The sequence below is a fragment of the Dendrobates tinctorius genome, unplaced genomic scaffold (genome assembly GCF_039654945.1).
Source record: "Dendrobates tinctorius isolate UK_male_01 unplaced genomic scaffold, ASM3965494v1 ptg000360l, whole genome shotgun sequence".
Classification (NCBI taxonomy): Eukaryota; Metazoa; Chordata; class Amphibia; order Anura; family Dendrobatidae; genus Dendrobates; species Dendrobates tinctorius.
The window spans coordinates 5,379,744-5,451,832 of NW_027362026.1; the positions used below are offsets into that span (position 1 = coordinate 5,379,744).

Consider the following 72,089-nt stretch of genomic DNA (forward strand, 5'->3'; position numbering starts at 1 on the left):
TCCCCAGCCGCCACTATTTCTCACAGTGTGCCGTCCCGGCATTACACAAGCATGTGTCCCACAACATTACCCGTGCCCTGAACAATGCTGTAACTGGGAAAGTCCACCTAACCATGGACACGTGGACAAGTACTTGTGGGCAGGGATGTTAAATGTCGCTGACAGCACACTGGGTTAACATAGTGGAAACCAGGACCCAGAAGGACCTTGGGATAGAACACATCCTCCCGACACAGAGGATTGCGGACGCTACGTCAATCAGGGTTACCCCCGCATTCTACAGCTCCTGCACCTCATCCTCCTCTTCAGCCTCCATCTCAGAAATGACCTCATCAGTCACAAGCTGGAAGCACTGCATCACTGCCTCAGCCAAGCGTCAACAGGCTATACTGAAGCTAATATGCTTAGGTGACAAACCGCACAATGCTGAAGAGTTGTAGACAGCTCTGAAATAGGCAGGTGTGTGGCTGACACCGGTGAACCTACAGCCAGGCATGGTCCTGTGTGACAATGGCCAGAACCTGGTGGCAGCTCTGAGGCGAGACGAGCGCTCACAAGTACCATGACTTGCCCATGTGCTTAACCTCATTGAACGGTTTCTCAAAAGCTACCCTGAGCTGCCGAATCTGCTTGTTAAAGTATGCCGCCTGTGTACCCATTTGAGAAAGTCAGCTCCAGCTTTCGCCGCCCTTGCCGTGCTTCAGCAGCGTTTGCAGATTCCAGCTCACCGACTGGTGTGTGATGTTCCCACGCGTTGAAACTCAACATGGCACATGTTGGAAAAGATTTGTGAGCAGAAGAGGGCAGTTGTTGACTACCAGCATCAACAAGGCCGTCGATATTCAGTTCAGACTCCACACATAAGACCTCAGGAGTGGATATGGATGTCAGACATATATACCATCCTACAAAACTTTGCGGAGTCCACCAAGATGGTGAGCGGCAATGACGCCATAACTAGCATCACCATCCCGCTTCTCTGTCTTCTGAAATGCTCTCTGCTCACAATCAAAGAGGTGGCATTGTAGGCTGAGCACGATGAGATGGAGCAAGGAAGCATACAGGGTAATTACACACAGCCCAGCCTCATGTCATCCTAACGTGGATTGGTTGACAATGAGGAAGAGGAGGAAGAACAGGAGCTACTTTCATGCGTTCTAGACGGTACTACAAGCACAACTGTCATACCGTCTGTTCAGCATGGATGGCCTGAGGATAGGGAGGAGGAGGAGAGCATGGTCAGTCATCCTCTTGGTGAGGACACGGAAGTATTGCCTGTTAGCAGTCTGCCACGCATGCCATGGCTGACTATGTTGAACTGCCTATTCACGTGACCCTCGTATTGTCAAAATTTTGGCTGACACTGGTTACTGGTCATTACTGGTTGGTGACACTTCTAGACCCACGCTACATGGAGAGCTTTCAATCTCTTCTTCCAGAGGCAGACAGGTGAACTAAAATGTTGCAGTACCAGAAGGCCCTTGTTGCGGAATTATTAAAAAATCCCATATGAAAACGGCGGCAGATGTCACAGTTCGGTGGACAACCAAGCAGTACAGGCGAGAGAGACACAACTCCAATCCAGCAGAGGCAGAGGAACACTGGAAAAGTTCTGGGAGACTTTTCACAGACCTTCCCATCGCAGTGGCCCTGAGGCGTGGGGAACTCACAAGGAGTGCAAATTTTTGATAGATGGTGAGGGAGTACCTTGCTGACCGTACCAACGTCCTCCAAGATTCCTCTGTGCCTTTTAGTTATTGGGTCTCAAAGCTGGATATGTGGCATGAACTGGCTAGCTACACCTTGGAGGTCCTGGCCTGGCCTGCTGCTAGTGTTTTGACAGAGTGTGTATTTAATGCCACTGGTTGAATTATAACTAATAAGCGCCTCCGCCTGTCAACTGAAAAGGCTGACTCTTATAAAAAAGAACAAGGGCTGGATTGGGCCAGACTTCTGTACACCACCGCATGATAACAGTGAAACCTAACCTCAAATCCAGTGTCTTTTTTGGGAGGTATAATCCCATGCACCTCTTCACACCCACACATGGGAGTGCGCTGATTTTGACTATTTTCTGTTATCCTCCTCATCCTCATCATCCACCACCACTAGATCACCATGGTGACCATGGTCCGTTATGCAACAGCCACTAGAAATTTTTGCAAGGGTGTTTATGATGCCCATTCCAAAAATATTTACACTTTATGTTGAGGTGTCCCCCCCAGGTGAAAATGCTTTTCAGCCTATACACTGTCATGCCGGCGCCCACCGCTGCCGCAGCTCTTACATGTTCCCCCCCTCGGCCACCTGCTCACCGCTCCTTGCGCCACACTGCTCTCCCATCCAGCAGCCCGGGGGATCCAGCGTGGTATCTCCTCTTCCTCCTGCTTCCGTCCTGCTCCAGCCCCGTGCATGCGCTTTAGGTCTCTGGCGCGCACTTCCCTCTCCGCATAACCCCTTCTGCACCTTCCCAGAGGAGTGAGCGCTCCAATCAAGTACCAGCACAGGGTATATCAGGCGGCTCCTCCATCATGGAAGCACCTTATTATCGTGTGCATATTGTACGCTACTCTGGCCCGTCCTGTCTACCTGTCCCTGAGTACCTGCTCCATGCTCCGTCCTGACTACCTGTCCCTGACTACTTGTTTCGTGCTCCGTCCTGACTACCTGCTCCTGACTACCTGCCCCGCCCAGTCTACCAGCCCCGTCTTGATCTCAGTTCCATTACGTTCCTGAATCCTTACCATCGGCCAGGTCACCTCTCTTGGTAGCCTTGTCACCCCAGCCCCGGTTGGGCTCACTCGTTCCCACTTGAGCCGCCCCTCTTGGTACCAGCTGTCGCAGTATTTGACTCCCACATGTCTGCCCCTAACGATCCCTGTATAGGGGTCGGCACCACCTGGTCTGCTCGCTCCTGGGAGCTTCAGTGCCGAGACCCAGAGGATCAACTCTTGCAGCACGTCATTCCCTAGAAGTCACATACACTTAGTGTTTGGGCATTACAAGTATAGGAGACCCACTCCTTTAACCTGGGAAAACATTTTTCGGAGGCCATCCTCCACATCTCTTCTGACACCCCCAATTGATCACCAGAGTGAACGTGTTCCATGATGCAACAGCCAATTAATTTTTTTTCAAGGGTGTTTATGATGCCCGTTCCAAAAATGTTTACACTCTATGTTGAGGTGCCCCCCAGGGGAAAATGTTTTTCAGCCTATACACTTAGTGTGTGGGCATTACAAATATAGGAGACCCGCTCCTGTAAACTGGAAAAACAGTTTTAGTAGGCCATCCTCCACATCTCTTCCAACACCACCACTAGATCACCATGGCAACCATGGTCCGTGATGCAACAGCCACTTTAGTTTTTCGCAAGGGTGTTTATGATGGCCGTAAAAGGGGGATTTTTGGTACTTACCGTAAAATCTCTTTCTTGGAGCCTTCATTGGGGGACACAGGTTACCATGGGTGTATGCTGCTGTCGCTAGGAGGCTGACACTATGCAAATAAGAAAAGTTAGCTCCTCCCCAGTAGTATACACCTACCGATAGGCCCAAATTACCTCAGTTCGTGCAAAAGCAGTATGAGGAGCTACTGTAAGGACTCAACCATAAGAACTCTATGTACCAACCAAAACAATGGCCCCTTGGCCAACACGGTACAACACTAAGGGAGGGTGCTGTGTCCTCCAATGAAGGCTCCAAGAAAGAGATTTTACAGTAAGTACCAAAAATCTCCCTTTCTTTCTAGCTTCATTGGGGGACACAGGTTACCATGGGATGTCCAAAAGCAGTCCCAAGGGTGGGAAAGAAATGCTGAGAGAGGGGTACTTAGGTCGGCCGGTGGGAGACCGCCACCTGCAGTATCTTCCTACCCAAGCCTGCATCAGCAGAGGCATGAGTATCTACCTTGTAAAATCTCACGAAAGTATGGAAGGATGACCAAGTAGCAGCCTTGCAAACCTGCAAGACCGAAGCCTGGTGACGAACGGTCCAGGAAGCTCCTACAGCCCTGGTAGAGTGAGCCCTCACCCCCGGAGGAGGCTGTTTGTCCTGGACGCGGTATGCCTCCAGAACCGCTGAACGAATCCAATGAGCAATGGTGAATTTGGAGGCTGGAAACCCTTTCTGACGACCTTCAGAGATGACAAACAGGGAATCGGACTGACGGAAGGGAGCAGTCCTAGCAAGGTAGATTTGAATTGCCCTGACCAAGTCCAACTTGTGAAGGGATCTCTCCAAAGGATGAGCTGGAGAAGGACACAGAGAGGGGAGGACGATGTCCTCATTGATGTGAAAGGCAGAGACTACCTTTGGCAGAAAGGCAGGAACCGGTCTGAGGACTACCTTATCCTGGTGTAAAACTAGGAAAGGAGAACGGCAGGACAATGCTGCCAACTCTGAGACCCTCCTGATAGAGGTGATGGCGACCAGGAAGGCGACCTTCCACGAGAGAAGGGAAAAAGGAATATCCTGAATCGGCTCAAAAAGCGCACGCTGGAGAGCGCCCAAAACAAGATTCAGATCCCATGGGTCGACAGGAGACGCTATGTGAGCAACGCCCTGAAGAAAAGTCTTCACCTGGGGAAGAGAAGCCAGATCCCTTTGAAAGAGGATAGCCAGAGAGGACACCTGACCCTTTAAGGTACTGAGGGAAAGGCCGGAGTCGAGACCCGTCTGCAGAAAACCCAGAACGGAGGGGAGAGAAAAGGTCATAGGAAACAAACTGTTGACCTCACACCACCGAAAGAAGGATTTCCAACATCTGTGACAGATGCGTGATGATGCTGGCTTCCTTGCCTTAATCATGGTCTGTATGACCTTGTGGGAAAAACCTGCATCCCACAGGACAGTGGCCTCAACGGCCATGCCATTAAATTCAGAGACCGAGAATTCGGGTGGAAGAGAGGCCCCTGCGATAGAAGGTCTGGACGGTCTGGAAGCCTCCAGGGGACGTCCGAGAGCATGTTCACTAGCTTCGCATACCAGGCCCTCCGCGGCCAATCTGGAGCTACTAACAGAACAGGGACCCCTTCTGCTTTTATCTTTTTCACGATTCTTGGGAGCAGGGGAAGAGGTGGGAACAGATAAGGCATGCGAAACTGGGACCATGTGATCACAAGTGCTTTGCAACCTACAGCCATCGGATCCCGAGACCTGGCTACATACCAGGGAACCTTGTGGTTTGTTCAAGACGCCATGAGGTCGACATCCGGAATGCCCCACTTCAGACAAATTTGGTGGAAGACAGCGGGGTTGAGAGACCTCTCGCCTGACACGAGCTCCTGACGGCTCAGGAAATCGGCCTCCCAGTTGTCCACCCCTGGAATGTGGATGGCTGATATGGGGGGAACATGGCTTTCCGCCCAACGCAGAATCTTTGCCACTTCCAGCATGATCTGCTTGCTGCGAGTTCCGCCTTGGTGATTTATGTACGCCACAGCCATGGCGTTGTCCAACTGAAAGTGGACAGGCTTCCCCACGAGGATGGACTGCCAGCGGATGAGGGCAAGAAAGATTGCCCTGATCTCCAAGAGATTGATTGGGAGGAGAGCTTCCTGAGCATCCCAGCGGCCTTGCGCTGTGAGGTGGAGAAAAACCGCTCCCCAACCAAGGAGACTGGCATCGGTGGTAATGACCTGCCATCGAATGGGAAGGAAGGATCTCCCGCGAAGGACCGAGGTGGGAAGGGTCCACCAGGTTAGGGATTACCACACCTTGAGAGGCAGAAGCACAGGACGGTCCAGAGAGATCGTTGTCTTGTCCCAAGCAGACAGAAGGGCCAGCTGGAGAGGGCGGGAGTGGATCTGGGCATACGGCACTGCTTCCATGGAGGCAATCATCTTCCCTAAGGACTGTCATGCAGAGCCGAAGGGGAAGAGGGACCGGGCGCTTTAGGGCTTTGATCTTCTGCTGGAGGGACGAAAATTTCTCCTTTGGAAGGAAGACTCGAGCCTGGATGGTGTTGAATTCCATGCCCAGGAAAGCGAGACACTGAGTTGGAATCGGGGTCAACTTCTGTTTGTTGATTATCCAGCCGAGACGGCGCAGCGCGTCCAGAGTGATCTGGAGGCTGAGATTGCAGTCCTGGCGGGATGGACCCTTGACCAGGAGATCGTCGAGATAAGGGATTATCAGAATCCCCTTGGAACGGAGGATGGCCATGACCGCCGCTATGATCTTCGTGAAGACCCTGGGAGCGGACGCCTGACCGAATGGGAGAGCCGTGAACTGGTAATAGCACTCCTGTATAGCAAACCGGAGGAACCTCTGATGCTGCACACAGATAGGAACGTGCAAGTAAGCATCCTGAATGTCCACAGAGCAAAGATATTTCCCGGGCTCCATGGAGGCGATCACCGAGCGCAAGGACTCCATCCGAAAAGGGTGAATCCGAAGGTGGCGATTTAACCGCTTGCGGTCCAAGATCGGGCGAAGGGAACCATTCTTTTTTGGGACTACGAACAGGTTTGAATAGAACCCGGAAAACCATTCGTGGTGAGGAACGGGTACTATTACTCCTGAGCTTAGGAGGGAAGAGACAGCCTGGGAAAGCCCTGGGGCATGAGAGGGCTGTTTTGGTGGACGAGAGAGAAAGAAACGTTCTTTTGGGGGCGAAGAAAATTCTATTTTGTAGCCTGAAGTGACAATCTCCCTGATCTGCCGCCCACCAAATCTCCCTGAAGAGAAGAAGCCTGCCTCCCACCCTGGAAAGATTCCCAGGTGGGGGTGACCTGTCATTTTGAGGAAAATCTGTGGCTGTGAGAACCGGAGGGCTTAGAGGTGTGGCTTCTGGATTTCCATCGAGGGGCAGGTCTGAAAGAAGGTCTCCTTCTTTCTTCTGATCTGTCCCTGTGAAGGTTATGGTCAGGTGCGTACGAATCACCGTGTGAGGTGTTCGGAGCACTGGTGGCGGCAGAGAGAAGCAGCATACGTTCCAGGACCTGTACCAGGGACTGAGAGATTCTGGTGAGGTCTGATACCGACTGAGACATGGTCATGGTCAGACCTGAGACCAACTGGGACATGGCAGCAGCCCACTCCAGAGGAGGAGTGCTGTCATCTCCTGAGAGGCAGACATGGTGGAAGGACTGCAGTAGGTTGATGTGTACCTCCAAGGGAAACCCGCTCCTTTAAACTGGAAAAACATTTTTCGGAGGCCATACTCCACATTTCTTTCTTGGGGGATTGGAATGTGTGCAAATTTTTGGCAGACCTTGTATTCACTTCATGGGCAAACTTTAGGTGACTTAAAAATATCAGAATAATGGGAACTTTGGTTTCATGTGGCCATCCAGTATGTATGTTCAAAGGCTTATTGGGGTATGTGTAACATTGGTGCAGGGTAGGCTTTGCATTCAATGCATAAGCAATCAGTATGGGAGTGCCAAATAAATACTGGGAACTTTGGTTGCATGTGGCCATCCAGTACCTTGGTTCAAAGGCTTATTGGGTTGCGTGTAACTTTGGTACAGGGCAGGTATTTGCATTCAATGCATAAGCAAACAGTATGGGAGTACCAAATTAATAATGTGAACTTGGTTTTCCTGTGGCCATTCAGTACGTGTGTTCAAAGGCTTATTGGGTTGTGTGTAACTTTGGTGCAGGGCAGGCCTTGCATTCAATGCATAAGCAAACAGTATGGGAGTACTAAATGAATAATGTGAAGTGGGTTTTCCTGTGGCCATTCAGTACGTGAATTCAAAGGCTTATTGGGGTGCATGTAACTTTTGTGCAGAGCAGATCTTGCGTTCAATGCATAAGAAAACAGTATGGGATTGGCAAATGATTACTGGGAACTATGGTTGCATGTGGTCATCCATTATGTCTTTTCAATGGGTTGTTGGGGTGCGTTCAAATTTTGGGCAGCCCTGCCATTCACTGCATATGTAGGGAAGGTGACCTGACGGATGGACGGACTAGTCAGAGTGAAGAAGGAAAGGTTTGCACAGTGTAGGTAGGTGTACAGTGGGGAAACAGCTAGGAAAGTGTAGTGGACGTGCAGTACCTTGGGTTGACCATTAGATGGCAGGGAGGAGTGTGAGCAAAGGACTTGACAACAGCTTAGGGCTTTAGAAACCGTTGGTCATGGGGGGGCGGGGTTACAGTGACAGGGGACCAGGAGAGCTATAAATACTGAGGGAGGGTTCCAGAAGGTTCCAGTCCCCAGGGGGAGCTCCAGTGACAGGAGGACTGCGACAGTCTGTGCGCTGTGAGGAGAATCTAAACCAGGGGGACTGAGGAGAGAGAACGTCAGGGGGTGGTCCTGACAGGAAGAACCGCAGAAGGGACGAGGCACTGGGTGTGAGACACCGTATTTGACACGACGACTGCTCAGTGGAAGTGCTGTTGGTTTACGGGCCTAAGGCGGCCACAGTGACGGACCTGTCAGGAGCGTCGACGAGTGAGGAGGGGATGGTGTGTGCAGACACGTCCCTAGTATAAAGTACGGTGTGAGAAGCGGCTCTGGAAACGGAGGGCCGACAAGGGAAGAGAAGTAAAGTGTATTGCTTTGAAGTGCGGTATACTGTGGAGGCTGTCAAGTGGACGGGCAGAGAATAAAGCTTGGACCTGTTGCACCCAGAACTTGCCTCCATCTTGTCTCTGTTTCGTCTGTGCGCGGTAAGTAGAGGGACCACCCCCCAGCTCGGCCCACCGACCCTACACATATACAATGGTTAATGGTCATGTGTTAATATGCACTTACATTGTGCATACACATTAACTTACTTTCTCAGTTCAGATTTGTTTTTTATTCATTATTCACATTCACGTCACTTGGCAAGTGAAAAGGTTTTAAATACTAGAGTAGGGACTGTCCCACAAGGGTTGTCGTGACGTGGCGGGATGGCTTGTGCATCATTTTGATCAAAATTATGTTTACTAAATACCCTTATTATTATTATTACTACCTTTATGCATTATTTGCAGTATATTTTTTACTTTTTAGTTCAGGAAATTTGTTTTTTGCTTTTTGTTTTCTCTGGTTAATGGTCATGTGTTAATATGCACTTACATTGTGCATACACATTAACTTACTTTCTCAGTTCAGATTTGTTTTTTATACATATACAATAACAGTATAAGAGACCCTATGTTTAATAATGGGATCAACAAAGCATAACCGGCTGATGGCTCTCTAAGGCTGGTTTCACATTTGCGTTAAAACAACGCTGCGCCCTGCAGGGCGCACCGTCAAAAGTGCGCAGCACGCTACTTTCACACTGGCAGCGCATGATCTGCGCACCCTATGCTAAAGATAGGGTGCGCCGATCGCATGCGTGCAAATGCGAAAGTAGGTGGTGATCCCGGATGGGGCGGGCAGGGAGCCGGCTCGGGGCGGGGCTTAACGACGCAGGGCGCAGCGTTGTTTTAACGCAAATGTGAAACCAGCCTAAGAATAGTGAAGGCCAACTGCTGGCTCTCTAAAAATAGACTTTGTGACTTTCAGAGTCTCTCCTTCATAAATGAAACAGGATGTGTCTGATGATGTGTCACACACCACATGGCCAAGGAAGGTTGTAAACTGTTAAAATGACATTTCCCAGTGAATGCATTTGTCTTGGTTGAAAGCAATGCTAAAGTTGAAAAACACATCAAAAATGCTACATGTGAACATAGCCCAAGTGGTGGAGGAACATTTTTGTTTGGGGTTAATTATTTTGCCTTATATAAAAGTCATTACCCTGGAAAGGATGTTCCTTAACATATTTCCCAGGAAAATCCATTTTGGTTTCGTTTTTGTATGTAAAAATTTTCTGTAAAAATGGCATAAGACTCTGAAAACATTGTTCATTTCTGTGACCTGAGAGTCAGAAATGCTTCCAGGGGCATTCCCCATGATGTTCCCATAGCATTTAAGCACTGTTTCCATCATTTTCAGATGTTTTTAGACTTTAAAAGGACCCCCGGGGGGGCGCGGTAAAAATGCTCGGTTCTCCCATAGACTTACATTGGGCTCGTTGCTCGGGTCAAGCACCCGAGTATTCCAATTTGCTCGACCCGAGCAACAAGCACCCGAGCATTTTAGGGCTTGCTCATTACTATTCACAACCCTTAAAAATCCTTGCTCTAAGATGTCACCACCAGGGGGAGATATATCTGTCATTGATATCTTTTTGAATCTGGTCACTAATGAAATCAAAGAAGTCAAAAAGTCACAAGGGCCACATAATCTATTAAGGGAACAGATGACAGCTTTATGTGATTTGGAGAAGGACATATCAATAGTTCTAAAGCCCTCCCACAAGTCATGGATGTGCAGCAACATAGGGACATGTCTCTCCTTATTACGGGACTCTTCAACATATAAAACGCTGAGTAATAACCCAGTATCGGTTTGTATGGATAATCTCAGTAAACTGCTACTTATGGCTAAAAGTGAACTTATTAGTCAAGAATAGATGAATTCACCTTCCTCCTTCCTCGGCACCCGGTTATTGCTACCTTCTATACTTTACCCAAAATACACAAAGGATACACCCCTCTCAGGAGGAGACCCATCGTGTCCAGGATTAGGAGTGTCACAAAATAGGGATCTATTTGGATGACATTTTAAGACCTTTTGTCAGCACACTCCCCTCCCATATTAGAGACACGATGGATCTCCTCCGCATGTTAGAGGGTACCCCATTGACTCAGAAACAATGCTTGCTAGTACTGATGTAAAGGCCCTATACTCCTCCATAACACACAATTGAGGCATTAAGAGTTAAACACTTTTTGAGTATGAGGGGATGTCAGTTTATGGAATCACAGTCTAGAAAAATACTTGGCAAGAGACCAACTCAAAAGTGGCTCATAGTTTCTCTTGTAACTCTGCTAAAAATTCAAATTTTATTACAAAGATTCAAAACACTTAATTATCAAAAATACATTGCATCATTCATACCTTAAAGAACTGATCACCACTGGGAGGTGCCTATCCCTACACTGGCTAATATCTCCCTACCTGACAGCGGAGGTTGGAGCCCTAGGACCTGCGCAATTAGCCCCTCCACTCCACGACGGCTCGCCCTGCTAACCCTATAGGTCCCTATAGTGGCAGGGATGTGATAAGGAGTTAAGCAGGTAGGTGAGAAAGAATAAAGGTGTATACTCTTGATCTTCTTGGCTTGAAGTTAGATGAAATAAAATAAAATACATTTTTCTTCTTTCTTTTTGTGATGACCTATAATAGGCTAGATTGACTATTCTTTACAAAATGACTATTCTGTTAGATGTTCTTATCTCTACTTGCTATCTAGTCTAGTTCTCTGATACGTATCCAGGGGGTGCAACCGGGGCATTTGCCCCGGGTGCAGCCGGCAGGGGGGCGCAGTCGGGCCGCCTAATGCAGCGGTCCGCAGTGTAACCCCTCGCGGCTGCATTCTGCCGCCCCCCGGCCTGGGAGTTGGCTTCCCTCTCCTCTGTGACGGCTGTCAAGCTGACAGCTGCTGCAGAGAAGGTGCGCGCGTCGGGTCCCAGAGAGCATTTGCACTGGCGTCTATACAGACGCCAGTACAATTGAAGCTCTGACCGCCGGGTCAGAGCGACGTCAGCAGCGTGATCAGGTCATGTGATCACGCTGCTAACATCACTCCCCGGCGCCCAGAGCGAATGCTGGTGGTAATTATGCTCCACTGTGGAGCTGAAGAACCACCAAAGATGGGAGATGGGGGTGTGTTAATGAGTGGGGATGGGGGTTAATAAGTAGGGATGGGGGTTAATGTGTGAGGGGGTTAATGAGTAGGGATGGGAGTTAAAGTGGGGATGGGGTTAATGAGTGGGGATGGGGTTAATGTGGAGGTTAATGAGTGCGGATGGGGGTTAATGAGTGGGGGGTTAATGATTGGAGATGGGGTTAATGTGGAGGTTAATGAGTGCGGATGGGGGTTAATGAGTGGGGGGTTAATGATTGGAGATGGGGTTAATGTGGGGATGGGGGTTAATATGTGGTGAGTTAATGAGTGGGGATGGGGTTAATGAGTGGGGGTTAATGAGTGGGGATGGGGGTTAATATGTGGGTGGGTTAATGAGTGGGGATGGCGGTTAATGTGGGGATGGGGGTTAATGAGTGGGGGTTAATGAGTAGGGATGGAGGTTAATGTGTGGGGGTTAATGAGTGGGGGGGTTAATGAGTGGGTAAGGGGGTAATGTTGGGGGGTTAATGAGTGGGGATGGGGGTTAATGAGTGGAGGGGTTAATGAGTGGGAATGGGGGTTAATGTGTGGGGGGTTAATGAGTGGGGGGTTAATGAGGGGATGGGGGTTACTGAGGGGGGGTTAATGAGGGGATGGGAGTTAATGAGTGGGGGGTTAATGAGTGGGGGGTTAATGAATGGGGATGGGGTTAATGTGTGGGGGGGTTAATGAGTGGGGATGGGGGTTAATGAGTGGGGATGGGGTTAATGTGTGGGAGGATTTGGAGTGGGCTGTACATAATGTGTGGAGGGGATTTGGAGTTGGGGGTACATAATATGTGGGGGGATTTGGGAGTAGGGACAGGGGATATTGAGTGGGGATGGGGAATACTTAATGTGTGGGGGGATTTGGCGTGGGGATGGGGGATTTAATGTGTGTGGGCGGGATTTGGAGTGGGGATGGGGGGATTTAATGTGTGTGGGGAGATTTGAGGACACAAAATGAGTATGTATGTATGAGGGCATGTATGAGGAAACAGTATAGGGGATGGGTGCAGACGGTATGGGGTGCGAACGGGTGAATGTATGTGGACACAGTATGGGGAGTGAGGGTGATGGGATGTGTGCAGACACAGTATGGGGAGTCAGGGGTATGTGTGAGCAGACAGTATAGAGATTGAGGGGGTAAATATATGAGGAGACAGTTTGGTGAACAGAGGGATGTTAGAGGAGACAGTATGAGGAGGGAGGGGAATAGTGTGAGGCGACAGTATATTGCAGAAATTTTTATTTAGAACCATTATAATGACACTTCTAACTTTAAGGGCATCGTGTTGAGATTTGCTGCAGAAGACCGGAGAAGATGGAAGTCTGCAGAGATGAGATGTGGATGAGAAAACTCATCATGGGGTCTGGACAAGAAGAAGAAAAGGAGGAGAACGACTCCAGAGACGACGTAATCTATAAGGTACCTGGATGTAAATGTTATTTGTGATACTGACTGATTCTCTTGTTTTTATTTATGTTAGGAACATTAAAGGGGTTGTCCAGGTTTGTCTGAGTCTGCTGTCATTCTATGTGACTGCAGACTTCTGAATTCTCACAGTGCTCACTCAATGCTGTTAGGATTCTCTCATGCCGGTAATTTACCGTATATACTCGTGTATAAGCCGACCCGTGTATAAGCCGACCCCCCTAATTTTGCCACAAAAAACTGGGAAAACTTATTGACTCATGTATAAGCCGAGGGTGGAATCCATAGACTATGCCCCCATATGCTGCTCCATAGTTTATGCCCCCATATGCTGCCCCATAGACTATGCCCCCATATGCTTCTCCATAGTTTATGCCCACATATGTTGCTCCATAGAATATGCCCCCATATGCTGCTCCATAGAATATGCCCCCATATGCTGCTCCATAGTTTATGTCCCCATAAGCTTCTCCATAGATTATGACCCCATATGCTGCTCCATAGATTATGCCCCCATATGCTGCTCCATAGATTATGCCCCCATATGCTGCTCCATAGAATATGCCCCCATATGCTGCTCCATAGATTATGCCCCCATATGCTTCTCCATAGTTTATGCCCCCCATATGCTGCCCCATAGGCTATACCCCCATATGCTGCTCCATAGAATATGCCCCATATGCTGCTCCATAGAATATGCCCCCATATGCTGCAAAAAAAATGCCATACTCACCTCTCCTGGGTCCATCGCCACTGTCTACCGCTTCTTGTGTCGGTGACTGTTCAGCCAGCAGACACTATCCACGTCACCGCGCCCCCTGCTGCCTAAACGTCACTGACACAGGATGCAGCAGAGACAGCGGTGAGCAGCGATGGACCGGGGGACAGGTGAATATCGCTATACTCACCCATCCTGCCGCGGTCTCTGCAACCTCGCTTCTCCACTGTCTCCCTTCCTGTCTTCAGCGGTCACGTGGTACCGCTCATTACACTCATGAATATGCGCAATGAGCGGTACCACGTGACCGCTGAAGACAGGAAGGGAGACAGTGGAGAAGCGATGCTGCAGACTGAGACCGCGGCAGGACAGGTAAGTATGATCTGACACCCCCAACCCCCAGGTATATGACCCGTGTATAAGCCGAGAGGGGGACTTTCAGCCCAAAAAATGGGCTGAAAATCTCGGCTTATACACGAGTATATACGGTACATACATGCAGTGCTGACTAGACATGTGTGGCCTCACTCATTGAAAATGAACTGAGCGAGGCCAGGCACAACTAGTTGGAATGTGGCCCGAAGTATACAAATCACATACTTGTGCTGACATGACGGTACATCGGCAAGGGAGAATCCTAAAAGTGTGCAGTACATTTGTTGCTAGAATTCAGAAGCCTGCAATGCCAGGACTCAGCTCTGCAGGTTCCAGTACTCATCACATGGACACTTCACTCATATGCGATTTTCATAGTTATGGTCTTGTGACAACGAGCTTCTCTTCCTGTTCAGTTTTTTATTGAACATTGAGTGCATTAAGGAGAGCAGCTTGTGGGTACATGACTAAGTGTGCAAGTCGCATATGTACTTGGGTAGTGAGGGGGGTCGCCGAGCCAAATTCTTGCCCCTGGTGCCAGAAAGCCTAGCTACGCCTCTGCCCGGGACCAAGAGGGGGCATATTAGATAGTAAGGAAAATGCGTTACATGTAATGTACCAAAAAGCCAAGAGATCTTCTCTCTACTAAGACAATTACCAGTACGTCCATATACAGTGGGGCAAAAAAGTATTTAGTCAGTCAGCAATAGTGCAAGTTCCACCACTTAAAAAGATGAGAGGCGTCTGTAATTTACATCATAGGTAGACCTCAACTATGGGAGACAAACTGAGAAAAAAAAATCCAGAAAATCACATTGTCTGTTTTTTTTTTCATTTTATTTGCATATTATTGTGGAAAATAAGTATTTGGTCAGAAACAAAATTTCATCTCAATACTTTGTGATATATCCTTTGTTGGCAATGACAGAGGTCAAACGTTTTCTGTAAGTCTTCACAAGGTTGCCACACACTGTTGTTGGTATGTTGGCCCATTCCTCCATGCAGATCTCCTCTAGAGCAGTGATGTTTTTGGCTTTTCGCTTGGCAACACGGACTTTCAACTCCCTCCAAAGGTTTTCTATAGGGTTGAGATCTGGAGACTGGCTAGGCCACTCCAGGACCTTGAAATGCTTCTTACGAAGCCACTCCTTCGTTGCCCTGGCGGTGTGCTTTGGATCATTGTCATGTTGAAAGACCCAGCCACGTTTCATCATCAATGCCCTTGCTGATGGAAGGAGGTTTGCACTCAAAATCTCACAATACATGGCCCCATTCATTCTTTCATGTACCCGGATCAGTCGTCCTGGCCCCTTTGCAGAGAAACAGCCCCAAAGCATGATGTTTCCACCACCATGCTTTACAGTAGGTATGGTGTTTGATGGATGCAACTCAGTATTCTTTTTCCTCCAAACACGACAAGTTGTGTTTCTACCAAACAGTTCCAGTTTGGTTTCATCAGACCATAGGACATTCTCCCAAAACTCCTCTGGATCATCCAAATGCTCTCTAGCAAACTTCAGACGGGCCCGGACATGTACAGGCTTAAGCAGTGGGACACGTCTGGCACTGCAGGATCTGAGTCCATGGTGGCGTAGTGTGTTACTTATGGTAGGCCTTGTTACATTGGTCCCAGCTCTCTGCAGTTCATTCACTAGGTCCCCCCGCGTGGTTCTGGGATTTTTGCTCACCGTTCTTGTGATCATTCTGACCCCACGGGGTGGGATTTTGCGTGGAGCACCAGATCGAGGGAGATTATCAGTGGTCTTGTATGTCTTCCATTTTCTAATTATTGCTCCCACAGTTGATTTCTTCACTCCAAGCTGGTTGGCTATTGCAGATTCAGTCTTCCCAGCCTGGTGCAGGGCTACAATTTTGTTTCTGGTGTCCTTTGACAGCTCTTTGGTCTTCACCATAGTGGAGTTTGGAGTCAGACTGTTTGAGGGTGTGCACAGGTGTCTTTTTATACTGATAACAAGTTTAAACAGGTGCCATTACTACAGGTAATGAGTGGAGGAAAGAGGAGACTCTTAAAGAAGAAGTTACAGGTCTGTGAGAGCCAGAAATCTTGATTGCTTGTTTCTGACCAAATACTTATTTTCCACCATAATATGCAAATAAAATGAAAAAAAAACAGACAATGTGATTTTCTGGATTTTTTTTCTCAGTTTGTCTCCCATAGTTGAGGTCTACCTATGATGTAAATTACAGACGCCTCTCATCTTTTTAAGTGGTGGAACTTGCACTATTGCTGACTGACTAAATACTTGTTTGCCCCACTGTATACAGTTATCCTAGCCAGAGTAAAAAACATCCAAATACAGGCACAACAACCCCATATATAGTTGTGGATATAAAACAAAAATTGGGTGCACCAAAAACAGACAAATGCACACGACACTGCAAGCCAGACAAAATATATGTACACAAAGTTGCACCCAATCATGCAACTTGCAGAAGGTTAAATATCCTTATGGTGCATGGATTGAAATAGCCATAATATGAGCCAATAAAACTCCAAAATGCATGTATATAGAGTTGCACTTAATCATGCAACCTGCATAGCAAAAGGTTAAATGCCCTTATGATAAATAGATTGAGACAGCCATAGTATAAGCCAGTAAACACTCCAAAATATAGCCAAACTCAACGCGTTTCCCCTCTTCCGAGGTTCATCAGGAGCAAGATAGAACGGAGTACTTAGCTTGTATGATGTAAAAGATGCCGTTTCATAGTCAGGTACAATCCCCCATTGGTATGATGCTAAACACTTTTTGAGGATGAGGGGATGTCAGTTTGTACAGCATAGTGATTTTGTGATGACCCTTCTTAAATTCATTCTGAGAAATAACTATCAGCCATATCCTCCTTCTCCTCTCGCTTCCTCAAACTCAATGTGGACAAATCTGAACCCATCTCACAGATCTTCCTTACCTGACCTATCTATCACAATTAATGACAACACGCTTTCCCCCATTCCGGAAGTCTGCTGCCTTGGAGTAACCTTTGACTCTGCCCTGTCCTTCAAACCGCACATCCAAGGTTTTTCCACCTCCAGCTCAAAAATATTTCCAGAATCCATCCTTTCCTCAACCCTCAATCTACTAAAATGCTTGTGCATGCCCTCATCATCTCCCGCCCCAACTACTGCAACATCCTTTTCTGTGGCCTCTATGCTAACACCCTCACACCTCTCCAGTCCATCCTTAAAGGGAATCTGTCACCAGTTTTTTGGCCTATCAACTAAAAATATCATTTAATAGAATGTTAGCTATATATTCCCCAAATACGTGTGAAATCCCCTGACTCCCCATTAATCCCCCATAAAAACCTTTTATATTACTCCTGCACGGTATGGTAATATCCTTTGTCCGGTCCGATGGGCATTGGTTCTGGTCCCTCTCTCCATCCAAAATCGGCATGCTGTACGCATTCTGTTCTGTGAATAGCATTGTCTGCGTGCAGGTCCCGCACGAGCGCGCGCATTCAAATTGCCTCCCGCGAGTGCGCAGTATGCTTTGCCCAACTGCAGGCAAAGTCGAAAAGCATTAAATCTACCAAATGCCTTCTTGAACAACAACCACAAACCACCATCTCCTAACCATGCAACATAAGCCATTTCTGGCAATGAGTGCTAGCCGGAGCCCAGATTATATAGGAGATGGGAGTGGCTGACAGTGAAAAGCTGAGAGCCTTAGGCTACTTTCACACATCAGGTTTTCGGCGTCAGGCGCGATCCGGCGTCGTGCCGGAACGCCGGATCCGGCAAATGTTTCGTAAAACCGGATATGACGGATCCGGTTTTCTGGTGGATCCGTCTTTTTCTGGACAGACAAAACCGGATCCGTCTCATCCGGTTCATCCGTTTTTCTATCCGTTTTTCGACGGATTACGCCGGATCCGGTTTTTAAAATTGACCCTTGTGGCCTTCCGAACGGGATTGGCTACTGGAAAACTATATATAGCATGTTCCTACAGCCCTTCTTTGACAGGTTGTAGAGGAGAAAGTGCAGGTTGGAGAGAAGAGCAAGTTACTGGCGAAGATGGATGTTGTCATTGGAAATATTTTGAAGAATTTGGCGGATTTTACAGCGGAGGCAAATCGTTTGAGGGTGATTGTTCTGGAGAAGGAGAGAGCGAGACAGCAGCGCATCAGGCATCGTAGACGACGTTTGTGGATCCACCCCATCACAGCCAAGAGAATGACGCGTGGGGTCTATTCTACACTATGCATGGACCTTCGACGAAACCCGGATAAATTTTTTGGATATGTTAGGATGAAAATGGAGAATTTTGATTACTTGGTGGAGCGCATTGCACACCTCATAAGAAAAGCGGACACCTATTGCCGCTTCTCTGTTTCACCCGCAGAGCGTCTGATGGTGACTTTAAGGTAAGCCACATTTATTGGATGTGATCGCATCAGAGCACACTTTCACTGCAATCTTGTTGGTGGTAATTTGTATCTCCAAGTGTTATAGGTCAGTTTTGGTATGTAATGCTGTGATTTAAAACTAATTTATTGTTTTTTAATTCCCCACAGATTTCTTGCAACTGGAGAATCCCTTTCGTCACTGCATTTCCAGTACAGACTCGGGATTTCCACCATATCTGGAATTGTGAAGTACACATGCCGTGCACTGTGGGACTCCTTAGCTGAAGAGTTTTTACCAGAGCCCACAACAGAGAGGTGGATTGAAATTGCTGACAAGTTTCAACAGATATGTCAGTTTCCAAACTGCTTGGGCGCTGTGGACGGGAAACATATCCGCATTGTAAAGCCAGCTGGATCGGGATCGGAATATTTCAATTACAAGAAATATTTTTCAATTGTCCTCATGGCCATCGCTGACGCGGAATACAAATTTATTGCGGTTGATATTGGGGCCTATGGCCGCTCCAATGACTCTCAAGTTTTCAAACTGTCTGCCATGGGGCGTAAACTGTATGGAAACACCTTCCAGTTCCCACCACCTAGACCGCTGCCGCAAACATCTGGTCCACCTATGCCATTTGTCTGTGTAGGGGATGAAGCCTTCCAGCTGTCAGAACACCTTTTGAAACCGTACTCTAGCAGAGGATTGACAAGACCAAAACGCATTTTTAATTACCGCCTCACAAGAGCAAGAAGAATGGTTGAATGTACCTTTGGTATTCTGACAGCCAAATGGCGGGTCCTATTGACTGCGATCAACCTCAAGACAGAAACTGTGGACGAGGTGATCAAAGCGTGCGTGGTACTCCACAATTTTGTTATTTGCAAGGAACCCATTTCCATTGAGGACACCTCTGAAGAAACCACCTTGCAAGATTACCATGACATTACCACTAGAAGTTCTGTGACGGTTTCAGTAATGAGGGACAATTTTGCACTATACTTTATGTCACCTCAAGGCAGAGTACACTGGCAGGATGACAGAGTGTGAAAGATTTGTGCCCTAACCAAACTTGTGTACCTTCTGTACCAACAGTATATACCTTTGCCAACCAAAGTTGGCTATCTTGTCATGGTCTCTATTTTTAGCTTTAGGCCACAGGTGTGTACCTGGTTGTGTTTTATGCAAAGTATTTCACCTTTTAACAAAAGTTGTGTACATTGTTAGGAAATCACCAACAATAAACACAACTTTTTAGGTGAAATACTTTGCTTCAAACACAACCAGGAACACAACTGTGGCAAAAAGCTAAAATTTACCCACAGTTATATACCTAGTTTTGAATACCATTTCACCTTTTAAATACCCTGTATTTAACCTTTTTCGCCGCAGAAAGAAATGACAGACAACCAGTGTAAAATAATTTAACTTTTATTGAAAAATGTTTTTTTTAGTAAACTTTTTTAAAATTTTAATAAACTTGTTTAATAAAACTTTGAAACTATAAAACTGAAACCATAAAACTGGTCATTTTTATTTAAATACACACATTATAATTCTGTGTAGTGTGTGGTGGAAATACTGCTGTAGGGGCTGCGGGACACTTCGACACTGGGAGTGTGGAGAGAGGACTGGGATCGTGGTGGGGAAGGAACAGTTAGAGGTGAAGGTGTGGAAAAAACTACAGAATGGGTGGACATGTGGGAAACAGAAGAGGTGGTGGGTGGTGGAGTGGAGGGTTGGGCAGGGACTGTAGGAGCAGATGATGTTGATGGCAAGTTGTATGGGGAAGGAGTTTGGTACGGGGCAGGTTGCTGGAAGTGGGGAGATGTCTGGTACGGGGCAGGTTGCTGGAAGTGGGGAGATGTCTGGTACGGGGCAGGTTGCTGGAAGTGGGGAGATGTCTGGTACTGGGGAGGTTGCTGGTACTGGGGAGTTTGCAGGTACTGTGGAGGTTGCTGGTACTGGTGAGGTTGCTGGTGCTGGGGAGGTTGCTGGTGCTGGGGAGGTGGATGGTGCTGGGGAGGTGGATGGTGCTGGGGAGGTGGATGGTATGTAATAGGAGGGGGAGGATGGAAAGTGGCTGGAGGTGGATGGTATGTAATAGGAGGGGGAGGATGGAAAGTGGCTGGAGGGGGTGTAGATGTAATAGGAGGGGGAGGATGGAAAGTGGCTGGAGGGGGTGTAGATGTAATAGGAGGGGGAGGATGGAAAGTGGCTGGAGGGGGTGCAGGTGGAGGAACTACTGTGGTGGGAGGAGGAGGAGGTTGGGAGGTAACTTGCTGGAGAGCAAGTGTAATGTTTTCGGACTTTTATGCTAGATCCGTTATCTTCACTTTTAGTGTGTCGGCCATCTTGTTTCCTGGACTGTGCATTGACTTTTGCCCTCAACCAATATGGAGTCCTCAGCTTGTCGTTGGCCATCTTGTTTCCTGGCATGTGCAGTGACTTTGCCCTCAAATAACATGGAGTACTCAGCTATGATGTCCCTGCCCTGTTTCCTGCCAATTGTCCTTTTAATCAGCTCCAGCTGATTCACCTGTGCTCCTGAATCAGCTCTATTCCCAGTTTGTGACTTGGTCTGTGAAGCCTGGATCTCCTCTGCTTGGAACCATTTGTGGACACAGAACCCTTCTGCTTGCCAGCTACTTCTGACAGGAAAGTAATGGACTCTGAATATCGTTGGTTGTTTGCCTAACTCTGCAACTATCCTGCTACTGCACTACTTGTATGGAGTAATACAAGAAATGCTTAAGAAGCTTATGTCTCATGTGTCTTATTATACCCATGCGTTAGACTCTAGATAGACTGTATACCACATGACAGATTCAGGAGCCATGATAGAGTCTGCTGGGTCTGAGACACCGCTGCAACCTGTATAGAGATTTTTTTTTTATTTTTTATTTTTTTTTTTTTTTGGACCTTTGCCGTTGGGGAGCCGCTGCAGGCTGTGGATCCAAGATATCGATATATGTGATAGTGGTTGTGGCTTCTCACAACCTTTCCAGGTGAGCACATTCCCTTCTTCTAAGTCAGGAGTGTTACCACAGGTAAACACTATTGTGCTCCTTTTCTTTCTTTCCAGCCTCTCTGCCATACATCTTCGGGGAATATGGAGGACTCTGTTAAACATCTGTGCGAAGTAACCAATTCAATCCTTGCCGATCTACAGGCAGTAAAGGACAGCTTTGCAAGTCTGCGGGATCGGAGTGATCATAATCTACAGGTGTTCGGACAAACCACTCAGGACTTACGAACCCGGATTGAGGTTCTGGAGCGACAAGTCCAAACCCAAACTTCCACCCCGGCAATGGGAATCCCCAAGCTACCACCATTCCGCTTTGGCGGTGAACGGGAAAGATTCAGAGGATTCATTAATCAATGCAAACTGTTCTTTGCGGCTCATGCGCCTCAGTTCCTTACTGAGCGATCTAAAGTATTAACAATAATTATGCTACTCTCCAACAAAGCTCTCGCATGGGCAAACCCTCTAATTGAGACTGACGACGACTGTCTAAATAACCTGGATGCTTTCATTTCAGCTATGGGGAAGGCATTCGATGATCCGAACCGCGGTGCTACAGCGGAATCAGCTATGTTGACTTTAAGCCAAGGTAAGCGCTCAGTAGCAGAATATGCTCTGGATTTCCGGAGATGGGCCCTCGACACCACTTGGGATAGCTCCGCTAAAAGATCGGTTTTTCGGAGAGGATTATCCTCTGTAATTAAGGACGAACTTGCTCGTGTCGACCCACCTACAGCATTAGGAGATTTTATCAACTACTGTATTCGGATCGATGCTCGGCTTACTGAACGCAGACAGGAGAGGTGGTCGGAGCTAAGGCACTCTAATCATTTATTCTCTCCCTCTCCAGCCAAGGAGTCCTTGAGCAGGATTATACGAGAACCAAAACCCGAGCCTATGCAGGTGGACTCTTTACAGAGACGGGTCAGTGATGCACGTAAGGAACAACGACTAAAGGAAAATCTGTGTTTCTATTGCGGTAAGTCAGGACATTTCATCATCAACTGCCCCAGTCATTCTCGTAAGACAACTGCAGCCATCATACACTGCGAGTGCTGTGAGAGGGGTTCTGTCAGGTCCGCACTACAGACCCCAGAGGGAGTAGAAGATACAGACATTGATTACTCGGACTTGAACTCCGTTATCTCTGAGCCCGATGCAGGTGTTACTGCAGCAGTTTTTCCGGTCCTCTCAGCGGTTTCCCAGCTGAGCTGCAAGAACAACAATTCTCATTGCTTCATTCCCCTCAAACTCAGGGTTCACTCCGTTTGGGTATCTACCTCCGCTATGATTGATTCAGGGGCAAGCGGCAATTTTATGGACATCTCCTTTGCCCAGAGACATAACGTACATTCAGTAAAGAAGGCTACTCCTGTACAGATGGAGACCGTGGATGGCTCACTGTTAAACTCGGGACCAGTGGACCAGGAGACGGAACCCCTGAAGGTCCTCATGGGTAATGACCATCAAGAGAGTCTGTCCTTTATGCTCATCTCTTCTCCTCATTTCCCTATTATTCTAGGACTGCCTTGGCTGCAGGCTCAGAATCCTACGATTAATTGGGAGACTAAAGAACTGCACTTTCCGAAGACACAGATAAGTCCAGAAGCTTCAGTCTGCTCCATCCCTAAGGGACCACCATCAGTCTCAGAGCTACCAGCAATATACCGTGAGTATGCTGATGTGTGCGACAAAAAGAACGCAGACCTACTACCCCCTCACCGTCCAATAGACCTATTACCAGGTGCAGGGATACCGTTTGGCAAGATTTACCCTTTGGCAGGGCCAGAGCTAAAGGCGCTAAAGGACTATATAGATGAACAGCTAGCCAAGGGCTTCATACGCCATTCTTCATCTCCCGCTGGTGCACCAATCTTCTTTGTGAAGAAGAAAGACGGATCTCTTAGGCCCTGCATAGATTATCGGGAGCTCAATAAGATCACGATCAGAAACCGTTACCCACTACCTTTGATTCCGGAATTATTGGAGAGAGTACGGCATGCAAAGCTCTTTACTAAGTTGGATCTCCGTGGGGCCTATAACTTGGTCCGCATTAGACCTGGGGATGAATGGAAGACTGCTTTCAGGTCACGCTACGGACACTTTGAATACCTGGTAATGCCATTCGGTTTATGTAATGCCCCAGCAACTTTCCAACATTTGGTGAATGACATTTTTAGAGATCTCCTGGATACATTCATTGTAATTTATTTGGATGATATCTTGATTTTTTCTAACTCCACAGAGGAACATCACAGACATGTGAAGATGGTCTTAGAACGCCTTCGACAAAACCATCTGTATATCAAACTAGAAAAGTGCGAATTCCATCGGACGAAGATCCAATTTCTGGGGTATGTAATGACGTCACGAGGAATTAGTATGGATGAGAGTAAGATCCAAGCCATTAAGGACTGGCCGGTCCCCAAGAATGTAAAGGAGGTCCAGCGCTTTATAGGGTTTGCTAATTTTTATAGGCGTTTTATCAGGAACTTTTCTGAGGTAGTGTCTCCCATCACACGGCTTACCCGCAAGAACTCTGCTTTTACCTGGACCCCGCCAGGGTCAAGAAGCATTTTCCCGCCTGAAACAGAAATTCACCACGGCACCTATTCTGGTGCATCCTAACCCTGAACGTGCCTTCATAATAGAGGTGGATGCCTCAGACAGTGCCATTGGAGCTATCCTCTCCCAGAGGACAGGCGAGAAAGAAGTCTTACATCCCTGTGCTTTCTTTTCTCGGCGGTTGTCTCCTGCAGAACGAAACTATGACGTGGGTAATAGAGAATTATTGGCCATCATCGCAGCCTTCAAAGAATGGAGACACCACCTTCAGGGAGCTGCACAGCAGATAATCGTCTTGACTGACCACCGCAATCTCGAGTTTATCAGATCGGCTAAGTGTTTGACTCCTCGCCAGGCTCGTTGGAGTCTTTTCTTAAACCAATTCAGTTTTGTTATCTCTTATAGGCCAGGATCGCGTAATGGAAAGGCCGATGCGTTGTCTAGACTCTACTCAGATGAAACTATCCCACTCACGTTTCATAAGACTGTTATCTCTGATTCCAGGTTCCTGGGGGTGATCCATAATCAAGACTTGCTTAACGATATCAAGGAAGCATACCATACGGATCCCTGGTTGGCACAACCATCTTGTGAAGTAAGTCTTGTATATAAGAATGGTGTGTGGATTCAGGGGCAACGCCTGTATATTCCTGAAGCGGCCAGAGGGAAAGTACTGCAACTCGTCCACGATTCTAAAATAGCGGGGCATAGAGGAGTTCTGAAGACTCAAGAATTCCTGTCTCGCTTCTTTTGGTGGCCCACGTACAGAAGAGACGTTCTGGATTATGTCACTTCTTGTGAAGTCTGTGCTAGATGCAAGACTCCACGTTCGTCGCCTACAGGTCTTTTACAACCCCTACCCATTCCCACCCGTCCATGGGGATCCATATCAATGGACTTCATTGTGGAGCTGCCAACCTCTCAAGGGAAAAACACAGTTCTAGTGGTGGTGGATCGGTTAACAAAGGCAGCCCATTTTATTCCGTGTGTGGGTTTACCCACTGCGAAACACACATCGGACTTGATCATCCAAAATGTGTTTCGTCTGCATGGCGTACCGGATGAGGTTGTATCTGATCGAGGGGTGCAATTCACTTCAAAGTTTTGGCAGCACTTCTGTGCTGCGTTAAACATCAAAGTTAATCTATCTTCTGCCTTTCATCCGCAGACAAATGGACAGACTGAGCGGACTAACCAGACCTTAGAACAGTATCTCCGCTGTTTTATCTGCCACCTACAAGATGACTGGGTGGATTTGCTCCCACTGGCTGAATTCTCTTACAACAATTCGCAGAGCGCTTCCACTAAGCTGTCACCCTTTTATGCCAATTTGGGTTATCATCCTAACATCCTTCCTCGATTTCCCATAGACACACCTCTCCCAGCTGTAGCCGACAGAATCACATCTCTACAACAGAACCTTGATCTACTTAAGAGGAATCTGGAATCCGCTCAGGACAGGTATAAAAAATCGGCAGATAGGTTTCGTAAACCTGCACCAACCTTCAAGGTAGGAGATTTGGTTTGGCTGTCAACTAAGAACCTTAAGATGAGAGTACCATCATCCAAATTGGGTCATAAGTACATCGGGCCTTATAAGATTACTAAGCTTGTCAGTAACGTTGCCTGTCGCCTTCAACTGCCGAGATCTATGAGGATTCACCCTGTGTTTCATGTTTCTCTACTGAAGGCTGCAACTCCCAATTCTTTCCCTGGTCGTTCTTCTTCCCCTCCTGCTCCGGTCCTCATCGATGGCCAGGAGGAGTTTGTCGTGGAAAGGATCCTGGACTCCAGGTTGCGTAGAGACGGGGTGCAATACCTGGTACAGTGGCAAGGCTATTCTTCTGAGGACAACTCGTGGGAACCAGCCTCCAATCTCCATGCGCCTCGTTTACTCCGCCAGTTCCATCAGAGGTACCCGGGAAAGCCTGGACTGGGGCCATCCGGAGGCTGTCCTTAAGGGGGGAGTAATGTAATGTTTTCGGACTTTTATGCTAGATCCGTTATCTTCGCTTTTAGTGTGTCGGCCATCTTGTTTCCTGGACTGTGCATTGACTTTTGCCCTCAACCAATATGGAGTCCTCAGCTTGTCGTTGGCCATCTTGTTTCCTGGCATGTGCAGTGACTTTGCCCTCAAATAACATGGAGTACTCAGCTATGATGTCCCTGCCCTGTTTCCTGCCAATTGTCCTTTTAATCAGCTCCAGCTGATTCACCTGTGCTCCTGAATCAGCTCTATTCCCAGTTTGTGACTTGGTCTGTGAAGCCTGGATCTCCTCTGCTTGGAACCATTTGTGGACACAGAACCCTTCTGCTTGCCAGCTACTTCTGACAGGAAAGTAATAGACTCTGAATATCGTTGGTTGTTTGCCTAACTCTGCAACTATCCTGCTACTGCACTACTTGTATGGAGTAATACAAGAAATGCTTAAGAAGCTTATGTCTCATGTGTCTTATTATACCCATGCGTTAGACTCTAGATAGACTGTATACCACATGACAGCAAGATTCTATGCATGAATGCATTACATGCATCTGCTGGGCAGGAGAGAGCGTTTCCATGCGCTCCACAACAGACCTGAAAAAGGTGTGGTTTGGCGAAGATCTTGCTTCTGAATGCATGGTTTGCAGAAGTGTCTTCACCTCCAGAATGCTGGAGTTGATCTGCTGATAGCCTGCGGAGATTTGCTCTGACAAGACTTTTAGACAGTTCTGGAAAGATGCATTCAGATGCAAGAACTCTGGCGCATAAGTCTTTTCCTGACCCCTCTGCCGCTGCCGCCCAGTACCCGCAGGTGTACTAGAGGTGGCAGGGGCAGAAGGGTGGGGTAAAGGGAAAGCGATCTCCTCACCAGCAGCTTCATGTAATGTAGGCGGCCACGATGCTCCTGTGCTGGTGGATGGGACAGATGGGTCGAATGTGTGGGAAGGCTGGGAAGGTGCAGATGTACCGGGGCGGTCGAAGTGTCCCTCGGTGCCGGTCTCCTCAGGGATCGCCTCAGAAGGGTCCAATCGTGCCGGCTCCCGAGTGCTGCTCACCGTGCTGTGGAATAAAGAGAAAAAAAAACAATTAAAATACTGACATGGTATGGCCCTGGCTGAAAAAAAAATTTACACATAACATTTTTTTTCACATGTGGTGTGTAATATTTACCTTCTGGTGACCATTGTTTCCCGGAGGAACGACAGGGCTTCTGCGTACTTGTACTTGCTCCTGCGTCCTCCAGATCCACTCGGGGCCCGCATCTCTTTATTGAACTCCTTCTTGAAACGATCTCTCACAGACCGCCACCGATTCACAATTCTGTTCCCAGAAACGAGAAAGGAGTGGTTAGTATACAACATCAGTGTTTCCCAAACTCCAGTCCTCATGGTCCCCAGGGGTCATGTTTTCAGGATTTCTATAGTAAATAGAAATCCTGAACACATGATCCGTGGGGACCACGAGGACTGGAGTTCGGGAAACACTGGTTTACATCAAGCAACCGGTACTGTATATACTTACGCTCTTTAATCTGGGCCCGAGCTTCGAGGTCCTCCCAGCGGCCAACAAGGAGCGAACAGATTTCCTCCCAGAGTCGTCGGGTAACGATCAGGTCAGCGTGGCGGCGGTCAGCCATATTCCAGAGCGGCTCCCTTTCTCTGACGAGATCGATGAGGCGGTCCACATCAATCCCTCCATCCTCACCGTCAGAGTCGGGAGCACGCTGTGAAGGCTGTTAAAGAAAAAGACAAAAATAACATAATTAGCCTCCACAAAAGAAATGAAATAAAAAGTGCAAAAAAACAAAGCAAAAATATTTATACTTACACGCTGGTGACCGCCGCGTTGCTGTCGCCGACGACCCTGGGAGGCACTGCGAGGACCTCTTGGCCAAGCACCAGATTGGGAAGACTAGAGAAGAAAACAAAAAATGTTATGTCTTTGGATGTAGGCATTTGTTTGCTGTGTGTGGTCTGCAGAACATTGTTTTCTATGTGTTGTGTGTAGTGTGATGTTGTGTTTCTGCGTTTGATGCAAAAAACTTACCAATTGTGAGCCCACTCCAGGTGTCTGTCCACCCCTTCCTTCTTCTTCTGGGAGCTCCTCTTCATCTTGTGATTCCTGTTTTGAAATAAAAGGCAATGAATAGACATATATTACAGAGAAGATGGATTTTGGAAATAAAAACTTACCGTCAAACGCTGACGATGCGAGGGAGGGCTCCCAGAAGATGATGTGCTGTCTTCCTGGTGGCCACACTCCATGCCTGTTGGTGGTGTTCCAGCTGCTGCCATTGCTGCTGCTGCTGCTGCTGCTGCATCTATTGGGCGGCTGTTGAATAAAGAGAAACAAAGGGCCAATGAATATCTTGATATTCAATAGCCCTAGTTTGGAGGAATGGGTTATTTGATAATTACCGTCTCTCATCTGCTGCTGGCCTCCCCTCCTCAGCATGTTCTATTTGCTGCTCCATTTGGGGTGGTGGTGGTGCGGATGGTGCTGCAGTGGTCTCCTGCCTTCTCCTGCGCCTGGTTGCTGTCTTGGGTGGCAGGTTGGGTGTGGCTGTGGGTCCCACTGTCTTGCTTTTATATATGTCTTGTGGGCAGAGCTACTGAGCATGCTCAGACCAAAAAAACGGATCCGGCGCATTGCGGCGCTCATAGGCTTTCATTGTGTGAAAAAGCCGGACGCGCCGGATCCGGCGTGTCCGGCTTTTTCGCCGGAGACAAAAAACGTTACAGTCACCGTTTTTTCCAGACGCCGGATCGTGACACATTGCCGGATCCGGCGAAAACCGGATGAAACGCATGGCCATCCGGCGCGATCCGGCGCAAATGCAAGTCAATGGGGGGGAAACCGGATCCGGCATTGCATTTCGCCGGATCCGGTTTCTGTCAAAAGCGCCGGATCGCGCCTGACGGCGAAAACCTGATGTGTGAAAGATGCTTTAGGCTAGGTTCCTATTGCATTTAGTACAATCCGTTTAACAATTACCTTTCACAACTGGTTCAGGACCCAACAAGAGGGGAGGCACTGCTAGACCTAATATTACCAACAGGCCAGACCGCATATCAAATGTAAGGGTTGGGGGTCACTTGGGAAATAGTGATCACAAATTAATAAGTTTTCATGTATCCTTTATTAAGATGTGTATTAGAGGTGTTACACGGACACTAAACTTTAGCAAAGCAAATTTCCAACGGATGAGAGATGATCTTGGTGCAATTAACTGGGACTATATCCTGAGACATAAAAATACAAAAAGAAAATGGCAGACGTTTATTAGCATCCTGAATAGGACCTGTGCACAATATATACCGTATGGGAATAAACATGCGAGAAATAGGAGGAAACCACTATGGCTAAATAGAGCTGTAAGGGGTGCAATAAGAGATAAAAATAAAGCATTTAGAGAATTAAAGCAAGTAGGTAGTGATGAGGCATTAACTAAATACAGAAGATTAAATAAATTCTGTAGAAAGCAAATCAAGACAGCAAAGATTGAGAGAGAGACTCATTGCCAGAGAAAGTAACAATAATCCCAAAATATTCTTTAACTACATAAATGGTAAGAAACTAAAAAATGATAGTGTTGGTCCCCTTAAAAATAGTCTGGGTGAAATGGTGGATGAGGAAAAAGCCAATATGCTAAATGACGTTTTTTCAACAGTATTTACACAAGAAAATCCCATGATGGATAACATGATCAGGGATAAAAATTCTCCATTAAATGTCACCTGCTTAACCCAGCAGGAAGTACGGCGGCGTCTAAAAATCAATAAAATTGACAAATCCCCGGGCCCGGATGGGATACACCCCGAGTACTGCAGCAATTAAGCGCAGTCATAGATCATAGAATCGTAGAGTTGGAAGGGACCTCCTGGGCCATCTGGTCCAACCCCCTGCTCAAAGCAGGATTCGCTAAATCATCCCAGTCAGATGTCTGTCCAGCCTCTGTTTGAACACTTCCATTGAAGGAGAACTCACCACTTCTCGTGGCAGCTTGTTCCACTCATTGATCACGCTAACTGTCAAAAAGTTTTTTCTAGTATCTAATCTGTGTCTCCTCCCATTCAGTTTCATCCCATTGCTTCTAGTCTTTCCTTGTGCAAATGAGAATAGAGTTGATCCTTCTACAATGTGACAGCCCTTTAGATATTTGTAGACAGCTATTAAGTCTCCTCTCAGTCTTCTCTTTTGCAAACTAAACATTCCCAAATCCTGCAACCTTTCCTCATAAGACAGGGTTTGCAGACCGGTCACCATTCTGGTTGCTCTTTTCTGAACTTGCTCCAGTTTGTTGATGTCTTTTTAAAAATGTGGTGCCCAAAACTGGACACAATATTCCAGATGAGGTCTGACCAAAGAGGAGTAGAGGGAAATAATGACTTCACGTGATCTAGACTGTATGCTTCTGTTAATGCATCCTAAAATTGCATTTGCCTTTTTTGCTGATGCATCACACTGTTGACTCATATTCAGTCTGTGATCTATTAGTATACCCAAGTCTTTTTCACATGTGCTGTTGCTTAGCCCTATTCCTCCCATTCTGTATATGCTTTTTTCATTTTTATTGCCCAGGTGTAGTACTGTGCATTTTTCCCTGTTAAAAACCATTCTGTTAGATAGACCATTATTTTTAATCTTTAAAGATTCCATAATAACAGGGTCTGTACCACAGGACTGGCGTATGGCAAATGTGGTGCCAATATTCAAAAAGGGGGCAAAAACTGAACTTGGAAATTATAGGCCAGTAAGTTTAACCTCAACTGTGGGTAAAATCCTGGAGGGTTTTCTAAGAGATACTATACTGGAGTATCTGGAGAAGAATAACCTCATGACCCAATATCAACATGGGTTTAAAAGGGACCATTCCTGTCAGAGTAATCTGATAAGCTTTTATGAAGAGGTAAGTTCAGGCCAAGGGAATGCAGTGGACGTGGTGTACATGGACTTTTCAAAAGCATTTGATACGGTGCCACACAAGGTTGATGCATAAAATGAGAACAATGGGGATAGGGGAAAATATGTGTAGGTGGGTTAAGAGCTGGCTCAGGGATAGGAAACAAAGGGTGGTTATTAAAGGAGCACACTCGGACTGGGTCACGGTTAGCAGTGGGGTACCACAGGGGTCGGTGTTGGGCCCGCTTCTTTTTAACATATTTATTAATGACCTTGTAGGGGGCATAGATTGTAGAATTTCAATATTTGCAGATGACACTAAACTCTGCAGGGTAATCAATACAGAGGAGGACAATTTTATATTACAGGAGGATTTATGTAAACTAGAAGCTTGGGCTGATAAATGGCAAATGAGCTTTAATGGGGATAAATGTAAGGTCATGCACTTGGGTAGAACGAACAAGATGTATAATTATGTGCTTAATTGTAAAACACTGGGCAAAACTGTCACTGAAAAAGACCTGGGTGTATGGGTGGACGACAAACTCACATTTAGTGGCCAGTGTCAGGCAGCTGCTGCAAAGGCAAATAAAATAATGGGATGCATTAAAGGAGGCATAGATGCTCATGAGGAGAACATAATTTTACCTCTATATAAGTCACTAGTGCGACCACACTTAGAATACAGTGTACAGTTCTGGTCTCCGGTGTATAAGAAAGACATAGCTGAACTGGAGCGGGAGCAGAGAAGAGCGACCAAGGTTATTACGGAACTAGGGGGTCTGCAATACCAAGACAGGTTATTACACTTGGGGTTATTTAGTTTGGAGAATCGAAGGCTTAGGGGTGATCTTATTACAATGTATAAATATATGCGGGGACAGTACAAAGATCTTTCTAATGATCTTTTTACTCTTAGACCTGTGACGGGGACAAGGGGGCATCCTCTACGTCTGGAGGAAAGAAGGTTTAAGCATACTCACAGACGCGGATTCTTTACTGTTAGAGCAGTGAGACTATGGAACTCTCTGCCATATGATGTTGTAATGAGTGATTCCCTACTAAAATTTAAGAAGGGACTGGATGCCTTTCTTGAAAAGTATAATATTGCAGGGTATATACACTAGTTTCCTTAATATTGCGTTGATCCAGGGAGCTAGTCTGATTGCCGTATGTGGAGTCGGGAAGGAATTTTTTTCCCCAATGTGAAGCTTACTGTTTGCCATATGGGTTTTTTTTGCCTTCCTCTGGATCAACATGTTAGGGCTGGTTAGGATAGGATATGGGTTGAACTTGATGGACTTAAAGTCTCCCTTCAACCTTAATAACTATGTTACTATGTTACTATGAAATGAGCCAAATTTTGTGTAAAATTGGCTTCGCGTTAACGCTTGCGTTAACGCATGTGACTGCGTTTATGTCATTTTGATGTCCGTACGTGAAGCATCCGTTAGTCTGCCTACAGGCACTGTCAATAAAGTTGTTCCTTTTTTTGCCTTTTGTCAGCGTCAGGTGTGGGTGGACACACATTCTCCATTTTGGAAGCATCGAGTGAACTTCCAGCTGGAAGCGAGATGTTTGTGTCTGAGCTTGTTAGATTTTGTTTGATGCAGCTGCAACGTCGGCAGAGAAGGCGTATTTCCCAAAGGAGATATTGGATCCATGAAGTGAATTTTTTGCGGAACACATATGGTGCCTTTCACACCCTGTATGTTCAGCTTCGGGTCATCCCTTTAAATTTCAACGTTATCTGTGGATGTCCATCGAAAGCTTTGATATTCTGCTCGCACATGTGAAGGATGAGATACATCATCAACGCAGCACTTTCCGAGAAAGTATTTGTGCGGAGCAACGTTTAGTCGCGACTTTGAGGTAAATATCCTTTTGTTAACATTGTTCAATTGACAAAGACAGGATGTAATTTATCGTGGTGCATGTCTTGTAATTTTGTAAACGTTGCCAATTGTTCGAGTCCATTTTAACTTGCCTTTATTTTTTCTTTAAAAATCTGTACAATATGTCCAAAGTGCTAATTTTTTTTTTGTATTGTCAATAGATATTTGGCTACTGGTGAAACTTTTGCGTCACTGCATTTTCAAATCCAGCTGGGAAAATCGACCGTTTGCCAACTAGTTCGGGGAACTTGTGATGCCATTTGGAACAACTTACAACCACAAGTGCTACCAACCCCAACAACAGAAATGTGTCTCTCAATTTCAAAACATTTTGAGGATGTGGTTAATTTCTCAAATTGCATTGGTGCCGTCGACGGGAAGCACATTCAGATTCAGAAACCAGTGCATAGTGGATCTGTGTACTATAATTACAAAAAATACTTTTCCATTGTATTAATGGCTATTGCGGATGCTAGATACCGCTTTGTAGCTGTGGATATCGGTGCATATGGACGGACGATTCCAGAGTCTTCAAAGAGTCCCACATGGGGAATTGTTTGTACAGCAATAGCTTCAACATACCCTCAGCATGACCACTACCGAGGACTGAAGGCCCAAGTTTGCCCTATGTTTTAGTTGGAGATGAGGCGCTCCAACTCGGACGAAATCTCCTAAAGCCATACTCAAGCCATAGTCTAAACTCCACAAGACGCATATTTAATTATCGCTTGAGCCGCGCAAGACGTTATGTTGAATGTACCTTTGGTATTTTGCCTTCAAAATGGCGTATATTACTAGCTTGCATGCAACTACAGCCTAAAAATGTGGACCATGTAGTGATGGCATGCATCTGCCGCACAATTTTGTGTGCAGACATGAACCCCTGCTGGTTGACCCCGATGACTGTCATTCGAACCTCATGAGCATAGATTCCACTTCTATTCGTTCTACAGTTGAGATCATGAGGATTCGGGATCAATTTGCAAACTATTTCATACATGAAGGTGTTGTTCCATGGCCAGACATGCATGTGTGAAAATTTTTAAGACTGTTTAGTGGTGTATGTTCTATGTGTGTTGCAATTGTTTATGTTTTTTTTTTCCACTTTATGTAACGTTAATACATTTTTAAAAAAAAAAAGTAAATAAAAATAACAAGGTAAGGCTAGTTTCACACTAGCGTTTTTGAGCGCAGCGACGGCCTGCGCACAGCCGCCGCTAAGCCCCGCCCCTGCCGCGCCTCCGCCGGTAGCTCCTCTATCTTTATCACTGGGGTTGCAGGCCGTGCGCAGTATGCGTTTGGCGGCGCATGCGTCCTTTTGACGGTGCGCCGACCTGCGCCAAACGCAACCTGCTGCAGTTTGGTTGCGCCGGCGCACCGTCAAAAAGGCGCATGCGCCGCCAAACGCATACTGCGCACGGCCTGCGCCCCCAGTGATAAAGATAGGGGATGCAGGGCGCATGCAGCGTCATGCGCCGGTAGGCGGAGCTACCGGCAGAGGCGCGGCAGGGGGCGGGGCTTAGCGGCGGCCGTGCGCAGGCCGTCACTGCGCTCAAAAACGCTAGTGTGAAACTAGCCTAAATTGTGTTATAATATCAAATTTTATTTGTCTTCCACTCAGAATGTTGTTATACATTTTTAGCAGATGCGATGCGAGGGATGAATAAAAATATACCAAATGAACATTGGTAAACAAAAATTTAACCAAAAAATTTCAAAGGCTATATTGCCCAACTTTGTTGGTGTTTCACAGTTATTACAGACTGTGATATTGCGCGGGCGTATTGTCTGCCCAACTGTACGCCGGACAGCTACATTGCCTTTGCATTTCCATACCCGGTTCACCCTGGCCTCTGTATGGTGCTTGGTATGACGGCATGTCCATGGTTCTTGATGTCGAGAAAGTGGGTTCCTGAGGGGCCAAAAACTCGAATAGATCATGAAATCTTTGCCTAAACATAAAATTTCTGTACGGCGGTATCTTTTGGGCTACAGGCACATACGACAGAAACAGCAGCTTCCACTCATTGGCTGCATATACTAATTCACGGAATTGCATATCCATAATTTCCCGCCTTAGATCTCTGTGTTCACTGCGACACAGATCCTCTAGGCATTGCAGTCCATCGAAAATTATGGCATCGACTTCATTTTTGGCTGAGCTCTTGCGTCCGCGCTGTGCTTGCAGACGGGCACTGACAACAGGAGCCACAGTACTGCTGTGCATTGATCGTGGCTCGCTCAGGACTGACACATCTTCAGTGCCCATCTGTTGGCTTGGTTCCTGACGAGATGGCTCCGATGCCTCAGTCTCTCAAGGCGCAGCGGTACTGCATATCGTTCTATACAAAAAAAGAAAAATATTATTTTAGCGATTTTAATAAAGACTTGGTGCTCTGTCACATTTTAACATCTGAAAAAGTTTACTTACGAGCGCTGGGACAACATTTTCTGTAGAAACATCAATTGCTCATAATGGACGTAAGGGGTGACTCGATTCCCATCAAATCCACTTGTGGTGTTTTGGCTGTCTCTTACAAATCGATCTTTGATGGATCTCCACCGGGTATGTACTGCATCGGCTACAATAAAAAATCGAATAAATTATTTTATATCTTTTACAATCTTTACATTTTTGAAAGTTACGTTGAGCGTTAATTACCAATTTTTTTTTAGAGGAGGCGGACTTCTCCATATACAGAGGGTCCAACTGGCAGATTATCTTCTCCCACAACTTTCTGTTTTTAATTATATCATTGTGGGAGCTGTCGCTCTGATCCCATATGGACGGATTCGCCTCCACTAGTGTTATAAGTGTCTCGTTTTCTATGTCCAAGGGCTCCTCGTCAACCTTAATGTGCTTTCTTTTTTTTGAGGGCTGCTTGGGCTACGTAAATACAAAATGATATATCACGTTAGTTGTTAATTCTCACTTCCCCGAAACTACAATATTTGTAATGACACTATATATTAATTTTTTATAATTTTTAACACTTTCAGATTTTTAAAAATTAAATTGCATGGTTTGGTCATTTATTTTTGTTGTGTGTCCTTTAACTGTTAGATTGGTAAATGTTATGACATGTCTGTAGTTTTTTAAAAAAGGGTTTTAATCATTGTGCTATAGTGTTGTTTCTTGAGTTATGTTGGTTTTGTATGTTTTATGATTTGTTTTAAAAAAAAATAAAAAAAATTTTTTTGGATATAAAATGTATATTGTGCGTGACATTTACCACTTCCAGGTGGGGCAATGACAGACGTCGAGGCTGTTTTTTTTTTGCCTTTTCAACAACCTACAATGCAGGACAAAAAAAAATTACAATTCAGGTATCAATTTATCGCATAAAAAAAAAAGTTAAAAAGTTGTGCCATGTACCTTTTTGGCCGCTTTGGAATGTTTTTTGGGGGGTGGCCTGGCAGGTTAGGGATCAGATGATTCTTATTTGGAAAAACATTACACATGATTCACCTCAATACACTCGAGGGCCACACAACATTATTATTGTCGATTTTTAAAGCGCAAGCCTACCGACTGGGAAGAGAACACGGCAGACACGCTGCTGCTGCTGCTTGATCCCTCACTGTCCGATATCTGTGTACAAAGAAAACCATACATTTAGTACACATATACATCGGACGGCCACTACACACTCACCACTACACACTCACCACTACACACTCACCACTACACACTCAAAGGATGTATATAGACATATAGAATTTATATATAGAATTGTACTTACATTGCCTCAGCTCGGTCACACAGTGTAGCTGGCGTTTTCAGACTGCAGAGTGTATTCTCCAAAATGGCCGAAATCATATTTCATGTCACATGGCCACATGGAAAAGCCTCATTAATGTAATCCAACACATGGTTTCATTTGTACATTTTTCTTGATTTGCGTCTGCCTGCATTAGCAATAGACTTCAATGGCAGAATTAACGCTTCCGTTATGCCTGCGTTAGCTTGACTGGACCTGAAAACGCTGCAGGCCTTGTTGGAAGGTGCGTCACAAAAAACTGAATGTTGCTAACGCATGGCAATTTTCACATGCGTTACGATGCGTCATACTAATGCAAGTCTATGGATGCGTTACAATATCCGTTACATTGCGTTTTGGGTGCTTAAGTTAGACGGACTGCCCTGGCGCAATGTGAACCCAGCCTTAATGCAGGAAGGTTTCTAAGGGCTCTCAACAGAGTAGATTAACCCCTGCACTGCTAAAAAAAAAGCTGAATGGTTTCATATGAGCGTGAAATGCTTCTAAACAGTGCAGGTGTAGGAAAAATCAGACACTGTAGTATTCTGACTCCTCTTTGTCGTGGTAAACCCGTGACAGTGGGACCAAAAAAAAGTGCCATTTCTGGAGCTTAGTCTCAGCTTTTCCCACTTGCCCTGGTGCATTGGAAAGTGGGGTAATAGTTTTAGGATTAATTTCAGCTGTGTAATGTTTGTTGAAATCAAGCTCAGGGGTTAGTAATGGGGAGACGTCTGTCAGACACCCTCATTACTAACCCCGTAGTGAAAAGTAATAAACACACACACAGAAAAGTCCTTTAATTGGAAAAAGCATTTCATGACCCTCTTTTACCCATTTATTACCATACAAAAAAAGAAAATCAAAACGACAGCCAGAATGATCGTGGTTGTCCTGATGAAGACGCTATATGATTCAAAATGCGTTGCTAAATAAAACAATTACTATATAGATTGGCATCTGCCATTCTTCTTCCTACGATAGCACAGAATCAACCCATCTGCTTTTTTCCATTGCTTATGTCTGTGAATCCTAGCAGTAGCTCTTGGACCTGTCCAGGGTTCGACAATTCTTCGGTGGTCCCGAGTCCTCATTGGATCCCCAAACCGGATGTAGAGAGGGCCCACTGGTTTCAACTGAATGTGACATAGGCGCTAGCAGAAGAGACATAGGGACCAGTACAATGGACATAAGGTCCAGCACAAGGGACATAGGGGTCAGCACAAGGGACATGGGCCAGTGTAAGGGACATGAGGCCAACACAAAGGATATGGGGCCAGTACAAGGGACATAGGAGCAAGGGCCAGGAACATAGGGGCCCTGTCATGATCTTATGGTAGGCTTGGGACTGGTACGCCAGGGTTTAATCACTGTGGCCTCTCTCTGGATGTGGGAAGGTTTTTTTAAACCCTTAGGTTGCTCAAATCCTTGTCAGTTATACTCCTGACCTTGGCTGAGTTAAGTTGTCCCCTGTGTGCTTGTGCCTTGTGCCTGTTCTCGTGTGTGGCTTCGCTTCTGTCCCGCCCCTTGTGGTCACATGTCGCAGGTCCTGTTTGCCGGTAGTCGCATGCTGTCCCATCCCTGTCCCCGGATGCTGCGAACCCCGTTCGTCTGCACCGACCAGGACACGTATGTACCAGTGGGTACCTAGTACGCGGTCCGTGATATTATAACTGACCACAACTTTTTAACCTCTCTTCTGCATCATGGACCAAACGCATTCTCTGAGCAGGTAAAGCACCTGACTCAGATGCTGCAGAAGTTATATTTGGAGCAGGGTGCCTTGGCCCAGTCCCACCAACAGGTTGCGGACACTTTTCAGGGGGCTCTGGCTTCGGGGATACAGGGGGCAGGGGTTATAGATGTCACTTTAGCGCTTCCCGAACCCCCGGTTAAGTTACCCTTATACGTTCTCCGGTAACAAGAAGGAATTTTGAGTGTTTAAGGAAGGCTGTAAGCTCTTTTTCTCCTTGAGACCCCACTCCCCTAGCCCTCCGTCAGGCGCAATATAGATTCTCCTCAGTTCATGCGCAATGTGCCTGACAAGCACAGGTCAGAAAATCACCTATAGTAGCTACATATTTCAATTTCAGGACTATAGAAGTAGTCAGTGACCTTCATAGGAATGTATTAAAAGAGATTACACCAAATCAGATGCAAAAAAAAACATTTATTAACCATAAATTTATTAAAACTAAAAGTACCACTTTTCGGTAGTACCGCCAAATAGGCTCCAGTTATCTTTACTTAACTATTGCTTAAATATAAAATTATGGAAAAAAACTTAAAGGATATTGCACTTAGATGTTACTTAATTATTTTCTACTCATCTTCAGTGGTTTCAATTGCAGCAGAAGCAGCACAGGTACACTTAGAAAAGCAAGGCTGGCAGACGAAAGTTGCATGGGAAAGGCAGATTGATTCTTTACATATTTTGCAGTCATATTTAGAAAGCCTTCTGAAACCAGATACAAATGAGCAGGTAGTACAACTGCGTCTTTTAGAAGGTGGTAGAGTCGGTGTTTGTTCTGGAACGTCCTTGGGACGATATCTCTTCAACCGGTGTTGCAGGGCAAGGGGCATTCCAACCGTCTTTGTACTTCTTAGGCTTAGCTCTCCACTCACCAGTTCATTAGCCAATTGTTTTAGGTACATTCTTCTGCGCATTTGTTTAAGTTCATTACCGAGGTAAATTACTTGTGAGTTGATGCCACCCACATTCAGCATTGTAAAGAAGATTACCATTGGCCAGCGTTTGGTATTTCGACTTATATTGAAATTGCCACACGTTTGGTCAGCAGTGTCAACGCCGCTTTTGGTCAAATTATAAAAAGTTATGATTTCTGGTTTCCTTAGCTCCCCAGACTCTGGATCAATGGTGTAATCATTATGTAATGAAGAGACCAAAATCACATTTTTCCTCTCGCGTGGGATGTAAGAAACTAAAATCTTTCCATTACTGAACCCAAACATAGTGCTATACTGTTGTTTGCCTTTTGTATATAGAAAATCTGGCGGCAACTGCCTTTTGTTTTTTCTAACAGTTCCCACATATGACAGCTTTTTCTATTGTGGGATTCTCTGCGCTGTTTGTTCTTGGGTGCCTTTTTGTTCCACTTTGTATTTTTATCTTTTCCCAAATAATAAGCTAGATCTGTGTCTGTTTCCTCTGTATCAGTGTCATCACCATCCTGCTCTGTTCCAGAATCAGTGTTACATTCTGCTACCTCATCTTCAGATGAAATGTCACTAGATTCCTCTAAATCCTCAGTTACTGCTGGTTCTTCCTCATCATCTTCTAACAAAAAAATCTTCATTTCTTCTAAATGAAGGGGTTTAGATGAATCATACTGTTTTCTGGCCATTGCAGCAGAAAATCTGAAGCAAGAGAGAAAGAGTATGTGTTAGGGCGCAATGTGCCTTAGAAGCCACCCTCCTTTTGTCTAAGAAAACAGTACTTATGTACACTAACTTAGCATTAATCCTTCATAAAACAAGCTAAATACACAATCGTGATGAATAAAAAAAGAAAATACTAACCTTTCAATTTGTGTTGAAATCAGGCGCAATGTGCCTGAGAAGCCAAAGTGTTGATATCTGCTCACTAGAAGGTCTGCTGAGTCACTGTGATATCAGGTTTCACAGAGCCTGTAGAGTCAGGAGATAACTAGGAGGGGTGGGGTTTTCTGATAAGTGGGCAAGGAGAGAGAAGTGAAACTAATTACTGTGTGCCGGTCAGATCTATTGCGCCTGACGGAGGGTTAGGGATGAGTCAGGGGGTGGAGGTGATTATGTCTCTGTTTAGGGGGGCACCACAAGCCTGGGCATTTTCTCTTCCCTCTACAGCCCCTGAGAGAGTGTCTGTGAATGCGTTTTTTGAAGCCATAGGGCACATTTGTGATGAGCCTGATCGAGTCTGCTTGGCTGAGGACATGTGATGAATGTCTGTCAGGGGAAACACTCGGCCTAGTGGTTTTGCTCAGAATTCAGACGTTGGGCTGCTGAGGTTTCATGGGATGATGCCGCCCTCCGGGGTTTGTTTCATAGAGGCCTGTCTGAACGTCTGAAGGATGCCTTAGCCCTTCAACCTCCACCTGACTCTCAGGAAGGCGCTATGACCCAAGCAGTTCTTATGGATCGCAGACTACGGGCGAAAGGTGTTATACAACTTGAAACACCACTGTTCTCCAGTGGAGATGAGGCTGGAGCTACCTCTGAGGCTATGGAGGTGGGCGCCGTTACCTTCAAGGAGAAAGAGAGAAGACCCCGCCGCGAAAAGCAGCTGTGCTACTACTGTGGAGAATCTGGACACTGGAGGAAGGACTGTCCCTCCTGCCCTTCATCATCCAAGGTGGTGGGAAACGACTAGGTCTGGGTAGTAGTGGAGGAGGCTATCCAGACCTTCAGGTTATTATTATTATTATCATCTATTTATATTGCACCATTGATTCCAAGGTGTTGTACATAAGAAGGGGTTACATACAAATTACAGATATCACTTACAGTAAACAAACTTACAATGACAAACTGATACAGAGGGGACAGGACCCTGCCCTTTCGGGCTTACATGCTACAGGATGATGGGGAAGGAGACAGTAGGTTGGTGGGTTGTAGCAGTTCCGGTGTTGGTTGAGGTGATATCTCCAGTAGTGGTGAGGAATTATTATTTGAACCGGTCAAATCTGTGTCTGTGTCGTCCGTCAGTCTGGAGGATATTCCGGAGTACCTGAAGGACTTCGAGGATGTGTTCTCTGAAAGTGAGGCTGAGGTCTTACTGCCACATAGACCCTTTGATTGTGCCATTGAGTTGGTTCCGGGGGCTTAGTTACCGAAAGCCTATCTGTTCAATTTGTCCGGTCCTGAACGGTTAGCCATGAAGGAGTATATTGCGGAAAGCCTATGTATGGGACATATACGGCCTTCCATTTCTCCTGTGGCTGCCGGGTTTTTTATGCTAAGAAAAAAGATGGCGGTCTGCGTCCCTGCCTCGACTTTTGAGAGCTCAACAAAATTACTGTAAGAAACACCTATCCTCTTCCCCTTATCCCAGATTTAGGTAACCAGTTATCAGGGGCCAAATGGTTCTCCAAGTTAGATCTCCGGGGGGCTTACAGTCTGATAAGAATTCGGTAGGGGGACAAATGGAAAATGACATTCCTCACATCAGAGGGACTTTTTTGAAAATCGGGTCATGCCGTTTTGACTTACTAAGGCTCCCGCTATTTTTCAAAATTTCATTAATGTGGTGTTTGCGGACCTTAGGCCGTGTAAGGTAGTGCTGTTATTCAAGTAGGGGATACTCGCTTAGCCGCCACAAAACCAGATCCAGCACAGGTTTTCCATAAAACAATAACAGTCCATGCAGTTTATTCAAGCATCATAAACCCACAGCAGCAACATAAACTTCATCACATCAGCATAGCATCCATGACAGAGTTCAGCTCTGTAATCCCTGTGGTTACACAGGTTATGCATACACAGGCTCTTCAGCCTCAGTTATCTCACCCACGTCAGGGTTTCCTCATAGTTCCTTCATCATGCTGCAGATGTCCATTCCCTCCAGGGAATCATCAGGCACGTGCAGCCATTCAACACAGCGTTCCTTGCTGTCAGGAAGACAGCCTCCATCTCTCCCAGATGGGGCCTTCCAAAACGGACCAACCAGGTCCCTGCATTCATCTCATGTGACCTACCCTGGCCACCTTATATGGTCCGTAGCCATGCCTACTGGGTCACATGGCTATGACCTCATCACAGGTCCTTCAACCACTCATACACATTTTACAATAGCGTTCTTAACCACACACCTGGGTGGATTTGTAGGTAACTGATCCCTGACACATTGAAACAGCACCTCAGCAGTATCACTGCTGATCCACACACACATATTTCTCCATCTCAAGGCCACCCACCTTGGGATACATAACGGTCATTCAGTATCCTACACCTATCAGGACACTGGAAATGCTTATACTCTCGTCCTGGGACATCCACAGAGCGCCTCCTAGCGGACACAGTGGTCACTACACCACATACCTCCCCCCTCTGTTCAAACTTGTGGGGTTGAACACACAACATAACCCCAGGATCACGAGACCGGGCACTCACTACACCTTGCCCCACAGGTCGAGAGAACCATCTCTATCTGTCATCCGGCCTCATCTCTACGTTAGGCCTCCCCCGCCCCCAGCCGTCAGAATATCGGCCCTGATCTTTTGCCCTCCAGTCACAGCTGTCTGTGTCATTATATGCAAAACACAAGCCGCGGAGACACCATCGCATGTTTCTCAACGCAAGCAATGACTAGCCAGATCTTTCCCCGGGAGGGAACAATCACGGGAAGGGCAGTCTCCAATGAAGGAAACCACCTATGCCAAAACATGGTATCCATCCACAGACAGCTGTTTCGGGGTATTGCCCCTCATCAGTATGGAGTAGGAAACTGGTCAGTAGGAGTAATGCCTAGTAGAAGACTGTGAAAAATGAGGATGAATGAACTCATGGAGATCAACATCCAACACTGCGGAGACACCATCACATGTTTCTCAATGCAGTGATTCTAGGGCAATGCCCCCACCCTTATGGGAAATATGTAAATATATGCAAAACACAAGCCGCGGAGACACCATCACATGTTTCTCAACGCAAGCAATGACTAGCCAGGTATTTCCCCGGGAGGGAACAACCACGGGAAGGGCAGTCTCCAATGAAGGAAACCACCTATGCCAAAAAATGGTATCCATCCACAGACAGCTGTTTCGGGGTATTACCCCTCATCATTGTGGAGTAAGAAACTGGCCAGTAGGAGCAATGCCTAGTAGAAGACTGTGAAAAATGAGGATGAATGAACTCATGGAGATCAACATCCAACACTGCGGAGACACCATCACATGTTTCTCAACGCAGTGATTCTAGGGCAATGCCCCCACCCTTATGGGAAACATGTAAATATATGCAAAACACAAGCCACGGTGACACCATCACATGTTTCTCAATGCAAGCAATGACTAGCCAGGTCTTTCCCTGGGAGGGAACAACCACGGGAAGGGCAGTCTCCAATGAAGGAAACCACCTATGCCAAAACATGGTATCCATCCACAGACAGCTGTTTCGGGGTATTGCCCCTCATCAGTATGGAGTAGGAAACTGGCCAGTAGGAGCAATGCCTAGTAGAAAACTGTGAAAAATGAGGATGAATGAACTCATGGAGATCAACATCCAACACTGCGGAGACACCATCACATGTTTCTCAATGCAGTGATTCTAGGGCAATGCCCCCACCCTTATGGGAAATATGTAAATATATGCAAAACACAAGCCGCGGAGACACCATCACATGTTTCTCAACACAAGCAATGACTAGCCAGGTCTTTCCCCGGGAGGGAACAACCACGGGAAGGGCAGTCTCCAATGAAGGAAACCACCTATGCCAAAACATGGTATCCATCCACAGACAGCTGTTTCGGGGTATTGCCCCTCATCATTGTGGAGTAGGAAACTGGCCAGTAGGAGCAATGCCTAGTAGAAGACTGTGAAAAATGAGGATGAATGAACTCATGGAGATCAACATCCAACACTGCGGAGACACCATCACATGTTTCTCAACGCAGTGATTCCAGGGCAATGCCCCCACCCTTATGGGAAACATGTAAATATATGCAAAACACAAGCCACGGTGACACCATCACATGTTTCTCAACGCAAGCAATGACTAGCCAGATCTTTCCCCGGGAGGGAACATCCACGGGAAGGGCAGTCTCCAATGAAGGAAACCACCTATGCCAAAACATGGTATCCATCCACAGACAGCTGTTTCGGGGTATTGCCATATTTTCCACAGGCTCCCAGGTCCGAGCCTCTGGACCATGACCCGTCCAATCCACCAAATAAAATTTTTTGCCCCGCATCATCTTGCATCCCACGATGGCATTGACCTCAAACTCGTCTGGCAACAGGTCTGATGTCCTGGCAGATGGCTAAGAAAACCGGGACATGTGAAGCGGCTTAAGGAGAGACACATGAAACGTGTCCGAGAAGGCCAAGTGTGATGGAAGAGCCAGGCGATAGACCACAGGGTTGATCTGCTCGAAGACCTTGAAAGGACCAATATAGCATGGTGCGAACTTAGCGGATTCCACCCGCAGCCTGATGTTTCGCGCGGAGAGCCACACCAAGTCATCAGGGGCAAAGGTCAGAGCTGGGCGCCGGCGAGTGTCAGCGGAGGACCTCATTCTCTCCTTGGAGGCCCGGATAGCATCCTGCATGCGATCCCAAATGTCACGTGCCTCCACCGCCCAGTCTGCCATCCTAGAGTTAGTGGACGACACAGGCATGGGCACGGGGACGCGTGGATGCTGGCCGTAGTTTAAGAGGAAAGGGGTCTGACCGGTGGAGTCGGCCACAGCGTTGTTCAAGGCGAACTCCGCCTATGGCAGCAAGGGTGCCCAATCATCCTGCCTAGCCGAGACAAAATGTCGCAGATAAGTCACCAGGGTCTGGTTGGCTCTCTCAACCGACCCGTTCGTCTCGGGATGATAGGCCAAGGAGAGATTTAGCTCAATGCTTAGCAGAGAACAGAGCTCTCTCCATAACCGAGACGCAAACTGAGGACCCCGGTCACTGACAATCTTATCCGGCATGCCATGAAAAATGTTTAATAAACAACGCTGCCAGACCCCGTGCCGAAGGTAGCCGAGAGAGTGGTACCAGATGCACCATCTTGGAGAAATGATCGGTGACCACCCAAATGACAGTGCTGCTGCTGGAATTGGGCAGACCCACCACAAAGTCCATATCGTCCATCTCCCAGGGCCTGTCCGCAACCAGCAGAGAATAGAGTAACCCAGCGGGCCGCTGCCGAGAGGGCTGATTCTGGGCGCAAGAGACGCATGCCCGAATATAGTCCCTGACATCACGGGCCATATGCGGCCACCAGTACATCCTCGCCAGGAGTTCAGAGGTCCATTTAATCCCGAAATGGCCACCCACCCTTGACGAATGGGCCCAAGAGAGGACCTCCGGTCGCAGATGGGCAGGGACCAAAGTCTTGCCCGGAGGTACCGATTCGAGAGCAACCGGAGCCACGGTCCTCAGGCTCTCTGATGGGACTATCAGCCGAGGCTACTCCTCCTCCTCCGATGACACCACGGAGTGAGAAAGAGCATCGACCTGGACGTTCTTCTCCCCGGAGAGAAAATGCAGTGTGAAATGGAATCGGGAGAAGAACAAGGACCATCTAGCCTGGCGAGAAATCAGCCGCTGGGCTGTCTGTAAATAGACCAAATTTTTATGGTCGGTGAACACCTGAAATGGGTGGCGAGCCCCCTCCAGGAGGTGTCTCCACTCTGAGAAGGCCAGCTTCATTGCTAGCAACTCCCTGAACCTGATGGAATAATTCCTCTCCGCCGGTGTGAAGGTCTTAGAGAAGAAGAAGCATGGGTGCTTCCGACCTTGCGAGTCCTTCTGAAAAAGGACCGCTCCAGCACTGACGGAGGAGGCATCCACTTCTAGGATGAAGGGCTTATCTACATCAGGGCGTTGTAGAATGGGAGCACTAGCGAAGTGGGACTTAATGGAGGCGAAGGCCTTGGAGACAGTCTCCGACCACAGTTTGGGATTTGCACCCTACTTGGTGAGGGCTGCCAAGGGCGCTACCAAAGTTGAGAAATGGGGAATGAATTGGCAATAGTAATTTATGAACCCCATAAAGCACTGCACCACTTTGAGAGAATGGGGTTCCTGCCAATCCATCACTACTTGTAGCTTGGCAGGATCCATGGCCAAGCCCTGGACTGAGATGATGTAGCCCAGGAAAGGCAAGGACTCCTGCTCAAACACACATTTCTCCAATTTGCATAAAGAGAGTTGGCCCGCAGGAGATCGAACACTTTGCGAACATCTCTCCGGTGGGAGTCAATATCTGGAGAATAAATGAGAACATCGTCCAGATAGACTACTACCGAGGTGGTAAGCATATCCCGGAAGATGTCGTTCACAAAGTCTTGGAAGGCGGCTGGAGCGTTACATAGCCCGATCGGCATCACCAGGTATTCATAGTGCCCGTCTCTGGTGTTAAAAGCCGTCCTCCACTCGTCCCCCTCACGGATGCGAATCAGGTTATAGGCTCCCCGCAGATCGAGCTTAGTAAACACTCTCGCTCCCCGTAGCCTATCAAACAGTTCCGATATCAGGGGCAGAGGATACTTGTTCTTAACGGTTATGGCGTTAAGGCCCCTGTAATCGATGCATGGACGTAATTCTCCATTCTTCTTTTGGACAAAGAAGAATCCCACTCCCGCCGGTGACACTGACTTCCTAATGAATCCTCTTGCCAGATTCTCCCTGATATACTGAGACATGGGCCTCTGTCTCTGGGAGAGATAGGGGATATACTCGACCCCGGGGAGGCTCAGCACCGGGCAAGAGGTCAATAGGACAGTCGTAAGGGCGGTGTGGCGGAAGGGTCTCAGCCGCCTTCTTGGAGAACGCGTCTGCATATTGCTGATATGGCTTGGGAAGCGAGAAGCGATCTGCAGGAACCTCAGAAGTAGCAACCTGTACGCAGTCCCTCAGACATCTACCCTCGCAGGACTTGCTCCAACCGAGGATTTTCCCCGAAGACCACTCTATGTGGGGAGAATGAAATCGTAACCAGGGAACCCAGGGAACTCCTAGGAGGACCTGGTCGATCACTTCGGGCATAACAAGGAGAGACAGCATCTCCTGATGAGAAGGAGACAAAGAGAGTCTCAGTGGAGCCGTCTGGTGGGTGATTTGGGACGGGAGTGTCGCCCCATTCACCACTCTGATGGTGACTGGTTGAGGGAGTAAGACCAGGGGGATTGCGTGCTTTTGGGCGAAGGCAGATGACATGAAATTGCCCTCCGCCCCAGAATCCATGCAAACCTCCACAGTCAAAGTGGAAGAATTAAACTCTAATGCCCCTTTAAACAGGAGCTTGGAGGAGAAAGTTGCGGTGTCTAGCAGGCCCCCTCCGATAACCACTAGACGGGAGCATTTCCCGAATGCTGTGGGCACTGGTTAGCAAGGTGCCCAGTCTACCGACAGCGGGAGCAGACTGGAGGTACCTGCGCGGACCAGGGCCTGGACCCCGTGCGGGACACCTCCATGGCCTCTGGAGGCTCGGGGGGCTGACTGGGAGGTTCCAGTGGTCTAGCAAAATTTGGAGCCAACTTATATCATTGGCGGGACCTGGAACGCTCCAGCCTTCGCTCAGTGAAGCGAATGTCAATTCGGGTAGAGACCGTAATGAGCTCCTCTAAAGTGGTGGGCAGCTCCCTGGTGGCCAGGGCGTCTTTGACATGATCAGCCAGGCCTCTCCAGAATACAGGTATGAGAACTTTATCTGGCCACTCCAGCTCCGAGGCCAGAGTTCTGAAGAGGATGGCATACCGGCTGACCAGAGACGCACCCTGGGTTAGAGCCAGCAACTGAAGTGCGGTATCGTGCGTGACCCAAGGACCCAGGAACACCTGCTTCAGAGCGACCAGGAAATGGGTGGCATTCTGTACCAGGAGATCCCCGCACTCCCACAGCGGCATGGCCCACTCCAGGGCCCTGCCCGACAGGAGGGAGATGATAAACCCCACCTTGGCCCGCTCAGAGGGAAATCGTGTGGCCAGCAACTCCAGGTGAATGGAGCACTGACTCACGAAACCCCTGCATGAAGCACTATCACCCGAGAACTTCTCAGGCAGCGGGAGGCGGGACAAGGTCAGGGCAGGACTGACCATGGAGACACGGGCGACAGCCTCTGTAGCTGCTTGGACGGCGACCGAGGTAACATCCGCAGCTGAGGTGGAGCGCTCTAGCGCTGCCAACCTACCCTCCAGCTGCTGGATGTATCTATGCGCTAGGATAATGTTAGGGCTGGCGGAACGCACCAAATTATAAAGTAGAAAAACTGGGTCTGAGCAGAAAAAGTAAATTAATGTGCATGCAAAATGTAATTGCATATGAACACATGACCTTTGGTTCAGTCCCTCTGTCCTTGTTCACATTTACGTCACTTGACAAGTGGAAAGGTTTTAAATACAAGAGTTAGGACTGTCCCACAAGGGTTGCCGTGACGTGGCGGGATGGCTTCTACATTATTTTGATCAAAATTATGTTAACTAAATACCCTTATTATTACTATTATTACTACCTTCATGCAATTTTTGCAATATATTTTTTCACTTTTTTATTCCAGGATATTTGTTTTGTGTTTTGCAAATTATAAAGTAGTAGTAGGTGCGGTCGCAGCCCGGGGTCCACCGTGCAGAGGTGGTACACTGCTGCTAGACAATGGCGGAAGAATAGAGCGGTGTGAAAGCAGTCACACGTGGGTTACGTCACCCAGTGTGAGCAGGAGTGAACTCTGTTAATTCACAGAGCCGCACAACCACTGAACATGGATGCCGGAGCCTGTTTAGCTCACAGAGCCCGGCCAAAGAGCGCATAGCAAATGGCCACAGAACTCTACCCCAAGGACACGGGGTTAGAGTCCCTCTAGGCCCACTGAGCATGCGGCGTCGATACCACGAACGCCGCTATAGACGCTGGTTACGGAGTGTGGAGCACTTGCACTGAGGCGTGCCGAGTAACTGATGATGACTAATGCCTGACTCAAACTCTGACCTACGTATGCCTAAGCCTGGGTGCTAGCAGGCTAGGCTGCACAACACATGCGTACCAAGGATAGGAGTTTCATAATGAGTCAGTCACCAGAGACATTCATACGTGCATACATCACTCACTCCATATAGTCTGAAAATACAGTCTATCCTAGCGCATGGACGAGCGGCCATGCGAACCTTTTATAGCCGCGAGCGTCCGGGACCTTCCTGGCTTCTCGGACCGAACAGGAGCAGGACCTGAGCACGTGACCTTCGATCTCCAATGGGAGATCACTCCCGGGCATGCTCAGTGGCCCGACATGGGGACTTAGTCCCTGGAGAATCTCGCTGCTGAGCAGCATGTATTGCCATAGCTGTGCCAGAGGTGGCAGCAGCAAGCAAACCCATGGAGCTGGTCTGGGCTGAGCAACCTCCTCTGCAGCTGGAGAGGAATGGGAGACCGCCGGAAGCAAGGCTCGGGATTCCCTCTGTGCAGCGACAGGAATCCGACGCCTATCAAGGACCTTCTGTCTCCGCCTGAGACCATCCAACACACAGGGCGCACCGGGTGCTTTTCAGGGAGCCAACCCGACTCCCAACACACTGGCTTCACCAGGTCCAGGGGCTCAGCGGGTGCTCTTCAGGACATCCATCTCCTCCTGAGACAGCCCAACACTCACGCCTCACCAGGTCCAAGGTCATACCACGTGCTCCAGAGATCCGATTCTTCTCCCAGAACCTCCCAACACTAACCCTCCAGGTACACAGTCTTTCCCACTGACCCAGGTCAGTACAACATGAACACCTGTCCGTTACCTGTGTCGGCCACACAGGTCCTCGGGTACCTCTTATCCGCAGAGGCACCCAAGCAATCACCAGTCTCTTTCTCTGACCCCGGTCAGTACAACACGGATTTCACGACCGTCACCTGCTGGCCGTGCAGGTTCTTGGACCCCTCTACTGCAGAGATGTCCTATAAGTCTCTTCCACTGACCTGCTGTCAGCATATCACATGGCTTTCACAACCGTCAGCCCTCCTGGCTCAGCGTTGCCAGCACTGCACCATGTGCTTTTTGGAAACCGTTGCCCTTAGCAACCAAATTTTGCAGTCCTCTTCAGTTGCTCCTAGCAACAAGGCTACAACACTCCCCATAGCATTCTGAACCAATTATAAGGTAGCGCTGTTATTCAAGTAGGGGATACTCACTTAGCCGCCACAAAACCAGATCCAGCACGGGTTTTCCATAAAACAATTACAGTCCATGCAGTTTATTCAAGCATCATAAACCCACAGCAGCAACATAAACTTCAACACATCAGCATAGCGTCCATGACAGAGTTCAGCTCTGTAATCCCTGTGGTCACACAGGTTATGCATACACAGGCTCTTCAGCCTCAGTTATCTCACCCACGTCAGGGTTTCCTCATAGTTCCTTCATCATGCTGCAGATGTCCATTCCCTCCAGGGAATCATCAGGCACGTGCAGCCATTGAACACAGCGTTCCTTGCTATCAAGAAGACAGCCCCCATCTCTCCCAGACGGGGCCTTCCAAAACGGACCAACCAGTTCCCTGCATTCATCTCATGTGACCTACCCTGGCCACCTTATATGGTCCGTAGCCACGCCCACCGGGTCACATGGCTATGACCTCATCACAGGTCCTTCAACCACTCATACACATTTTACAATAGCGTTCTTAACCACACACCTGGGTGGATTTGTAGGTAACTGATCCCTGACACATTGAAACAGCACCTCAGCAGTATCACTGCTGATCCACACACACATATTTCTCCATCTCAAGGCCACCCACCTTGGGATACATAACGGTCATTCAGTATCCTACACCTATCAGGACACTGGAAATGCTTATACTCTCGTCCTGGGACATCCACAGAGCACCCCCTAGCGGACACAGTGGTCACTACACCACAGCTGCTTTGTTATTATTTATTTGGATGACATTTTAGTGCATTCCCCGGACAGTCAGACTCATTTACAACATCTACACACGGTTCTCCAAAGACTCAGGGAAAATTAGTTGTTTGTTAAATTGGAAAAATGCTCATTTTTTGTACAAGAACTGTCTTTTTTGGGTCTGATTGTATCCTGCGAAGGGTTTTGCATGGATCCCAAGAAGGTGCAGGCGACTGAAGATTGGGTTCACCCTGAGATCTTAAGGGGCTGCAGCGCTTCTTGGGATTCTCAAACTATTATCGAAAGTTCATTAAGGGTTTTTCACAAGTGGTTAAACCGCTTACTGATCTTACTCGCAAGGGGGTGGATGTTAGAAATTGGTCTGGGCTCGCCAAAGAGTCCTTCTAGGCACTTATGAAATCTTTTATGTCCACTCCTATTTTGGTACAGCCAGACTCGTCCAAGCCTTTTGTTGCTGAGGTGGACGCTTCTGAGGTGGAGGTGGGGGCAGTGTTGTCCCAGTATCCTGCCACTTTAACCAACCTTAGACCCTGTGCCTTCTTTTCCAAGAAGTTCTCGTCTGCTGAAAGAAATTATGGTGAGGGCAATAGAGAACTTCTTGCTGTCAAATTGGCATTTGAAGAATGGAGGCACTTTTTGGAAGGGGCGGCTCATCTGATAACGGTAATCACGGATTCTAAAAATTTGGCATATATTGAGTCTGCTAAAAGGTTGACTCCTAGACAAGCTCATTGGTCACTTTTTTTCACACTTTCAGTTTTCTATTACTTTTCGTCCTGGTTCCAAGAATGTTAAAGCGGATTCCTTATCCAGAAGTTTTGTGCCTGCATCTCCCCCCGAACTGCCATCCTCCATTCTTCGTCCCGGGGTAGTGGTGGCGGGGGTCTCATCTGAGTTGGAACGAGAGATTGTGGGACCCAGTCTCTGGCCCCTGCTTCTAAGCCAGGGGATAAATTGTTTGTTCCGGAACATTTGCTGTCTAAGCTCCTGCAGGAGTTTCATGAATCAAAGCTAAGTGCCCATCTCTGTATTACGGCAACACGAGAGGTGGTGGCCAGAGTTTTTTTGGTGGCCTTCGCTTGGTTCCGAGGTCAAGAAATTTATATCTGCATGTGGGGATTGTGCCCATTCCAAAAGCACTCATAGCCGGCCGGCTGGGGAATTGATGCCTCTGCCAGTTCCTGACAGGCCATGGTGTCATGATCCCAGTGCAGGTTTTTGAGCTGCACACCGGGGGTTAATGTCTGGAGCTCTGTGCAGGTTTTGACCTGCACACTTGGGGTTAATGATTGTGGCCTCTTTCTGGTTCTGGGAGAGCTTCTTAAACCCCTGGGAAGCTTCAATCCCTGCCAGTTATACTTTTGCCTTTGGCCTAGTGTGCTGACCCCCGTGTGCCTGTTTGTTGCTATAGCTTGTTTATATGGTTCTGACACGGCTCTGTTTCCCGTTGTGAGTTTGCCTGTTGATTTTGTACTGCGCTATTATCTGTGTATGACTCATTGCCTGTGACCTGACTACTCTCTGCTCGCCCCTTTGGTACCTTGCAGCTATCTCTGTGTGTGACTCATTGGCTACGTTCTGACTATTCTCCCTGTCTATGCCCCTTGGTAACTTTGTCTCGCAGTTACTCTGCAAGGAATTCTCTTGCAGCTCCTAGCTCTGTGGAGTTTAGGCCACGCCTCTAGCAGTCACGGGTTTCAGGTCCTGCGGCTCTGAAGTACGCATCTACTTGGTTGCTGCCCGATCCACAGGTATCTTTGAGCACTGTTCGCTTTATTCAGGACACGCGCACTGGCTCAGTGAGCAAGTTCAGTGTGGTGTTCCTGACATTATAATTCTCCTACAATTTTTATTTTTTTTTCTCTCCTCACTTCTGCAGCATGGACCCAATGTGTGCTTTATCTGAGCAGGTGAAATGCTTGACTCAGTCACTGCAGAAGCTTAGTTTGGAACACCAAACTCTGGCCCAGTCCCAACGGCGGGTGGAGGACTCAGTTCAGGGGGTACTTTCCGCAGGCTTCCAGCAGATGGGGAATAGAGATGTCATTTTAGTCCCACCCGAATCCCCAGATAAATTGCCAGATATATTTTCTGGTAACAAGGATGATTTCAGGGCATTTAAGGAGGGCTGTAAGCTTTTTTTTTCTTTGTGACCCCGCTCCTCTGGGGATGAGAAGCAGAGGTGGTGGTGATGTCCCTGCTTAGGGGGTCCCCACAAGCCTGGGCATTCTCGCTTTCCTCTTCTGCCCCTGAGAGAATGTCTGTGGATGCGTTTTTTGAAGCCTTAGGGCTTATTTATGATGAGCCTGATAGAGTGCGGTTGGCTGAGGACAAAGTGATGAGTGTCTGTCAGGGGGAGCACTCGGCCGGATGGTTCTGTACTGAATTCAGACGTTGGGCAGCGGAGATTTCCTGGAGTGATGCCGCCCTTCGGGGGCTGTTCCACAGAGGCCTGTGTGAACGTCTGAAGGATGCTTTGGCACTTCATCCTCCGCCTGACTCCCTGGAGGATGCCATGGTCCAAGCGGTTCGTATGGATCGCAGGCTGCGGGCTAGAGGCATTATGCAACGGGAAACGCCCTTATTCTTCAGTGGAGATGAGACCCGGACTCTTCCTATGGCTATGGAGGTGAGCGCTGTCACCTGTGAGGGAAAGGAAAGAAGACGCCGTCGGGAAAAGCAGTTGTGCTTCTATTGTGGGAAATCTGGACATTGGAAGAAGGACTGCCCCTCCCGTCCGTCATCCTCCAAGACGGCGGGAAATGACTAGGTCTGGGTAGTAGTCGAGGAGGCTACCCAGACCTTCAGGTACAATTTTCCTCATGTGCAAAAATGGTGCTGCAGGTGGAACTGGAACTTGGTTATGGTCCTGTTCAGACTACTGCTTTTATTGACTGTGGTTCTGCTGTTAACCTGATTGATACCAAGGTTATGACACTTAATAAGATAGGAACAGTCAGGCTTCACGATCCTGTTAAACTTGTGGCAATTTACTCATCTCCTCTTACCCAAGACGGTATCTGTTGCAGGTCTGAACTTTTTTCTCTAAAAGTGGGTTCCACTCATGTGGAGAAACTAAGTTGTCTGGTGCTAGATAACTTGCCTGCAGGACTGGTACTGGGGATGCCTTGGCTTCAACGCCATAATCCTACCATTGATTGGGTTACAGGGAAAATCACTCAATGGGGATGCAATAATAAATGTGGTAATCGGGGACATCTTGTTAACGCTGTTAAATCCGTGTCTGTGTCGTCTGTCGATCTAGAAGGTATTCCGGAGTACCTGAAGGATTTCGAAGACGTTTTTTCCGAAAGTGAGGCTGACGCACTGCCACCACACAGACCCTATGATTGTGCCATTGATTTAGTACCCAGAGCCAAGTTACCTAAGGCTCGATTGTTCAATTTGTCTGGGCCTGAGCACCAAGTCATGAAGGAGTACATAGCTGAGAGCCTCCGCAAAGGGCATATCAGGCCTTCTGTGTCACCTGTGGCAGCAGGGTTCTTCTTTGTGAAGAAAAAAGATGGTGGTTTGAGGCCATGCCTCGACTTTCGGGAACTGAACAAGATAACGGTTAGGAACTCTTACCCGCTTCCCCTCATCCCAGACTTAGGTAACCAGTTAGCTGGGGCCCAATGGTTCTCCAAGTTAGATCTGCGGGGGGGCCTACAATCTGATAAGGGTTCGGGAAGGGGACGAGTGGAAAACGGCATTCCTCACATCAGAAGGACTCTTTGAGAACCTGGTAATGCCATTTGGGTTAACTAATGCACCCGCTATTTTCCAAAATTTCATTAATGTTGTGTTTTCTGATCTGATAGGCCATTTTGTTATTATTTATTTGGATGATATTTTGGTGTATTCCCCGGACAGTCAATCTCACTTGCAACATCTAAAGACAGTTCTCCAGAGACTCAGGGAGAACCAATTGTTCGCTAAATTGGAAAAATGTTCTTTTTTTGTACAGGAGCTGTCTTTTTTGGGGTTGATTTGTATCCTGTGAGGGGTTTCGTATGGATCCTAAGAAGGTGCTGGCGATCGCTGACTGGGTTCAGCCTCGAGATCTCAAGGGGCTCCAGCGCTTCTTAGGATTTGCGAACTATTACCGGAGATTCATTAAAGGTTTCTCACAAGTGGTTAAACCACTCACGGATCTTACCCAGAAAGGAGCTGATGTTAAAAAAATTGGTCTGTACTCGCTAAGGAATCCTTCTCAGCGATTAAGAAATGTTTCATGTCTGCCCCGGTGTTGGTACAACTTGACCCGTCCAAACCATTCATTGTGGAGGTGGATGCTTCTGAAGTGGGGGAGGGGGCTGTGCTGTCCCAGGGTCCGGCCACCCTTACCAATCTCAAACCCTGTGCCTTCTTCTCCAAGAAGTTCTCTTCAGCTGAGAAAAACTGTGTTGTAGGCAATGGAGAACTTCTTGCGGTCAAGTTGGCGTTTGAGGAATGGAGGCACTTTTTGGAAGGGGCGGCTCACCCTATCATGGTTGTCACGGATCACAAAAATTTGGCATACCTTGAATCTGCTAAGAGGCTTACTCCTAGACAGGCCCGTTGGTCACTTTTTTTTTCACGATTTCAGTTCTCAATTACTTTTCGACCGGGGTCCAAAAATGTCAAAGCGGATGCCCTGTCCAGAAGATTTGATCCAGTGTCTCCCCCTGAGCCGCCGTCCTCCATTCTTCCCCCAGGGGTGGTAGTGGCGGGGGTCTCAACTGAGTTGGAACAAGAAATCCTAAGGGCTCAGGCCCTAGCTCCGGCAACCAGGCCAGGCGATAAACTGTTTGTTCCAGATTCATTGCGGCCTAGACTTCTGCAGGAGTTTCATGATTCTAGGCTGAGTTCTCATCCAGGTATCACGGCCACTAGAGAGGCAGTAGCCAGGGGTTTTTGGTGGCCTTCATTAAGGTCCGATGTCAAGGAATTTGTTTCTGCTTGTGGCATGTGTGCCCGTTCCAAAAGCTCGCATAACCGACCGGCTGGGGAACTCATACCTTTACCGGTTCCTGATAGGCCATGGACTCATCTTTCCATGGATTTTATTAGCGGCCTTCCACCTTCCAGGGGCAATACCGTGATCTGGGTGGTGGTGGATAGGTTTTCTAAACAGGCCCATTTCATTCCCTTGGCAGCATTACCTTCAGCAGAAACATTGTCAAGGTTGTTTGTGCAGCATGTGGTCCGATTGCATGGGGTACCCCTGAATGTTGTGTCTGACAGAGGTGTGCAGTTTGTGGCCAAATTTTGGAGGGCGTTCTGTATGAAATTGGGCATCTCACTCTCCTTCTCGTCGGCATATCACCCGGAGAGCAATGGTCAGACAGAACGCACCAATCAATCCCTGGAACAAATTCTCAGGTGTCTGACCTCCGCCAGACAGGAGGATTGGTGTGATGCATTACCGTTGGCTGAATTCGCTTTTAACAACCGGGTGAGTCAGTCCACCAACATGTCCCCATTCCAGATTAACTATGGGTTTAATCCGCATTTTGGGGAGTTTTCTCGGGTGGATTCTGGTTGTCCAGGAGCAGAGGGGTCCGTTCAACGGTTAAAAAACCTCTGGGCTGAAGTCCGGCGTAATATCTCTCGGGCCCAGGGGAGATACAAATATTTTGCGGACAAAAAGAGAGCCTCGGGAGACATGTTTCAGGTGGGAGAGAAGGTTTGGCTCTCCACACGTAACATCAACTTAAAGGTACCATCAGTTAAGTTGGGACCAAAGTTCATTGGTCTGTACGAGATTATGGAGATAGTCAACCCTGTGGCATATAGGTTGCGTCTCCCCGCCTCCTTAAAAATAGGTAATGTGTTCCATAAGTCTCTGTTGAAACCCGCAGGATCTGTCAAAGAGAACTCTGAGACTGTTGTTCCTCCAGTGCTGGTGGAGGGTCAATTGGAGTATGAGGTCGGACATATTGTGGACACTCGGCGGGTGCGCCGCTCTTTGCAGTACCTGGTCCACTGGAAGGGATATGGACCAGAAGAGCGCTCATGGGTCCCTGCTCGCTCAGTACATGCAGATCGCCTGGTTCGGGCTTTCCATGCCAAGTACCCGGGGAAGCCTGGGGGTCCAGAAGCCCCCCGTTGAGAGGGGGGGTACTGTCATGATCCCAGTGCAGGTTTATGAGCTGCACACCGGGGGTTAATGTCTGGAGCTCTGTGCAGGTTTTGACCTGCACACTTGGGGTTAATGATTGTGGCCTCTTTCTGGTTCTGGGAGAGCTTCTTAAACCCCTGGGAAGCTTCAATCCCTGCCAGTTATACTTTTGCCTTTGGCCTAGTGTGCTGACCCCCGTGTGCCTGTTTGTTGCTATAGCTTGTTTATATGGTTCTGACCCGGCTCTGTTTCCTGTTGTGAGTTTGCCTGTTGATTTTGTACTGCGTTATTATCTGTGTATGACTCATTGCCTGTGACCTGACTACTCTCTGCTTGCCCCTTTGGTACCTTGCAGTTATATCTGTGTATGACTCATTGCCTGTGACCTGACTACTCTCTGCTCGCCCCTTTGGTACCTTGCAGCTATCTCTGTGTGTGACTCATTGGCTATGTCCTGACTATTCTCCCTGTCTATGCCCCTTGGTAACTTTGTCTCGCAGTTACTCTGCTAGGAATTCTCTTGCAGCTCCTAGCTCTGTGGAGTTTAGGCCACGCCTCTAGCAGTCACGTGCTTCAGGTCCTGCGGCTCTGAAGTACGCATCTACTCGGTTGCTGCCCGCTCCACAGGTATCTTTGAGCACGGTTTTGCCTTATTCAGGACAGGCGCACTGGCTCAGTGAGCAAGTTCAGTGCGGTGTTCCTGACACATGGACTCATCTGTCCATGGACTTTATCTCCGGGCTCCCGCCTTCCAAGGGCAATACCATAATATGGGTGGTGGACAGATTTTCGAAACAAACACATTTTGTTCCCTTTGTGGCATTGCCCTCAGCAGAGACTTTGTCTAGGTTGTTTGTGCAGCATGTGGTCCGATTGCATGGGGTACCCCTAAATGTGGTGTCTGATAGAGGTGTACAGTTTGTGGCCAAGTTTTGGAGGGCATTCTGTAAGAAGTTGGGCATTTCATTATCTTTCTCTTCTGCATATCACCCGGAGAGTAACGGCCAGACTGAATGCACTAATCAATCCCTGGAACAGATTCTTAAGTGTTTGACCTCTGTCAGACAGGATGACTAGTGTGATGCATTACCGTTGGCCGAATTCGACCTTTAACAATTGGGTAAATCAGTCCACCAGTATGTCCCCATTTTTGTCAACTATTGGTTTAATCCACATTTTGGGGAATTATCATGTTTGGATTCTGGGTGCTCGGGGGTGGAGGAATCCCTTCTGCGGTTAAAAAAATCTATGGGCTGACGTCCGGCGAAATATCTCCAGGGCTCAGGGGAGGTATACTTTTTTCGAGGGCAAAAAGAGAGTCCAGGGGCACATGTTTCAGGTGGGGGAGAAGGTTTGGCTTTCCACACAGAACATCAACCTGAAGGTTCATTCAGCCAAATTGGGACCAAAGTTCATTGGTCCGTATGAGATTGTGGAGATAGTCAATCCGGGGGGCATATAGGTTGCTTCTGCCCGCTTCGTTTAAAACATCCAGTGTGTTCCATAAATCTCTGCTGAAACCTTTGGGGTCAGTCAAGGAGGATCCTCCAGTATTGGTGGAAGGTCGTATGTAGTATGAAGTTGGACATATTGTGGATTTTCAGACGGTGAGTCGCTCCTTGCAGTATCTGGTTCACTGGAAGGGGTATGCGCCGGAGGATTGCACGTGGATCCCTGCTCACTTGGTTCATGCAGATCGCCTGGTTCGGGCATTTCATGCCAAACACCCAGGGAAGCCTGGGGTTCTGGAGGCCTCCTGTTGAGAGGGGGGTACTGTCATGATCCTATGGTAGGCTTGGGACTGGTCTGTCAGGGGTTAATCATTGTGGCCTCTCTCTGGATCTGGGAAGGCTTTTTATACCCTCAGGTTGCTCAAATCCTTGTCAGTTATACTCCTGTCCTCAGCTTAGTTAAGTTAACCCCTGTATGCCTGTGCCTTGTGCCTGTTCTCGTGTGTGATACCTTGGTTCTGACCCGGTCTGTGTCTTGTTTTGCATTTGACTGCTGATTTGGTACTGTCTGTTTGCTCATCTGGTTCTCTGCGTGGTTTGACTATCCGTCTGTCCCCTTGGTACTGTTTCTGTCTCTCCCGGTTTCCTGACTCTTTTGACTTGGCCCTGACTACTCTCCTGCTATTAGCTCTGCCCTGGTCCCGCCCCCTGTGGTCACGTGTTGCAGGTCCTGTTTGCCAGTGGTCGCGTGCCATCCTGTCCCTGTCCCCAGACACTGTGAACCCTGTTCATCTTCACTGCACAGGACGTCATCCAAACAAATTTCCATTCAATTAAGGAAAAGAAAATTCTGAGCTTTTAATGCTTAAAATCTCAATTTTATTAAACATATTTAAAATAGTAATCAGAGCATAGTACTACAAGAACACAGGGCACAGATCGATATAATAAAGCGCAAAATTAGTAATGAGTTTTTATATGTTCATTTTCATACAATATTTATACATATCAAATACAAAGTGCCGGTGTTTTGTTTTGTTGCGAAGGGTAGGATAAATTACACTAATTTTTTGGCATAAATATCTGTTGTTCAAGCATTTTTGCACTTTGTATTTGATATGTATAAATATTGTATGAAAATGAACATATAAAAACTCATTGCTAATTTTGCGCTTTATTATATCGATCTGTGCCCTGTGTTCTTGTAGTACTATGCTCTGATTACTATTTTAAATATGTTTAATAAAATTGAGATTTTAAGCATTAAAAGCTCAGAATTTTCCTTTTCTTAATTGAATGGAAATTTGTTTGGATGATATTGTATTCGAGTTGTGCTTTCCAGTTTTAGGGAACTTGTGAACTTAAACTGCACAGGACGTGTACGTACCTGTGAGTACCTAGTACACGGTCCGTGATAGGCCCAACATGGGGGACATTCATTAAAGGGGCCAGGTTGATGGACTTAATTACTGTATGGAGGCCAAAATGAGGAACCTACATTATTAGTTTATGATGGCAAGTGGACGGACATAATTACTGTGGGGGCCAATTAGGGAACATTACTGCTGTAATATAATTTACTTTTTAGAATACTGTTTTCCATAGGGATAACAAAAAGGAGGTCCTGTTACTGTGCAGGGCGGCACTATGTCACCTTTCTTCTTCATCTGACATAGTGTATAAGTCAGGGAATAAGTGGGGAATGTGCTCTAGAAGCAATCAGTTATTGATAACTGTGTGTTATTTTCTGCAGATTTGAGTCCTGGCTGGAAGAAGTGATGGCGGTCTGCACTGGATGAAGAAGAAAGAGAACGATAAAGGACTTCAACTAGAGCTGTCACTGGTAAATCAGTGTGTTACATGCACAGTTACTCTATGCACTATATGCTGTATACAAAACTCCCATGTATAATGTCACTGGTGATCACACTATTACCTGTACACTGACACTATATACAGAGCTCCTGTGTATAATGTCACTGGTGATCAAGCACTATAGTGCCTGTGCAGTATATACAGAACTTCTGTGTATATTGTCATTGGTGATCCCTGTGTTACCTGTACACTTACACTATACACTGTATACTATATACAGAGCTCCTGTGTATAATGTAACTGGTGGTAATAACAGGGTTGTTAGTATTGTGTTTTTTTATGATCAGTATTTTAATATTTGGTCACTATGTCGTAATATGTGTTCCAGTCATGATGTGGCGGTATTTCTCCTTTGTATGTGGAATTATTTAGTCACTTTATGCTGGTAATATGTGGTCTGGTCAAGGTGTGGTGGTATTTCTCCCTTGTATGTAGTATTGTGTTGTGTATGGCTGTCCGGTATTCTCTCTGATATTAATTAGGAGAAGATTCTTTATTTATATGATTAAATACTTGGAACAATATGCATTTACAGTATTCACCTCTCGACAGGATAATCGATAACGTATTGATTGGTAGTGGTCTGACCGCTGGGTTCTGCACCTATTGGCAAAATGTAGAGTTTTTAACCCCATTAGACTGGAGCGACATGTGCGACTTGACCACTGATCCATTCATTCCCTCAGTGTCTGCGAGCGCTGCACTTGTTTTTTTCTGGAAGCCCAAAAGAGAATGAATGGAGCTGAGGTCAATCGTCCAACCTGCCGCTCCATTTTAAAATGGGGATAAAAGTGTCCTGTCATGGATAAAAGTTCCCTATTCTTCCAATTGGTGTTGTTTCCAATGGTAGGACCCAAATGATCAGTAAGTTATCACCTCTCCTGTGGAGCCCATGGATCAGTGTGTTTTAACCAAAGAAGTACTTTAATGCCAAATACCGTAATTGTACATCTCAGTTACAGTGTGCGCACAGTAGTTGTGCAGGAGCCTCCTGTGTTTTACAGTCAATGTTCCACTGTAACGTGGATAACGGCTAATAGGTATTTGCATATAGCTGTAGGGTGGGCCCCTAGGGACAATTCGCTGAAGCTATCTTTATGATGCTGCCGCCGCCATCTATAATCCAGATCTATTGGGATGACAGTACCATTTCTCTCCACTAGGTGGCGATCTTGCCTGTGAATCCTAGCAGTCTGGTAAAAACTCGTGGACCTGTCTATGATGCTGCAGCTATGAAATCCATACATTAGGAGCACACAGTTTTCACTCTAGGATGTAAAATGCTTTCCTATTTATTGAGCATTTTTATGACCATAATCAATTGGATTTTTCCTTATTATTTTCTAACAAGCTTATCTGTGTAATCTCCAGGGGGATTAAACCTGACAGAATTCACAGTTGCAGTCCAGCAGAAAGCACCTCCGCCTATCATCTTCTGTTTTACCGAAACAGCAGACATTTTGCAGCTGTTAGGAAAGAGGCCGAGCGCTGTGCTGCTTTTGTGCAAACGGAAGCGATCAGTCCGTTACTTAACACTCATATTGTCTTTGGAAGGCGTTCAACTCGGGGTACAATATTAGCAAAATCCTCCATAGTTCACTCATTGAAATCCGCTGGCAGAAAACAGAAAAATATCCTTCAGTAATTAACCACATCCACACCACAAAAATCAGAGCCAGAGAAGCTAAACGCTCACAGATGTGCTCTGTTTCACGGCATGTAATGCGTTCCTATTCCCCGCTCAGAAGCTGTCAGGTGACATCAGGTACGTTCATTTTTAATACGCCATTCAATAGTCTCTGAGGGGAGAAGGCCTCGCTTCCTGTGTCAAAAGCCGACTTATTACAAATAGTATCAAAATGATTAGCGTGTGTCACTTTCTGCGCCTGGAGCGACCGCTGCCTGTCAAATGTTAACCCCTACCGTGTCACAAGTTACCAGGCTCTCCAACAGGACCTCCTGACCCTGCATCCCAAATCCCCATTTAATATACCATTGCGGTGATCTGAGTAATCTGGAGGTAAAGATCCGGTAAAGAAACATATTGAGGGAAAATATTAATGAATGGCTCATATAAAAAAGAAGCCATAAAATAGTAAGTCACGGGGTCAAAAAGACCCCGGAACATTGTCTAGTATCCTGAAAAACAATGGCACAAAAACTCACACATCCTCGTGCAACTGTAAGAGGGTCAGGGTATAGCCCTGTAGAAGTTTATACTACTGTTTGCTTGAACATGTTTGCCATACTTGAATGTCTCTGATTTACGTATTTGTGTATTATGTGTAGGCTGTATATATGTGTTTTGTGGAAAACGAGCCCTCCGTAGAAGATGTGGATCCACGTGCAAACGCAACTTAGGATGCCTCTGCCCCTGATTCTTCTCCTCAGTTTGGAGACTCTACGGCTGCAGAGTCCTCTTCAGCCCGCGCCAGGACCCTGGCTTCAAGTGAAGATAAGGCGCAGGATGCGCGCTGCAGAACTTTCCTTCGCCCCTTTTTTCCCTTCTAGTGCATGTTTGCAACTCTCAGAGACTGTTTCACATCCCCTCAGGGTATGGGAGCCCTGCAACACTCTAACGTAGAGCGGAAGGCGGTCTACAGGACCTGTTGAAAATTGTTTTTCGTTGACACCTGTTGTGTCCCTGTAGCAGAACTGCGTCTGAAAAAAGGACTGTCTCATAAAGATGAAGTGGAGCGTGGACATACGCAGTGCCTCCCTCATAGGAAGGGGGAGGGCACTTTTTTCTTTTTTTTGAAAAGAAGATTTTCATTTGTGGACATTGCTTTTATACAGTTTGTTACCTCTTGTTATCTTTGTAGAGTATTGAGAGTTTGATATGTAAGAAAAATGTACAGTAAATTTGTATTTTGCAGTGAAATGTTAATACTGCTGTTACATTGCCAGAGATGGCAATGGTTTTAGAAAGGGGGTATGTAAGAGGGTCAGGGTCTAGCCCTGTTGTAGTTTATACTATTGTTTGCTTGAACATGTTTGACATACTTGAATGTATTTGTGCATTATGTGTAGTCTGTATATATGTGTTTATTGACATCTATATATATAATTGCCTTAAATTGTCCGTCATCCACTTCCGTCTGGATGTCCCCGAATCCCATAATCCACCACACCACATCGGAAGTACGCCGACCGCCATGTTGTGAGTTCATTCTCCCCTTCGTCACTGAGGTCTGGTGAACTCCCTATTCTGGTAAAGGAAGGTAATGAGCCTGATTATCAGGCACCTGAGCCTAATGAGGATGACTGGCTGAGTGGAGTCACGGACTGGATATAAGGCTGCCGACGCCCTTCTGCCCTGCGGGTGATTTCTCTGTGGACTTCTAGGACACCAGTCTGATTCCTGCTCCTCTAAAGCTAAGTTTTCTGCGTTGCCTGTTAGCATTTGTGTTTTGTTTTTGTTTTCCTTGCTTTTCTGGATTCTGCCATTCCCTGCTGGGGTGAGCTGAATCTCCTTTTTCCGGTTGCTCTGTTTTCAGAATATTCCTGAGTACTGACATAGCTTTTTTGAAGCCTAGCGTCTTCAGGGCCTTTTTCACTGTCAGTCTGTTGGCTCTTATTTTCATAGGGTTTTTCACGGATTGCAGACAGCAGCCTTCCTGTCCTTTCCTATCTAGTTAGCTCTGTTATGATTGAGTCACCGTAGGAGGCAAAAACAGAAATGCTAGCTAAGTCCAGAAAACCAGAGAAGATGGCAGCTATCGGATTGCAGACCCCTGAACCTATCAACACAACTAGCAGTAGCCGTGGGGGGTTCCTACGATGCCCTAGACCCCTCAATCACAGCCGGAGAATTAAATAGGCCTAAAGAAAGAAAGGGGAAATCTAAACTGCCCCAGAGCAGACCCCAAAGCAATAGGCAGCCCCCAACATATAATGACGGTGAAGCAAGATGAAAACACAAACATAGACAGAAAGATAGACTGAGCAAAGACGGGGCCAGGCTAGCTAGATAGGAAAGGACAGGAAGGCTGCTGTCTGCAATCCGTGAAAAACCCTATGAAAATAAGAGCCAACAGACTGACAGTGAAAAAGGCCCTGAAGACGCTAGGCTTCAAAAAAGCTATGTCAGTACTCAGGAATATTCTGAAGACAGAGCAACCGGAAAAAGGAGATTCAGCTCACCCCAGCAGGGAATGGCAGAATCCAGAAAAGCAAGGAAAATAAAAACAAAACACAAATGCTAACAGGCAACGCAGAAAACTTAGCTTTAGAGGAGCAGGAATCAGACTGGTGTCCTAGAAGTCCACAGAGAAATCACCCGCAGGGCAGAAGGGCGTCGGCAGCCTTATATCCAGTCCGTGACTCCACTCAGCCAGTCATCCTCATTAGGCTCAGGTGCCTGATAATCAGGCTCATTACCTTCCTTTACCAGAATAGGGAGTTCACCAGACCTCAGTGACGAAGGGGAGAATGAACTCACAACACCGCCATTTTGGAACACCCAAGTGATGCCGCTCGAATCCAGGCCACCGCAGTGATCCCAACCGCCGCTGGATCCCGGCTGCCTCTCAGATCCAGGCCACCGCTGTGATCCTGACCGCTGCTGGGATCCCAGCAGCTGCTCGGATCCAGGCCACCGCTGTGATCCCAACCACTCCTGGGATCCCAGCTGCCACTCAGATCCAGGCTGCCGCTGCGATCCCGAATGCCGCTGCAATCCCGACCGCCGTTGGGATTCTGGTCGCTGCTTGGATCCCAGCCGCCGCTCAGATCCCAGCTGCTGCACAGATTCAGGCCGCCGCTGTGATCACGAGGCTGTGAAAGGGGTGTAACGAGGGGGTATAATGAGAGGGGTGTAATGAAGGGGGTATAATGAGAAGGTGTAATGAGGGGGTGTAATGAGAGGGTGTAATGAGGGGGGAGTAATGAGAGGGATGCCGCCGCTGGACCCGCGCCAGGACCCATCGCCTGACTACACGCGCCAGATCCCGCCGCTCCCTGCCCACCCACCTCTGTGCATTCAGAGCTGGCAGGAAAGACAGCGGCTTGAGGCCTGTGCTGGAGATTGGATGCGGCCACCCTCTGGTGGCACCGCACACCATCTCCAGCACAGGCCGCAAAACACCGTCTTTCATGCCGGCTGTGAGAGGGGTGTAACGAGATGGCGTAATGAGGGGGAGTAATGAGAGGGATGTCGCCGCTGCAGCCCTGCCAGGACCCACCGCCTGACTACACGCGCTAGATCCCACCGCTACCTGCCCACCCACCTCCGTGCAGTCACATCCGGCAGGAAAGACCATGGCTTGAGGCCTGTGCTGGAGATTGGGTGTGGCCACCCTCTGGTGGCATCGCACACCATCTCCAGCACAGGCTGCAAAACACCGTCTTTCCTGCCGGTTGTGACTGCACGGAAGTGGGTGGGCCGCCACCCGCAGCGCCACAAAGCTGCTCCCATCGTGATGTTACTGCCCTCCCGATGCAATAGCATCGGGCACACATCTAGTATTAATATAAGTAAGTGAAAGGCGGTGTAGTTAGTAAGAAAGGACACAAGATGGGGCATTGAGCACATTTCAGAACAGAGGACAATTATAGTTCACTTCAAGGTTAAGTGTAGGAGTGGTGGCTGGGAACTAATGAGAGACTTCCTGATTGTAGTCAGTGGGGGGTGGACCCCGTGTGTTGCTCTGTCATCTCTGTTCCTGAGCTGAATAGCTGCCATACTAAGTGTGAGGTGAATCCCTGGGGAGAATTGTGCAGGGCAGAGAAGAAGTATATGGTATCTGCAGCAAAGAAGCCAGTGGTTGAGTCACTGTGGGAAGCGTCAGCCGAAGTCTGGGTTCTGATGAAATAATGAAGCCAGTGGGTGAGTCACTATGAGAAGACAGTGGATGAGTCACTGTGGGAAGCCAGTGGATCAGTCACTGTGGAAGCATGAGCCAGAATCTGGGAGCTGATGAAGTAGTCGAGTGGGCCACCAGCGAGTGCACGGACAGGATAACCAAAAGGGGGTGGACGACCTAGTAGGCATGTATTTCCGGGAGAGAGGTCAAAGTGCCATTTTCACCGGGCTCCTCATTCCGCTGTTACTTTGTGGTCCATACTGGTGTAGCTGAGGAAGCTAAGAGAAGCTGTAGAAGATGTATTGCTGGTACCGTGTCGAGTGTGCAAATGGTGTATTGGAAGTTCTGTGTCCAGAGGATAATAAAGCTGAACTGTGAAGTTATTCTGGGCTCTGTCTCCCATCTTTTGATCCCCAGGGAAGAAGCAGATGCCAGCACAATAAGTACAGATAGTGCTGAAGTGTCCACCCCCCGCCGATGATTTTACACCACCAGATACAACTTTACTCCAAAAACGGGGTGCAAATCTTGGCTGTTACTGTCAATAATAAACAAGCGTTGCGACTGAAAATAGGCACATTTAGTAGGCCACGTTCCCATGATAAGTCTCTGGTAAGATTTTGGTGTTGTAGATTTTCTTCAGCTTTTCTGAAACTAATTAAATAAATTAGGTTACATGAATTTTTTTTATTGCTTTTTTTTTTACATGCATTTTTATTGCATTTTTGTCTCTTATTGATGTGTAATGCTTTAAATAAAGTTGCTTTATTTTAGTTACTGCCAGGTATTTGGCTTTGATAAAACTTTATTGACATAGTCATGTGTGGATTACATGAGTTTTAGTGCATTTCTGCAGCAAAAACGCGTGTGCGTTTTTCACCTGTAAATTTTTCGTATCTAATGCAAGTCTATGGGGAAAATCCACACAAAAAACTCAGGTACCTGCAAGAGGAATTGACATGATGCGGATTTCTAAAATGCACCGCAGGTCAGTTCACGCAGGGTAAAAATAACACAGTAAAACAATGTGCTTTTGTACAGTGAATATAAGCGGCACATAAAAAAAAACTCACAAAAACTCATTGTGGGAACAGGTGCAGATGAGCTCAAGTGCTTCTCACAAAATTAGAATATCATCAAAAAGTTAATTTATTTCAGTTCTTCAATAGAAAAAGTGACACTCATCTATTATATAGAGTCATTACAAACAGAGTGATCTATTTTAAGTGTTTATTTCTGTTAATGATCATGATTATGGCTTACAGCCAATGAAAACCCAAAAGTCATTATCTCAGTAAATTAGAATACTTTATAACACCAGTTTGAAAAAAATGATTTTAAAATCCAAAATGTTGGCCTACTGAAATGTATGTTCAGTACATGCACTCAATACTTTGTCATGGCTCCTTTTGCATCAATTACTGCATCAATGTGGTGTGGCATGGGGGAAATCAGCCTGTGACACTGCTGAGGTGTTATGGAAGCCCAGGTTGCCTTGATTGCAGTCTTCAGCTCGTCTGCATGGTTGGATCTGGTGTCTCTCATCTTCCTCTTAACAATACCTTAGGTCAGGTGAGTTTGCTGGCCAATCAAGCACAGTGATACTGTTGTTATTAAACCAGGTATTGGTACTTTTGGCAGTGTGGACAGGTGCCAAGTCCTGCTGGAGAATGAAATTTCCATCTCCAAAAAAGCTTGTTGACAGAGGGAAGCATGAAGTGCTCTAAAATTTCCTGATAGACGGATGTGCTGACTTTGGTCTTGATAAAAGACCAGGGAAAGTCCTGAGGAGAGAATTTGCATATTCCCAGTGCCTTCTAGGATAAGTGAAGAGTCTCCGCGAGCTCAACGATCACTGGATTATGACCGTTGCAGCTGAAAATAGGAAATCGGTAAACCAGGGGAAGTTCCTGAGGAGAGAATTTGCATATTCCCAATGCCTTCTGGGATAAGTGAAGAGTCTCCGCGAGAACAACGATCACTGGATTTTGGCCGTTGCAGCTGAAATGAGGAAAACGGTAAACCGAATTTTGGCTCATTTGTCATCGCCTTGAAATCTCTTTAACAATAACAATATGGAAGAGGCCAGGAGCCATTTGGTGAGCTGCATTTCTTGCTACATGTTCACAGACTTACTAGTGGAAAAGCCAAACTTCACATGCCACAAGTGCAAACTTGTGTCCCTGTTGGAGGAAAAGTTGAAAAATCTCGAAGAGAGGTTAGCTACGTTGAAGATCATTAAGGAAGGTGAAGAGTTCTTTGCTAAAACAGAATTATCTCTTCATGCTACAGAAAGAGAAGAACTTCGATGTGCACCTGAAGAAACAGAAGAATGGAAACATGTGACCCAGAGAAGTAGGAGGATCGGGAGGCAGTCAACAGCCATACTGCTCAGGAACCAGTACCAGGCTCTCACGCAGGAGAACGATGAAGAAATACATCAGGATAAGACTTTGCCCACAAACAGCAACCTTGTACGCCTTCAGAGTCCTCCTGGATGGAGAAAGGAAAATGTTGTGAAGAAGAAACGGAGAGTGGTGGTCATGGGGGATTCCTTGTTGAGAGGAACAGAGGCCGCTATCTGCAGACCGGATATAACTTCAAGAGAAATGTGCTGTCTTCCAGGTGCAAAAATTAAAGATGTGTCTGACAGGATATCAGGACTCTTCAGACCTACAGATGACTACCCATTCCTGCTAATACATGTGGGGACAAATGACACAGCAAGAAACGACCTGGAAACCATCTGCAGTGAATCTGAAACCTTAGGTAAGAAAGTGAAAGAACTGGGAGCGCAGGTGGTCTTCTCTTCCATCCTCCCAGTGGATGGCCATGGAACAAGGAGGTGGAATAAGATTCTGCAGGTGAACAACTGGCTATGTCGATGGTGCCGTCAGCAAGGATTTGGATTTCTGGATCATGGAGTGAATTACCTATATGATGGACTACTTGCTAGAGATGGGGTGCACCTTATGAAGACTGGAAAACATGTATTTGGAAGTCGCCTTGCTACACTCATCAGGAGAGCTTTAAACTAGAACAATGTGGGAAGGGAAGCAAAATGCCAGAAAAAGCCATACACCTGAAAAATGCTATTGAGAACTCTGCTATTAGAAGTGGAAAGGAAGAACAAAGACAAAAGAATCTAAATAATAAAAAATATTGGAGAAAGAGAAACCAATCACAAACTAAAATGTTTCTATGCTAATGCACAAAGCATGGGCAACAAACAAGGAGAATTGGAACTACTAACTCAGGAAAAGAAATATGATGTCATTGGAATCACTGAAACTTGGTGGGACAATACACATGATTGGAATACAAGGCTAGAAGGATACAACTTATTTGCTAGAAACAGACTTGATAAACGAGGAGGAGGATGTTGAGAAGGCCAAACTTTTAAATTCCTATTTTGCATCTGTTTTCTCTCAAAAAGGAAATGTAACATCAACTGTTCTTCACTGTCCTATTAAGGGAATAGGAGAATCCAGGATATATATAAACAGAAAGATAGTGAGGAAACACTTAGCTAACCTAAATGAATTCAAGTCTCCAGGACCAGATGAATTACACCCCATAGTACTGAAGGAGATAGCAGAAGACATTTTTGAACCCCTCTCCATAATCTTTGAAAGGTCTTGGAGAACAGGAGAAGTCCCAGAAGACTGGAGAAGAGCAAATGTTGTTCCTATCTTCAAAAAGGGGAAGAAGGTGGACCCAGGCAACTATAGGCCGGTGAGTCTGACTTCTATACCAGGAAAGATCTTTGAACAAATTATTAAACAACTTGTATGTAAGTACCTGGATAAGAATGAAGTGATTAAACAGAGTCAGCATGGGTTTATAACTAATAAGTCATGTCAGACTAACTTAATTTCCTTCTATGACAGAATCACTGATTGGGTGGTTCAGGGAAATGCTGTAAATATGGTATATCGTGACTTCAGCAAAGCATTTGACAAAGTATCTCACACAATCCTTTTTGAAAAAATGGATAAGTATGGAATGGACAAGGCAACTGTTAGGTGGATTCATTACTGGCTTAGTGATCGGACCCAAAGAGTGGTCGTAAATGGCTGCACATCCAGTTGGAAGAATGTCTCAAGTGGGATACCACAGGGCTCTGTCCTGGGCCCTGTATTGTTCAACATCTTTATCAGCGATTTAGGTGAAGGAATTGAGGGGAAACTGATTAAATTTGCTGATGACACAAAGCTAGGAGGGATAGCTAATACTAGAGAAGAGAGAGAGAGGATTCAAAAAGATATAAATAAACTGGAGCAGTGGGCAGCAACTAATAGAATGGTTTTTAACGGAAAAATGCAAAGTACTACATCTGGCCAATAAAAATGAAAAAAGCATATACAGAATCGGAGGAATAGGGCTAAGCAACAGCAAATGTGAAAAAGACTTGGGTATACTAATAGATCACAGACTGAATATGAGTCAACAGTGTGATGCAGCAGTAAAAAAGGCAAATGCAATTCTAGGATGTATTAACAGAAGCATACAGTCTAGATCACGTGAAATCATTATTGCCCTCTACTCCTCTTTGGTCAGACCTCATCTGGAATACTGTTTTGGTTTTGTTCTGTTTCCAAATGAAATTCAAAATTTACTTTCATCTGAAAACAACACCTTTGACCACTGAGCAGCAGGGCAGCTCTTTTTCTCTTTGGCCCAGGTAAGACGCTTCTGGCGTTGTCTATTGGTCATGAGTGGCTTGACACAAGGAATGCGACACTTGTAGCCCATGTCCTGGATACATCTGTGTGTGGTGGCTCTTGAAGCAATGACTCCAGCAGCAGTCCACACCTTGTGAATCTCCCCCAAATTTTTGAATGGCCTTTTCTTAACAATCCTTTCAAGGCTGCGGTTATTCCGGTTGCTTGTGCACCTTTTTCTACCACACTTTTTCCTTCCACTCAACTTTTCATTAATATGCAGGGATACATCACTCTGAACAGCCAGCTTCTTTAGTACTTACCTTTTGTGACTTACCCTCCTTTTTGATGATATTCTAATTTAGTGAGAAGCATTTGTATGTTCGGTCTAAGTGCAATCTGACACAATATCAGATCATGAAAAAAATTGCTAAATGCCACAGTTTTCTGTGATCGGATCGCACTCAGCCATGCAAGTCAATGAGTCCATGGAAACCATAGGACTGCACTCAAATGACATCTGAATGCAGTCTTATCACTACGAGAATGGAGAAGATGGAGACATTATTTTCTCTATCTTTTCCTCATCCGAGTGAATCGAATCACACTATGCTTACACTTGGATCAAAGTTTGATCAGAGTGTAATTTGCATAACCATGTTTCAACCAGATTCGTTCGAATGAGAGAATACCCAGTTGTCTGCACAAGTCCTTAAAGGAAAACTCATACGACAGTACAACTTCACTTTGGCAACTCAAAACACAGTGAAAACTGTGGTTCAATCTTTTAAATGTAGCCTGTGCTGTGGGCATCTCCCCACCACTGGTCAGAGGTGTACAGTAATGAAGTGCTGCTACTACAACTTCTGGTGGTAGATCAGGTAACTCACAAACTGCTTCTACGGCCTGTTTCACGCATCCGTTTTTTTTTTAGCTCATTTGAAATC

At 46.8% G+C, this 72,089-nt stretch overlaps 1 protein-coding gene across 3 annotated transcripts; it reads left to right on the forward strand.

The window, feature by feature from the left end:
• Positions 1-22,082: 22,082 nt before the first annotated feature.
• LOC141075537 (uncharacterized) lies at positions 22,083-26,584 on the forward strand. 3 transcript variants are annotated; one of them, XM_073562631.1, is made up of 5 exons: positions 22,083-23,253; positions 23,830-23,938; positions 24,654-25,610; positions 25,840-26,063; positions 26,148-26,584. In XM_073562631.1, exons 1-5 carry the CDS (start codon positions 22,104-22,106, stop codon positions 26,288-26,290), a joined length of 2,583 nt encoding a protein of 860 aa, XP_073418732.1. In that variant the 5' UTR covers positions 22,083-22,103; the 3' UTR covers positions 26,291-26,584. The 3 variants fall into 3 exon arrangements, with proteins under 3 accessions (XP_073418732.1, XP_073418731.1, XP_073418733.1); XM_073562632.1 differs by having other exon boundaries at positions 22,136-22,173; positions 22,435-23,253; positions 24,654-26,063; XM_073562630.1 differs by having other exon boundaries at positions 24,654-26,063.
• The last annotated feature ends 45,505 nt before the right edge of the window (positions 26,585-72,089 follow it).

What these genes read in the sequence shown, in the direction of transcription:
- LOC141075537 (XM_073562630.1), top strand. Translation starts at nt 22,104, where the DNA reads ATGGGGAAGGCATTCGATGATCCGAACCGCGGTGCTACAGCGGAATCA. An exon ending in ACGAAGATCCAATTTCTGGG is followed by an intron (nt 23,939 to 24,653) that starts GTATGTAATGAC and finishes CTCTGATTCCAG; the next exon opens with GTTCCTGGGGGTGATCCATA. An exon ending in CTCCGCCAGTTCCATCAGAG is followed by an intron (nt 26,064 to 26,147) that starts GTACCCGGGAAA and finishes CTTTTATGCTAG; the next exon opens with ATCCGTTATCTTCGCTTTTA.